Source organism: Asparagus officinalis, chromosome 7 (genome assembly GCF_001876935.1).
Source record: "Asparagus officinalis chromosome 7, Aspof.V1, whole genome shotgun sequence".
Classification (NCBI taxonomy): Eukaryota; Viridiplantae; Streptophyta; class Magnoliopsida; order Asparagales; family Asparagaceae; genus Asparagus; species Asparagus officinalis.
The window spans coordinates 46915021-46987109 of record NC_033800.1 but is presented as its reverse complement, the minus strand read 5'-3'; the positions used below and the strand labels follow the sequence as shown (position 1 = coordinate 46987109).

The 72089-nt window shown below is 36.9% G+C and overlaps 1 protein-coding gene and 1 pseudogene across 3 annotated transcripts; both read left to right on the top strand.

The window, feature by feature from the left end:
• On the top strand, nt 21300–38077 carry LOC109848032 (dual specificity protein phosphatase PHS1). 3 transcript variants are annotated; one of them, XM_020417297.1, is made up of 10 exons: nt 21300–21330; nt 21463–21632; nt 24567–24786; nt 25050–25226; nt 25297–25457; nt 25956–26991; nt 29793–29939; nt 30459–30686; nt 31160–31317; nt 37330–38077. In XM_020417297.1, the coding sequence occupies exons 1-10, from the start codon at nt 21307–21309 to the stop codon at nt 37700–37702; spliced, it is 2694 nt and encodes an 897-aa protein (XP_020272886.1). In that variant the 5' UTR covers nt 21300–21306; the 3' UTR covers nt 37703–38077. The 3 variants fall into 3 exon arrangements, with proteins under 3 accessions (XP_020272886.1, XP_020272885.1, XP_020272887.1); XM_020417296.1 differs by lacking the exon at nt 21300–21330 and adding an exon at nt 21364–21392; XM_020417298.1 differs by lacking the exons at nt 21300–21330; nt 21463–21632 and adding an exon at nt 23130–23294.
• LOC109850480 lies at nt 38901–41776 on the top strand (annotated as a pseudogene).

Genomic DNA, 72089 nt, shown 5'->3' with positions numbered 1-72089 from the left:
CAAAGTGTCCCAGACTCTTCTATAAAAGAATAAGTCTGAGATACTTTGGAGGGGTTATCTATAAGAGTCAAAAAATGCTTATAGATATCCAAATATCGCTCAAGACAAAGAGAGGATGATGCATGTCATTTTCTAAGTCAGAGGGGATTATCCAAAGTCAAAAGAAGCAAAGGAACAGATGAAATAACATGAACCGACACACGTTAACGCAACAGCCAATGACTGACGTGTATTGGCGTGGCAGTGTATGGTGACGCGCTAAAGCGCGGCAGTGGTCGTGACGCGCTTAGGCTCGGCAGCGTGTCGTGACGCATTTGGACGCGGCAGGATATGGTGACGCGCTAACAGCAACCTCCTATGAGATTTACTGACGGTTTCAACATTTTTTAGAGTCCACGTGGCGGCATATCAGAAGGAGAACATGTGTTAACGTGGAGGGTGGTTATAGGCCGAGAAAAGTGACATTTCGTGGTTTTAAAGTCGTGGGAAGACAGTTGCAAAAGGGGCTGAATGTGGTCAAAACTACCTCTTTGGCCGCGCCAGCTTACACTGATGCGCTAATGGTCGCGGTAGTGTAGACTGACGCGCCCAAAGAGATTGCAAGTGGTCATTCAGTTTGCTTCCATTTTCACTGTTATACACCCCTATCCCTATAAATACCTCCCTATACACAAATCCAAGAAGGGGGAGCAGATTGGAGCAGAGAAGCTTAAGCTTTTGGTGAATTTGAGCAAGAGAGAGAGTTTTCATTCCTCACAAACGCTTTTAAATCTTTTAGTGATTCCTAAAGATCTAAGCTCTGACTTGATCTTTGGAAGAGTGAACATCTTACATCGATAAGATATTCGCTTCAAATTCTTACTTCGATAAACGAAGAAAGAATCCCTAAAGCCTTCATAATCTGTGATTTGGTGGTCCACGAGCCAAAGCACTCACGGCACAGGCAAAGTCCTACAAAGCAGAAGTCGATAAACGATTTTTGTGTTATTTTTCAAAAAAGTTATAATTTTCTTATTTTTCATTGTAATTCACTGTAAAAAATTGAAGTTTTAATGGAATCGATAATGAAAACGACTTTTGGCGAAAACACTCACTTCATTCAATTCACAAACTACTCCATCGTGTATCCGAATCCTAACGATACCTACCCCCAAATGCCACAAGATTGATCATTTCCATGACTATCACGCCCCCATCGAGTTTCTCGAACGATGCAAACCAATCTCACCAGGGAGTCACATGATAAGTAGCATCAGAATCAAACATCTAATCAGATGCATCCACATGGTTCACATCTGGAGTAATCAATAGAGAAAACACGAATCATCAGAATCATTGACTTTCGCAACATTCACTTCATTTGCCTTCGAGTCATTCTTCTTGCTATTCTCCTTCTTCTTGAGTTTTGGGGACAGTCTCTCTTCTAATGTCATTGTTCCTTGTAGAACGCACATTGGTTTTTCGCTAATTGGTGGTGGCCCATTGACTTTGACCTGTTCCTATTATCACCTCTCGAATATGGGCTTCTACCTCTCGTTGACAAGGCTTCTCCTGAAGTACTAGCGTGGGAAGTATTTTTGTGCTTCCTCCTCAAATTGTAGTTTGTTAATACATTAGTCACTTCACCGTAGGTGATAGAAGATCTCACATTCAACAAAGTAAGCACGAAGGTATCATACTCCTCATCGGGTAAGGAGCCTAACATGATAATCGCCTTGTACTCGTTCATTATCTTCTCATCCACGTTCGCCAAGTCCGACAACAACTTTGTATAGTTGTTCACATGAGCCGCTAGTGAGGTGCCCCTGGACATCTAGAATCTGAATAATCTTCGTATCAAGTACAACCGATTCTCAACACTATTCATAAGGTACTTGTTGTTAAAAATCTTCCACATCTTCATCGCAGACGTCACCCCAATCACATCGTATTTCAGCTCTTGTTCCAAACAAGACCTGATCACCCCATAAGCATTCTTATTCATCTTGTCTCATATCGCCTCATCGTATTTCGGTGGCCTCTCATAAACCATGATGGTCTCTTCCAAATTTTAAGCATTGAGAGTGTCATGTACGTCGCTCATCCACAAACCAAAATTGATTTTGCCATCATACTTCACCACACTAATCTTAGTATTTTGAAATCCAACCTAAATTATACTCGCCCTCGTCTTGCTGTGTTCACTAACATATTCTATCATTGCAAACCACTCCAATTTTTAAAGAAAGATTCAAAATTTGATAGAAATTGAGAAATTACCCAACTGAACCTTAGATAGAATTTCAGCATGATCTCCTAACCACACGAGGAAAGCAAGATCTCCAACGACAACTCCATAATGCTATCTCACCGAAGCCTAGAACTCCAATAACCAAGCTTCCATAATGAATCTTCCTCCATCCAATACCAAAACCCTAGATCTCAAATTTGGAGCTTTGATACCAATTGTTGCACGTCGTGTGGAAGCGTGCTAATAAACCAAACGAGTCGGCGAGCAATGAGAGAAAAAACTAAATCAAACACGAGTGCAATCACCAAAAATATGACACAAATCAAACCAACACAGAGAATTTACATGGTTCGGAAAATTGCCTACGTCTATGGGGAAAGGATGGGAAGATTTCACTATAGGGGTGTTTGGCAATCTGAAAGTGAATTTAAAATATGTAAGTTACTTTTTTTTACAAATGACTTTTACATTCATGTCAGCACGCAAGTGAAATACTTTGTCACTTTTATGTGACTTCACCACTTTTTTAGGGGAAGTCAAAATTACATTAAATCTTATGTGGCAACTTTCTTGCATCTCACTTTCATAACCACTTACATGAAAACAAACACCTTAATTGTTAAATGAAAGTAATTTTCTCACTTTCATCTTTCACTTGCATGCAAACAAACACCCCCTATATGAAGGAGAAATACAACGGGTTACAACTCACACAATCACTCAAATATAATTCTAACCAAAGATCTCAACTCCCTCACAATATCTCTCTCTCAATATGCTCAAAAGACTTCTCTCTCTCTCTCTCCCTCTCCCTCTCTCTCTCTCTCTCTCTCTCTCTCTCTCTCTCTCTCTCTCTCTCTTTAATTTTCTCTAATATAATCTCTTCTAAACCATTCCATATATATAGAAATCCTAAAACCAAAAATATACTAGGAATTATAAAACCAAAATCAAAATAGATTAGGAATCCTAATAACATGTTACCAAAACAGATTAGGAATCCCAATAACCTATTACCAAAATAAATTAGAAATCCTAATAACCTGTTACCAAAACAGATTAGGAACCTGCTATCCAACAGTTTATCCTAAACTAGAATTAAATCAAGAAGAGGGTGGTTCCAAAAAAGAATTTGTTTAAGAACCACTTTGTAACAAAAGCGAAAATTGAGTAAATACTAGCCAAGTTTTGCCAAACGTAGAGCCAGTCAAAACCGGACAAGGATCAATCTCGGTCCAAACTTCTGTATTTGACAAAGACAATCTATTTTAGAATTCTTTCTACTATACAAAAATGACATAGTTGTGAAGAGAATTGAAGGTTAGAATTATATAATGGATTCGGATCCTCTCCACTACAAAAAAAATAGTGGAGGGACCACTACATAATCACAGCCATTGATTATCTAGTTGATGGTTATAATTTTTTCTTTTAGTGTAAATTAGGAATGAGTGCAATACACGGGGGTATGGTAAGTGTTAGATTTAGATTGTATCATAACCGCCTACTAAATAATCAACGCTTGATATTAAAAGTAGTGGTCTCTCCACTACTTTTTTGTAGTGGAGAGGATCCAAATCCTTATATAATGTTCTAGCAGTTAGAATATAGTAGACCAATCTTATTGTGCATTTTCTCAATAGACTACTGGAATATAGCCCTCCTCTTTCAATGTTATTGTGCTTTCAATACTAAATGAATTGAATATAATGGAGCAAACTGAATAAATACTTATTAGTAATGAAGCAAAATCAAACAACATCATGCCCTGAGCCCGCTTGCGCGATATAAATCTTGGGATTCAGGAAGTACAACTTGTTGTTTGGCTAAATATATTCACTAGAAGAAATGGATAGTTATCCCCTCTCTTAATTCCGGATATGGGACTATTAAATCAGGTATATCACAAAGCAAAATGAGACTCTTATGAAGTTTAATGAAAGGTGATGAAACAAAATGCTTCGACGTAATGTTACAGATTGGTGTCACTTGACAAATTAGTAAAGTTTAACTAATAACGTACGTGAAATAGGTTATTTAAAATGTGCTTGTATCAGTCCCAGTTATTAGAAAAAGAAAAAGAACAAAAAGGAGGAAAAAACGAAGAAGTGTAAAATATTCTACGGACGAAAGTGATGACCAGAGGAGGAATTGGTCGGCGAAAACTAGAAAGGAAGTCTGAATATATAATTTGACTTTAGTCTAATCATGAACTAAAAGAATATTAAATCATCAATCTAATCCTCATGGTCCCTACATCATTCCCAAAGAACAAAAAGAAAGATAATTATTATTATATGAAACAAATAAAACTACCTATCGCGGGTGATTTGGATGATTAGGAGGTTCTAATATAACTCTCACGATGGGGGAAAAGTTCCTTAATCCTACCTTGTTCAGAAAAAAATAAAAAATAAAAAAACATATATATTAAGAAAGCTTTATTTAGAAAAAAAAAATAAAAAATGAAAAAACATATATATTAAGAAAGCTTTATTTCAACATTAACTTCAATTAATCAATCAATTCATTAATTCTTCAACAACCCTTTCTATATTTAAAATTAAAATCTTTCCAACCTATATTCGTAAGCTTGAAAATGGATTTCATAGCTTTTAGAAAATATAAGGTTATTTTCATTGGATAACATAATATAACAAAGGCGGAACATTTATCATGATCTCGATATTAATTAGATAAAAAGAAGTTTAGAATTATTTTAATCACTATTTCAAAACTTCCGCTGAAATCTCTAGATCTTTTCTTAAAAGCTTTTTCAAGAAATAAATTCTTCTTAGATTTTAGTTTGTAGTTACTTTGTGGTTGTCAAGCCCGCCCTTAGCTTCTTGGAGTCATATTCAATCAATTTACTTACAAAGCTTAGATTTTTTATCTTCAACCTTCCTAGCAGAATTTTATAATTAAGCAAATATAATTCCATATTGGAAATACTAAGGAAAAATGATAAAATAAATGGAAAGTATGATCAATATCTATAGTTTAATATTCTTTTCAAACTTTGTTTTAAGACTCACTGATTTCCATATCGGCCTTAATTAAGGAGGGGGGAAATGATGTTAGAGCCAACATTATGTTCAAGAAAGAGCGAGTCCAATGTGAAAGACCATGTACCAAGACTAATTGAGTATAGATACGCCACCATAATGTTTTGTTAGCTCATATGTGATGAAGCCCGTACATAATAGTGTTAGACCCTAGAGAGGGGGTGATTAGGGTGTTATGCTAATCTAATCCGATTTTATGCCAATTAAAGCTTATTAATAAATTATTCTTGCAAGATAGATATACAATATATTATAAGAAAGAATAAGCAAAGTGAACAAAGGAAAATATCCTAGCAATAAGATATACTATGAGATATAAGAGCAAGGATAAATGATATACACAAGGGTAAACAAAATAAACAAGATAGTGGATGATATAAATAATGAGCAATGGACAAAGGCAATAAGAAATATAAACACAAGAGAAGTGTGCCAATGCAAACTCAAACACACGATATAATCACGGAGTTCGGACCTTCCATCCTACGTCTCCGCTCCCCACTACCGGGGAGAAATCTACTATCACAACCGGGTTTTCTACGCTCACCCGAATAACGCTTACACCACACAATACCGGTTTTCAACGCTCACCGATCAACGTTCACAATCTCACAATGTAACTACACTCCACACCTTCTAAGTGTTGGTCTGTCCTTCCTCAAGTACTCGGAATTGTCACCTCTCTCTAGGCTTTACTACCGACCCCACTCCTCTTGGAAGCGACTCCGTCTCTCACCACACACTCCTCTCGATGTACTAGTGTAATACAAAGTGAATCTCACAATAATCACAATACAATAAATGATTGTTCTCTAATATGGATAAAAACACAATGTAGGCTCACACAGAATTGTTACAATTATCACCAACCCAATTATACTATATATGAAAATACAATAAGCTCAAGTGGGTGTGTGTAAACAATGAGTGAAATAAAATCAACTAAACTCAATATGAACACTAGCTTAATAAAATGATAATTAAACAAAATATAAAGCTAAATTGAGTTTAGAAAACTTCTCCAATAAATGACAAGACTGAGAGAGATGATTTGAAGCTCAAACACCAAGTTGTAGGCGTCTAAAAATGCCTATGGGTATCCACACACAGCTCGAGACAGAGAGAAGGTAATGAACGCCATTATCTAAGTCTAAGAGGATTATCCGATGCCGATGAACACATGAAGCGAAACGGCGAACCGAATAGCCTATGCACTCACCGGCCACCTCCAAGTAGCCCGTGTACTCACCAGCCACCAAATCGACAAGCCAAGTGGCCCCACACGCTCATCGGCCACCAAAACAGCGTACAGATCAACGAAACGACGAAATACGCGTAACGACGGAACAAGTCAAAACCCGAAAAACAGATAAAGCCCCTGGCGACCGAGTCGCGCCAAAGCGACCCGGCCAGACCAGTGCCACCATTTGGTGGCTCGGCCAGGGCCGAGCCACGGGTAACTGTTCGGCCAAAATTCGGTTTTTCGGTTCTTTTATGGATTCTTTCGGAATTGGGCATTCCAACTAATCTGATACAGTAGTTATGTTGTTGTTAACTGAAGATAGAGGGGATCCCTCGTTTTGATATGAAGAAACCATCAACCAAGCCTATAAATAAGAGTTCAAGTGTTCATTTTAGGGGGGGGACATCAAGAGGGCGAGGTGCTGTTGGTTTCTCGAGTGCATAGCCACGAATTTTAGCAAGGGTTAGCAGATCTCGGTGATCTCCTGTGCATAAAGAGTGGAGTTCGAGAGATTTGAGACCCGTCCCCTATTCCTCCAGATTTAAGCTTGGTCTTAAACCCCGAGAAGAGCCGTGGTTTTGCTTAGTCAAAATCACCGCTACTGCAATTACTTCCTTTGTGAAGTGAGAGCATTGATCATCCAACTTCGGCTAACCGGATCTGATCCGCGGTGGTCCACGGATATTAACGTCCCCGGCACAGGTAAAGTTCTCACGCAAGCAGCAGGTGATAAACATCTGTTGCGCTGTTTGACAAGAGTTGTAATCTTTATTTTCATTGTATAAAGGAGATCTTATAAAAAGATCAACTTTTCTTTTCATTTGAGTTTATTGTAATGACCAAAGTTATAATAAATTCGATGACAATGAAAACATCAACTTTTGACCCAAACACAAGTGATGATTTCTTCTAGCTCTTATGAAATTGATTTCACAAAATTAAACTCTCAATTGCTTAAAAGCTTTTTAAACTAACTTTAAACAAAACTAAAACCCTTGTTAAAACTTTCTTAAACTTGTTTAAAACACTCTCATTGTTAGTAGGAGAATTGAATGCAATGGGGGTATTTATACCCACTCAAAACTTTAGCAAAAACCCCACTGAAATGATACAAAAGCCCTCAGAAAAACTAAGCTGGAACTAGCCGTTAGAATCTAACAGATAGTTCGGCGGTCGACCGTGAGATTTGTGCGGTCGACCGTGAGCACCTCCAGAAACTCATTCTGGGCTCTAGACATCATCCGGTCGACCGAGACGGTCGACCGCGAGACTCTCTGGACTACATCCGGTCGACCTCCACAGTCGAGCGTGAGCCACTGAAAAACATACTGAGTCTCTGGACTCAAGACGGTCGACCGTGGCAGTCGACCGCAAACTGATACTAGAAATTGACAGGTTTGAATCAGTTTTCTGATTTTAAAGCCCTGTATAAAAATATCAAATAAATTCAGAAAATTGTAAAACTTTTGAAATGATTGTAGACATGATAATAGACATGCTACAAAAAACTAGTTTTCAACAAGCATCTCCCAAATGAGAAATCTCCTCATTTTATTAAATAGTCCAAAACATGTAAATGAAAAAACACTTGTTTTTGACATTAGACATAAACCATGTTTTGAAACTCTACAAACCGATTTTATAGACTTAAAGAAAGATATAAACTATTATTATGAAGTTTATAAACAATGAATATATTATTTTCACAAATACAATAGAATATGAAACATATGAGTATGTATATGAATATATATTTGTTTTATATCTATGAAATTAAACCAAAACAACTTATCCACATAGAAAACGAACATATATAAATAATTTTTGGAATTTGTTTGTAAAAACTTTATTTGGGGATAAAACAAAAAACCAATATGTGTGTGTGTGTGTGTGTCTCTCTCTCTCTCTCTCTCTCTCTCTCTCTCTCTCTCTATATATATATATATATATATATATATATATATATATATATATATATATATATATATTTGAAAGATAAGTAAAATTTCATTAAAACCGAAACACTAGTACATTAATTACAAGAATGGCTAGGCTACTCTGAAAATAAAAACCAAGGAAACTATAGAGAGGGGAGAGGACCATGGCCGTCACCCTATACTATAGAGAACCTGGTAAAAATTCCAGATTGACCCAAAGCCAAAAAATGCAACTACAGTACTATCAAAAAAAATAAAAGAACTAAACTCTACAAAGAACAAATTTTCACATTTTGTCAAAACCCCAGTTCGATAGAATCTTAGGATTTCCAGCCTTCCAGGTGCACGTTCTTAGCAAAATATTTATGTCTTCATATATTCTCCTGAAAACCAAGATCTTGTGCAATTTTTGATTCTGAAAAATCCTTCTGTTCCTTTCCTGCCACACATGCCAGACAGTAGAATTCAGCGCTAATCTTGCCAAAATGTAAGATTTATCTTTCAACTTGAATTTACTTTGGATGTTTTGAGCTTCAGTGTTCAGGTCTTTGACATCTATGTCGCTCAACTGCAGTTTAAGCTTGCAAAGTTTCCAGATAAAACCCGAGAATTGGCAATGGAAATAAAGGTGATCTCTAGATTCCTTCTCTATATTGCAGAGTACACAGATTTCCGAAGTTGGGATTCCAAAATTAAATAGTCTGTCTCTGGTTGGCAATCTGTTATATATAGCTTTGAGCAAACAATAAGACATTCTTGGATTTGAAGAAGGAAACCATACCACATTGTAGAGTTCAAATATATCCCCAGAGTTTCGTATGTGATTCCAAGCTGAATAAAAAGTAAATATTCCGTTACCATTAGGCAACCATTTCCAGCAATCCTTTTGACCTGTAATAGATATGTTAGCAATAGAAGGTAGCAGGGGAATTAAGCAAGGAATTCTAATGTTCCATTGGGAGTTATGAATAAGGCGAGATACTGTCCAATTGCTAGTTCCAGTTTGTTGAGGTGCTAGAGAATGTATTTGATCAACAACTCTTCCTTCATGAATCCAAGGATCAAACCATATAGAAGTTGATTCACCATTGCCTATGGATTTTCTAATGCATTCCAGAGCTATACTTTTTGTATGTGATAAATGCTTCCAAGTACCAGAGTCCAGAATATTAGCAGTAGCATTCCAAAAATTTTCTCCTTTAATATATCTGCTATGCATCCAGTTTGCCCAGAGTGAATCAGTAGAAGTAAGTAATCTCCATATCAACTTTAATGCCGCAACTTGACATAAATCATCAATTTTTCTCAGTCCAAATCCACCTTCTTTTTTTGGTCGACAGATATCTTTCCAGTTAATAGCATGAAGCTTTCCATTCCACAAGAAATTTGCAAATATAGATTCCAGATTTTTAACAACTGATTGAGGGAAGTTAAATACAAAAAACCAGTAGGCAGAGGTACTATATAGGATTGATTTTATTAGCTCAACTTTCCCAGCAAATGATAAGGTTGTTGTCATCCATCCTTCAATTCTACTTCTGATTTTGTCAACTAAGGGGAGAAAATCTTTCGATTTTGGATAGTTAACAGATAAAGGTAATCCCAAGTATTTCATAGGCAATTTTCCTCTTGAAATTCCCACAATAGAGCTTAATTTACCTTTGTTAATGCATCCTTTACTGAAGAAAATTTTACTTTTGCTCCTATTTATTTTCAATCCAGTAATCAATTCCATAGATGATAGCAAATTGTTAATACCTTCAAAAGACTTTTTATTTGCTCTACAAAAAACCAACATGTCATCCGCAAATAAAATATGAGAGATTTGAAGATCCTGATGCTTATGGAAACTTTGAATATTTCTTGAAATAGTAGCAAGTTCCATGCCAATTGACCAGAATTCCATAACTAAAACAAAGATATATGGAGATAGAGGATCTCCCTGTCTTATACCTCTATTACTTTGGAAAAAACCAGTGGAGGAGCCATTCAGAAGGACAGAGAAAGAAGGAGTAGAGATGCATTCTTTGATCCATTCAATCCATTTAACTGGAAAACCCATCCGATGCATGATATAATAAACAAATTCTCTGTTGATACTATCAAATGCTTTGTGCAGATCAATCTTCAGACAAGCTCTTTTTCCATGTTTCTTATTGAAATCCCTAAGCAGTTCATGAGCTAGTAAAGAACAATCACCAATATGTCTCCCTTTGAGAAAAGCTTGTTGATTCTTAGAAATCAAATCACCCATCAATTTAAGCCTATTACTCAGGATCTTAGTAATAATTTTGTAGATAACATTACAGCAAGAGATAGGTCTATACTCATGAATGGATGTGGCTTCTTTTGATTTTGGTACAAGTGTGATGAAAGTATGATTAATTTGTTTGAGCATCTTACCTGAAGAGAAGAAGGTGTGTATATATGATTGAGCTTAAAGTACTAACACACATAATATAAAATCTAAACTAAATTACTCAAGCTAAGATCTTGATCTTCAATAAGCTCTTCTTGGTAAACTTGCGGATGAAGCTTGAAATTAAATCTTTAACTTGAATTGCGTAGCTTCACTCCACTATTTCCGCCAACCTCTATTTTATATGATTGTTATGACGCAATTTCATCCAATCTCCAACATGTTGTTTGTCTATAATAAATCGATAAACACAAACACTAGATAAATAACATTAGTGGTAAATTGTTTGTTAAATATCATTAAAACAAAGAGGCCAACAATCTTCTCCTTTTTGATGATGATAAATAATTTACAAAAAGGATATATGCATGAAAGGAAATGAATATACAAAATATAGTATATCATGCATATAAACAAGAAAGGCTATACTAATAATATTTCTCCCCCTTTGACAACATTAAAAAAGGAGAAAACCATAAAGTATGAAGAGAGCGAAAGCCCCCCCTACAAATAAGCATGGGTGAGTATAAAACAAAAATAGGGATTGCCCCCCCCTATCAAAATGCCTTATGGAATATGTACAATAAAGATCAAGGCAAATATATGTGAGCAAGCATAGATAAAATATATGCTAAACATCACTTACATACAAAAAATACAATGATGACACATAATGATATGTTATTATAAAATAGTGTGTCTCAACACGAGCCTAAAAATCATATATAAAAATAGATTTATGAAATCAAAAGAAAGAAGAACATGAGTATCATGAAAAAAGTTTTTAAATAAAAGCAAATCACTCAAATGAGATCATAAATCAAATGAAATCCATAAAAATAAACCATATAAGGTAAGAGAGAAAAATATATCAAGCTCTTAAGCTTGTTTGTTTCAATCCATACAAACATTTTAGCACCCGGTAAACACGATTTGGGAAATAAACACCTAATAAATTCGGAGGGTTATATAAACACAAACCTCTCATCAAAATCAAAAGTAATAATCATAAAAACAAAAGAATTGATCAAAAAAAGTTATTTTCATATAAAAAATTTCAAAAACATTTTTCAAAACCAAGACAAAAAAATAAAAACATTAAAATTCTTGGTTAAAAAAAATCAAACATGTTTTGGTACCCAAGTATTCTTGGTACCAAAGGGTTTAGGGACATGACCTTATCATTTAAGCTCAAAGCCATAGGGTTATGAACCCTCTTGGGTGCATGTGGTGCACGGATACGGTCATAACAAAATTACTCAAATGACCCTTCCGATTGCAATAAGTACAATGGAATAGAAATATTTGCTTATGTTGACCAAACGGTTGTGCACGAGACTCATTTGCAAAAATAGATTGTTCTTTAAAATTATTTTACAAATAGGAAACTCTCTTCAAATCAAAATAAAACTTGGTCAAATGACCAAATCTACCACAATGATTACACTTAAACTTTAATGGTCTTTTAAAATCATTTGGTAAATGTGAAGTCTTTTTTAAATCATAGCAAAATTTTACCAAATGGCCAAAACGTCCACAAAGATCACATTTAAACACATGAGCATGCTTATGATGAACTTTATGAGTGTGTGCATGTGTGTATGTGATGAAAAAACTTGATGAGATGCACAATGAGCTTTAGCATTCTTATATTTGTGTGCATCATAGCAAAATTTAGATAAATGGCCTTTACGATCACAAATGGAGCACTTATAAACTTTGTTATATATGTGTGCATAATGAGTGGATGATTTTGTATTAGACTTCGCACACATATCCACAAGTTTCTTATGATTAATAATGCATGAATTAAGAGTTGAATCTAAAGAGGTAATATAATTTTTAACATCATTCAACTCATTATTAGGCACATATGCATTAACATTAGAAGTAGAACATATATGATCATTTCTAAAAGAATTAAACTCATTTCTAATATTCTCTACTTCTAGTATGACATTATTCTTAGCATGAGATAAGCTAGAAATGGATGAGGTTAATTTTTTATTTTCTAAATTTAACAAGTTATTGTTTTCTTTAAGCATAGTATTTTCTTTTACAATGACATCAAATTTGGACACTAGCTCCTCATGATCGGATTCTAAATTAACATGCTTGCTTTTTAAATCTATAAAATCTTTATGTAATTTGTTATAGGTATGCAATAATTTTTTACTAACACAAGCAAGTTCATCACTAGATAAATTATTATCGGGTTCGGAATTACATACCATACTAGGGCTAACGCCTAGTGGTCGTGTGCATGATGAAGCTCCAATATTGCTTGAGGAAGAATCCGCCAGAATCCTTTGGATCTCCTCCAAGTTACCATGATGTGCTACTATGAATATCCACAATTTGTAAGCACTATCAAAATGAGCAAGCTTGTTAGAAATAGAAGAATCAAGTGCATTAAGCATATATTCTAACACAATCATATTCATGGTAAACAATTTTTTGTCATTTTTACTCCACTTGGATTTTTCCATAGTGGGTACAATATAAGCATTATTAATAATTCCCCATAAATTAATATTTTTAGATTACACAAATAGTTTAAATCTAGAAGCCCATTGTGCATAGGAAAAATTAATGAATTTAGGAGTAACATTTGATTCATAGCCAAACAAAGGTGCACAATTCATGTCCATGATAAATATATATATGTGCAAGTAAGACAAATAAAATCTAAACAAGATTAGCACAAAAAGATAACTTGGGTCTTTAACTCAAGGTGATTAGACCTTAAATCAAAGAACACCAAGCTCTGATACCAACTGTTAGACCCTAGAGGGGGGGGGAGGGGGGATTAGGGTCTTATGCTAATCTAATCAGATTTTATACCAATTAAAAATTATTAATAAATTATTCTTATAAGATAGATATACAATATGTTATAAGAAAGAATAAGCAATATGAACAAAGGGAAATATCCTAGCAATGAGATATACTATGAGATATATGAGCTAGGATAAACGATATACATAAGGATAAACAAAATAAACAAGATAGTGGATGATATAAATAATGAGCAATGGGCAAAGGCGATAAGAAGTATAAACACAAGAGAAGTGTGGCAATGCAAACTCAAACACACGATATGATCACGGAGTTCGGACCTTCCATCCTACGTCTCCGCTCCCCACTCCCGGGGAGAAATCAACTATCACAACCGGGTTTTCTATGCTCACCCGAATAACGTTTACACTACATAATACCGGTTTTTAATGCTCACCGATCAACGTTCACAATCTCACAATGTAACTATACTCCACACCCTCTAAGTGTTGGTCTCTAGCCCGTGTTCTTCCTCAAGTGCTCGGAATTGCCACCTCTCTCTAGGCTTTACTACCGACCCCACTTCTCTTGGAAGTGACTCCGTCTCTCACCACACACTCCTCTCGGTGTACTAGTATAATACAAAGTGAATCTCACAATAATCACAATACAATAAATGATTGTTCTCTAATATGGATGAGAACACAATGTAGGCTCACACAGAATTGTTACAATTCTCACCAACCCAATTATACTATATATGAAAATACAATAAGCTCAAGTGGGTGTGTGCAAACAATAAATAAAACAATATGAACACTAGCTTAATAAAATGATAATCAAACAATATAAAATATAAAGCTAAATTGAGTTTAGAAAACTTTTCCAATAAATGACAAGAGTGAGTGAGAGAGAGAGATGATTTGAAACTCAAACACCAAGTGATGATCTCTTCTAGCTCTTGTGAAATTGATTTCACAAAATTAAACTCTCAATTGCTTAAAAGCTTTTTAAACTAACTTTAAACAAAACTAAAACCCTTGTTAAAACTTTCTTAAACTTGTTTAAAACACTCTCATTGTTAGTGGGAGAATTGAATGCAATGGGGTATTTATACCCACTCAAAACTTCAGCAAAAACCGCACTGAAATTATACAAAAGCCCTTAGAAAAACTAAGCTGGAACTAGCCGTTAGAATCTAACAGATAGTTCGGCGGTCGACCATGAGATTTACGCGGTCGACCGCGAGTACCTCCAGAAACTCATTCTGGGCTCTAGACATCATCCGGTCGACCGCGAGACTCTCTGGACTGCATCCGGTTGACCGTCACAGTCGATCGTGAGCCACTGAAAAACATACCGAGTCTCTGGACTCAAGGCGATCGACCGTGACGATCGACCGCAAACTGATACTAGAAATTGACAGATTTGAAATAGTTTTCTGATTTTAAAACCATGTTTAAAAATATCAAATAAATTCAAAAAATTATAAAACTTTGGAAATGATTGTAGACATGATAATACACATGCTACAAAAAACTGGTTTTCAAAAAGCATCTCCCAAATGAGAAATCTCCTCATTTTATAAAATAGTCCAAAACATGTAAATAAAAAATACTTGTTTTTGACATTGGACATAAACCATGTTTTGAAACTCTACAAACCGATTTTATAGACTTAAAGAAAGATATAAACTATTGTTATGAAGTTTATAAACAATGAATACAATATTTTCACAAATACAATAGAATATGAAACATATGAGTATGTATATGAATATATATTTGTTTCATATTTATGAAATTAAACCAAAACAACATATCCACATAGAAAACGAACATGTATAAATAATTTTTGGAATTTGTTTGTAAAAACTTTGTTTGTGGATAAAACCAAAAACCAAGATGTGTGTGTGTGTGTGTGTGTGTGTGTGTGTGTGTGTGTGTGTGTGTGTGTATATATATATATAAACCAATAAAATCTGTGTATATATGATTGAGCTTAAAGTACTAACACACATAATATAAAATCTAAACTAAATTACTCAAGCTAAGATCTTGATCTTCAATAAGCTCTTCTTGGTAAACTTGCGGATGAAGCTTGAACTTAAATCTTTGACTTGAATTGCGTAGCTTCACTCCACTATTTCCGCCAACCTCTATTTTATATGATCGTTATGACGCAATTCCATCCAATCTCCAACATGTTGTTTGTCTATAATAAATAGATAAATACAAACACTAAAACATTAGTGGTAAATTGTTTGTTAAACATCATCAAAACAAAGAGACCAACAAATTGATGTGAAGGTTTATAGATTTTAGTAGCTATGTCTTTGTTATGCTCTAAAAATTACTATGTCCTTATACTAACCACGTGGCAGACTTAATAAGACGAAACATGTGGCTAATATGTTCAACCCGAGTCTAAGCTGTGAGCTGGCCAACTTATTTGCGTGACCCAAGTCCGAGATGAAAGACGTCTTCAAGTTGAGATCTACCAATTGAGCCTTGGTCAAGTCAAAAGGCATCCTCAGGTCGGATTCAGTAGGGGAAAGGCTGAAGCAAGGAATAACCAGTGATCTTGTTAATCGTGTTCACATTTAATGTAAAAGTGCTCGACGCCCATACTCCGCCACGTAATCGTCATTGCAATTTAATGCATGACTAGGCATCATAATAACTCCTCGAACAATGCCCACATTCCCGTCATTCTGTCACTATCTTTTACTAGTGTGCACCCCGTGCAAAGCACGACCACCATTTTTTTAATTCCGCTACAGTAATTCTGTATATAAATATAGTTTTTGTAAGTACTACAGTAACATTTTTTAAATGGTACAATATCTCGCCTGAGCTACAGTCATAATGCTACAGTAATGTTTTTAACCGCTATAGTTCCCGCCTGTGCTACAGTAATACTACTACAGTAATTTATTGCATCATGAATACTGAAGCTTGCATCCTCCTATCTGTGCTACATTAAATATTGTAGTAATTTACTATAGCATTTTACTATATCATGAATAGTGAATCTTAGATCATCCCATTATTATAGAGGAATAGATATCACAGAAATTATCAAATGTTAATTCCACTCTAGAAAGTGACGTGTGTGTCAGTACGCCGACACAAAGGCCGATTTGAAAGGCATCCTCACTCGGACTCTCTGACAACGATCAACTCAGGAGACATCCTCACACATAATGGTTGAGTCGAAAGGTGCCCTTACTCAGCCTCTCTCAAAGAGCTGAGGTGAAAGTTGCTCCGTCTCAAAACTAGCAACGATAGCCAATCACTATCATATTAAATACACGGTCAGAGCCATCATTGTACCTCCACCGGAGTCATAATGACTTATAGGACCATGCCAGCGCCATAACTCTCTATCACTATCATATTACATATAAAGATGACTTAGATCACCCGTTGTCGACGCCTATAAAATACCAGCTGACTAAGTCGGTTGCATGGACTCAGCCAAAGTTACGCAAATGCCCACGTCAGTTCGGTATTAATAGACACATTCCCCACTGCCCAAACATATCCAATTTTTGGCACCCTAGGAGAGTTAAAACTCATTCTATTTTCATCCACTTCAGTCCGCTACTAACTTGACCGTCAGAGGGATCACTAGAGAGCCTAACTCCAAATCCTCTAACATATTGCATATGTGCAGAATTATCTTTTTGCCCGACAATCAGCCATCAAAGGAAAATAAGAGACCCTAAGCTCTCCATAATTTGTTCTAAATCCCAGTACTTAACTTTTGACATCAACACCATCATATTAAATTCAACGGGTATAGCTCCTCACCTGTGACAAAACAACGATGGGCACGTGCAAAGTGTCGATGCAGTGTCAGATCAATTAGTCAGTTAGATTGCCAAAATCCCCTCACAAAATTGCTATAAATAGCTCATCTTCTCTATTCTAAGGTACGCACAATAAAGCCCTAAATACTATATTCTGCTTTTCTATTTAGATTATCAGACTAATTACTAATTTAAGTATCAGAGGGCACGTCAGAAGAAATAAATTCTAGATCCTCTAACCTCTATAATTTTATGCAGGGAATTACATTTGAACATACTCTTCAAAGCAATTAGCCATCAGAGGAGATTAAGGACCCAGAATAATCCTTACCTCTCCTAAACCACACACTAATTTCTTCCCATCAATAGTCTCACTCCATGGTTTGTCACACATATGTGGAAGATTGTAGCATATCGATAGTCATGTTGTTATGCCAATTATTAGTTATATGAATTACTCATGAACGATAGACGATGCCCGTGATTACCTGCATGAATGACTAATACGTGGTTAGTCCACAAATAATGGCACCTCCTACAAATGTTGGTAGCAGTATTTCTCCTTCATGGTTGTTTGTTTAGACCAAGTTGCATATTTGTTAGTTTGATTAAAGTGGATTATAACTTTAGGGTATATAAGCACTAACAAAACAACTGAGGGTATATAGGGGTAAGTTTTACAAAGTTTAGAGTATATAAATGCTGCCAAAAAATAAGTGAGAGTTTATAAGTGTAACATTGAGGAAACTATAGGGAATTTAAGTGCAATAAGTCATTTGAAAAGAAAAGAAAGGAATGATAAATAAGTTAGGAGGATTGGAAGAAAGGGAACGTAAAACATAATATCATATTTGAGGGTTTAGTAAAGAAAATGGAGGGAAATTATTTCTTGATCGTTGAATTTATATGATGATGGTCCAAAATTTTCCACTTCTATTACACCTAGGGGTGCACTTGGTCCGGATACGGTTTGGATATGATGCTTATCGTATCCATATCCGCTTACCCATCTCAGATACGGATACGGATATACCTCGGTAAGAAAAATTCATAACCATATCCGCTAAAATCGAATAAGGTTACATATATATATGGGGATATATGAGCGGATATGCATGCAGATACAAAACGGATATGAGAAAACTAGATAGTATAGAGAAAAACACAGTTCATGTGATACAAAAGAGTTCGTTAATATGTTTATTATAATTAAAAAGTTAGAATTAGACATCTTGATCATCAAAATTAATCACAAATCCATAATCTAAGAATCGAAACTATCGTAAGAGTATGACTAATATGTATTCAGATATTTCAGATATAGATACAGATAATTTACTACAAAACCATATCCGTAATCATATCCTATCGGTTATAGGTTTGAGCAACCATATCCGTATCCTAACGGATACAGTTAAAGATATTTCCCCGGATACTGATACAATTTAACACCCCTAATTACACCCCAATTTGAGAGAGAAGCAAATCCTATAAAAATAGAGGTCTAAATCAGGTAAATTTATCACACACCTTTCGTTCATTCCCTTTTAAAAAAGGGTTAATTGCGAATAGAATCCTTGTAGTATTGGCTAATAGTGAATAGTCCCCTTGTAATTTTATTTGTGTGGATATACCATCTATAGTATTGGCCCAAGTGCGAATACACCCTCTTAGTAAACTTTCTCAACTCTTTTTATGAGTCAAAAATAGTAATGAGGGGTGGGGGAGTTCATACTCGCCAATAGATATAGGGTCTATTTATGTCTCATCAAAATCTTTTTACTATTTTAAGAATAAAAAAAAGAACCACTTAAAGAGGTCTATACACAAATATAACTATAGAGGATCTACAATTGGGCGCCACTAAAGGGGTTCTTTTCGCAAAAGTCCTCGAGGAATCAACAATCAAAGTTTATCTTTCTATCTCCCTCTCCCCTCTTATGTTCACTCTTTTAGACAAGATGTCGCTAAATTACCAGATTAGTTTTAAAAGTAATACTCAATGATCAACTTCATATTAAAATTATTTGCGGCAACAACAAGGTGTTTAAACTTTCGCGATGAGACAAATAAGTCTATAAATAAATTTATCGGCTAACTTTTTTTGAAAAATACTCATGTGATATGTCACGTGATGCCTATATAGCATATTTATAATGATGTGAAAGCTGTAGCTAGCCTCATTTAAAGCATTCGAGGTGGAAAATTTCAAATTAGGGTAAAAAAAGGATTTTTTTTTTAAATTTGGGGGCTTATTCTCCTTCTTCTATTAAATTTAAGGTCCTCCTTTGATAGATAACATGGATTCTTCAAGTTCAAGCAATAAAGAACCTCAAATTTAAAGAAAGAAGGAAATAAGTCCCAAAATTTTAAAAAAAATCCACATTTCCTTTTACTCTAATTTAAAAATCCCTCCGATTAATGGATTAAATGAAGCTAACTATACTTGCCACGTCATCATAAATATGCCACCTAAACGTATTTGACAAATTACATGAGTTATAGTTGAAAAACGGTGGAAAAATTTATTTTTGGATCTATTTATTTCATCGTACAGGTTTAAATACTTTATTACCGTCAAAGAAATTTTTAATACCAGCATGGTGATTTGGTACTCCTTCCATTACCAATAACACGGTGATTTGGTACTCCTTCCATTACCAATATGGTAATTTAGCCCAAGTTCTTAACTTCCCTCTAATTTTTTACTTTTTTTGCTCTAATTTGACTTCATTGGACTGTGCAAACTATAGATAGAGAGAGAGAGAGGGGGAGGAAGAGAGAGAGAGAGAGCGTGTGTGTAAAGTGACCATCATCATCCTCATCTTCATCTTCATCTTCATCTTCTTCTGAGAGAGAGAGAGAGGGGGAGCGCGGGACGCGGACCCCTTTGCCCGGAAAAAAGGTGCCAAGCGTCCCCTCACTGTCCCAAACCCAACTCTCTCTCTCTATCTGTCTGATGGAACAAGAGGATCAAGCCCAGGAGAAGAGGAAGAGGCCTTCTATAATCATAACCCAGAAGGTATTTTCTATCTCCTTCAATTGTTTATTTGGGATTTATAGTTTTCTGATGTAAAACCCACTTGTCTGGATGAAATAAGAAGAGATTTTGGTGAGAACCCATTTGTGAAAAATGAAAGATTGAGATTGTGATGAATACCCAGAATCCAAGATTTCATTTCAGATCCGTATTTTGGTTTTGTAGGGAGTTGAGAGAGAGAAAGAGATCATTGTCTCTTCTCGAGTAAGTCATTCTTCAAATTTCTTCTGTTGGGCCATTTTCTATTACTTGAACTTCACTGTAGTTATCTTCTTTTGATTAACCAAAGTTATGGTTTTTGCAGGAAACTGAGGGTGCCAAAAAGCACACCGCCTCTTCTCGAGTATGTAATTCTACTATATATCATTCTTTTTTGCTACTTCAAACGTAGAAGACACATTGAATCTCTGTAATAAAACTAACGGTAAAAAACAATGATGAAACCTTGATCACAATCATAATAGAGGGCGCGACAGGAGATTGATACACAAAAATCATAATTTTTTCTAGAAAACCATGTTCTCTTCATCTTAATGTTTTTCTTTTCACTTTCGCATTACTGTAAGCAAGAACACAAGGCCCTAATTAGATCAGTTTACAAACTTCATTGACAGATTTATACAAGTATAAATAATACTAAATCACAGGCTTCTGAATTATCATTTTATTCTTGCAGGAGAGTGAAGGGGACAAAGAAACCTCCCTGTCCGCTCGGGTAATTTTTTTTTCTCTTGGGGTTGTTTTGCTTTTTTCTCATATCACTTGATATTTAGACAACTTATGTTTGTCTGTGGACTTGTGAAGGTGGTCTCTTTGCTGTTGGGAGAATATTTAGACAACTTATGTTTGTCTGTGGACTTGTGAAGGTGGTCTCTTTGCTGTTGGGAGATGTAACAGCGCAGCGATTTGAGGACTGGGTAGCTTTGACTTGTGAAGGTGGTCTCTTTGCTGTTGGGAGATGTAACAGCGCAGCGATTTGAGGACTGGGTAGCTTTGGTGAGGAAACGAAGTGGGAAGTATCGGCCTTCAGGTTTTCCACACCGGCTGCCAAAACTCGGGAAAATGCCATGTGGGTTCTTGACTGCAACAGCTTGCCATGATCGAAGGTAATGCTCAACTCTTGATGAAGGGAAATGTTATTCCTTTAGCTGTTAGGTATTTTTGTCGAAGTATAACATTGGTATATAGTACTGCCGTGAACGATTGTGGATTCTTGTGAACTTGGTTTTATAGAATTGTGGATTTCCATGCACAAACTAATTGTTTTCTTGTGGTTGAAAAGCATCAAAGCTGTACATTGGAAATTAATGCATCTATTGGCATGAACTTGTAGCGTTCAATATTCGGCAGGCAAAATTGTCTGTTGAAAAGTTGCATCTAGTAATATAAGCATTATCTTGTGAATACAGTGGGAAGACATAAAAAAGTATATGGAAGTATAATATGTATGCATTTATATAGGCAGCCGCGACAAAGCCTTTTATCAAACTCCTTGTGGTTGCTACGTGAATTTGTTTTCTCCATTCTGCTTGCTTAAATAAGGGTCTTTCCTCTGTTAACTTTCTAACTACCTCGATCCTTGACTTTTTTTTATATTTACCCTTGATCCGCGGCAATTATGTGTCTACAATCCAATAGCCTACACAGATTAATGTCTGCGCTGGACTTACAAAACTATTTCAACCAGCTCTTTCCTATTTTGTTCTCGAATTGAATGAATGAAAAGTATATGTCTCGCCTTCTAGCTTTTTAGTGCATCTTGTTTATGATATTGAAATAAATCCTTTACGTGTCAAGCCCCAAATATTACAATTTAACATAAAAACTAGTGTGTACCCCGTGCAAAGCACAACCCCCTATTTTTTTAAGCACTGCATTTTGAACTTGCCTCCTTCTAAGTTTTAATATATTAGATTTAATTATTGTATGATTAAAATTAGAAATCATATCTACTCCTCTATACTTCAAGCACGAAGAGCTGATTGTTTTACTGTAGCGTGAACATTAGTTCTTTGGATTTTCCTTTAAGTATAGAGGAGTAGATTTGTATCCCACTATGCACCATGCATATCAAAGAAATATATAAATGTGCTATAACTTGTGTGCAAGTGTGCAAAGAATGCTTTGCATAAATTGTGTTATAATTTTAAGGACACAGTGAAGAAGTTTTCAACAAGTGTCCTAAAAGGTATCCATAAAAAGGTTGTATGTCAGACAAACACTGGACAACAGAGTGATGGATTGAAGATGGTGCTACGTAAACGTTTACTTCTTTGGTTCCTTATGAAAAAAACCTTGTCAGTTTGTGCTAAACCATGTGAGAAAATTAAAGAACTCACCCTGTTCCTACATGTGATAATTTTATTCCTACACTAATGTAGGTTGCAAACCGGAGTCCTTTACTCTTCATTTATTATCCTTTGAGTTTGTCAATGTTATTTTGTGTTGTTTATATGTAGGCATGATTTCATAAACAGAGTAGTAGTCCTCCAGAAATGGCTTTGTGATTAATGTTTTGTCGATCGAGGGAGGAAGGGAGGGAAACTAAACTAATCTGTTCTACAGGTAATAAACTAATCTGTTCTTCATTTAGAAAGGAATGTGTACATACCTACTGATGCAAAGTGATGCCACACTGACTTATCTGGTTTGATCTGTCAAGCACACAAAACAAGATGGGCAACCAATGGCTTTCACATAGATACATGCACACAACAAGATGGGCAACCAATCGGTTTCACATAGATACATTCACACAAAACAAGAAGGTAATCACCGGGGTTATTGCCTGACATGCCAAAATTAGTCTCTTGGAGAAAAAAAAAGCAAAAGACCTCGTTTGGCTGTGTGCACCTTCCTCACCTCACAGAGGGGACTTTTACATCTTCTTGGTGATCATTTTTGCATTATCCGAGTATTGCTTATCGTGAATGAATCATAGTCCATAGATTTCTCTTCTTTCTTGCCTGTGCTACAACATCCAACTTTGGATGCATGGATTACCTTTTTTACGTGTGAAAGTTAACAGTGTTGGTGCAATTTTCTGATATGGACAATTGCCCCCTCAATCTTTACTGTTCTTTGGTGTAGCGTTCACTTGTTGACTTGCTAGCTCAAAAACTTTTAGCCTTTTTTTTCCGTATTATGACCTCAGGGGTCACACTTCGACCTCATCCCACTCTACGTGTATGGTCAAAGAGTTGTCTCTTAATCTCTCTACCATACTTCTTTGCTTTGGAGGATCAATAGGGGTTTAGCCCCTAGGGTCGTTTTCCGACCTGCTCCACTAAGTTTAGTTTGTTTTTCCTAGCGCAAACTAGGAACCTTTCACTATTTGATGCTAACATGACTGTTGTAGTTGGCAAATATTTCAGCAGAAAAAAATGTTCATTCGGGCACAGAAGGCGTCCTGAAATGCTTGTTATCTTGCAAATTAAAGCTACTGTTCCTATTTATACTGTTATCTATCTTAAATTTTATTAATAAAGAAAATTGCCCAGTAGTCAAGATTTTAATGGTTGTATGACTTGAGTTTTGCATAAAATAATTAAGCACTGGTGTTTATCTTGTAGAACGTTTTTCCACTTTAGCCATAGATTCCTGCTGCTGTCATGATATTTTTCTTTTGAAGAATTTTCATTGTAGACCCATTCCCATATTTAATCCCTAAAACCGACCCATTCCCATATTTAATCCCTAAAACCGACCCACTTTAAAGTTATTTATGAGAATCGACCCACTTTGAGTTAATTGCGATACTAATTAGTAGGGGTTGCCAACCCTAACTAATTAGTAGCCTAATTAGCAGCCTTCCCTTCTCCCTGACCCTGCTTGTAATTAGGCTACTAATTAGTCGGGGTTGGCAACCCCGACTAATTTGTACCGTAATTAACTCAAAGTGGGTCGATTCTCATAAATAAATTTAAAGTGGGTCGGTTTTAGGTATTAAATCTGGGATTGGGTCTACAGTGAAAATTTCTTTATATGCTTTTAACGTAACTTATGTCAGTTGCATTATTTTGATTTTTTCCCTTCTACAGTTCCAAAGCTAAAGATTCGGGAGGCTTAGACTGTGAATCAGATGATTTATTGCTTCCTGACCAAGCTTCAGAACCGAATTTATGGGAAAGGCTCGGGAGTGCTGCAATGTTAGATATTGAATCAGGTGATTTCTCCTGGGATGGCCTCTCATCACTGCATCACACTGAACATACTAGCAGTGCAGAGCATTCTGAAGATGAAATGAATAAACCACTGGAGGTACGTTGGCATTGTTCTTTAAATTGATTGCTGTTGTATCTTCCAATATAATTTGATGGGGAAGGAGCAAAGAAAGTTTGAATAAATTAGAACTGTTCATTATGTCTTTGTAGACTGTTTATTATCTCTGTGGCTGTCGATTGATCATTTATACAAAATCTAGCATGACATTTGCATGAAGAAGCTACTGAATTATGTTCGGTTATCCTATCTATTGATCATCTGTACATGTTCTGCCTTATCCTCTTCTTGGTTTGATGCAGATGACTGTCAATTCAGGGGGAGTAGTTTTCTTTGCTTTGTTCAACACTCTTGAGGACACTGATCTCTTTCCAAAAGAAGCATCTGCAGTGATTAAGATAGCTTCTTCGCGAATGGCGACTCAGTCAGAGCGTCTAGGCTATGAGTTTGCAAAATGGCTCGGAGTTCACACACCTCAAGTGTGTATATTTCTTCAAAAGCTTCCATTTCATTTTTTATATTTGCCTTACCTATATTCTTATGCTATAGGCTAGAGTGGTTCATAATAGCTGTCTCGAATGGCAAACCATTAAGGATGCTACTCAGAAAGCACGTGAAGCTGCATTGTCACTTGGGGATGAGTTCAGTGAAGTTACATGTTCAGAGTTGTTGGAAGCGCTTGAAATGAGTCGATGCCTACTATTAATGAAGTGAGTGTGCCACATTATCTTCATGACAATATTGTACCAGGGGTAAAATTCAGAAGGCAACCATGATCTTTGGGTCATTTTGCATAAAACTAGCACAAAAGTTTTTATATTAGAGAAAATTATCATGATCTTTTTTCACTGTTACCATGCCTCGTGACAATTAGGGCAGGTGGTCACATGCTCGCACGTGACATGTTTTGGACCATTTCTCTCCTGTGTACTCTCTATATATAATCTTTTATATTACTCTTATGCACTTAGTGAGTTGATAGATATAAATAAGGGTAGCTTAGATGTTTTATCCAATATGACAATGCCGGTGGCAACAACTTCTTATAGTTTGTAGTACCCTTATGTAGTTTTGAAAGTTAGCGTTAGGTTTCTCTAATAGAAAATTTATGGTAGTTTTGTGCAAAATCCCCAAAGTTCATGTTAGTTCTGTGAATTTACCCTCGCGTTAAACATCTTTTTCTATAATCAGGAGTTTCCTTTTTGCAGTTACGTTCACGGATCCCCTGTTCTAGAAAGTTCAGATGCATTTGGTTCCCAAGAAGCTGCTGAAAATACTGCTGCAGCCCTAGGCAGGGTTTTGATGCTGGATCTTATCTTAAGGAATGAAGACAGACTCCCTTGTCGTCAGCTTGGCTGGCGTGGAAATCCTGCAAATTTATTACTTGCAGATAAAATTGCCTCTGCTAAGTTGGATGCTTTGGAAGAAGCCTATAATTCTGCCACCAGACAACGAGTAATTAAAACTCTCCAGAAAAAGAGAAGAGCATATTCAGTGAATGGAAGATTAGTCTGCCGAAATCCCGAACATTTGTCTCAAGGCTCTGATGCGTACAATGAGATTGAGTATGATGATTTTCACGTTGTGGCTATTGACATTGGGGTCCCACGCCGGCCTCCCGCAGGAAAGCGTGCTAAAGATCAAGAACGATATCCAAAGTTTGTAGAGCTCATACTTAACAACTCAGAATACTCTTCAAATGTATTAAATGAAATATCTGGTGGTAAATTGGGGTCTCCTACACCAGAAGCCATTGAACAAATGGATTGTAGCTCGTCTCTGTCTGAGATTGACATGACATCGATTGTTCATGAGTTTCGAGGTGGTTTTCGTGCAGCTCTCAGGGACCTGCAGAGTTTTCATCTATTTCTTCTCACACTTTATCAGAAGCTGGACGGCCTTCTACGAGTTTTCTTATCGATAATTAGTAAAAACACTGAAGTGTCGGACAAGGATGACTTCATGGCTTCAGACTCGCTGTTGCATTCTGTGGGGTTGGGCTTTAATTCTACAGCATCTGCAACTAAAGAGAGATTTTTGAATGAAGCCCACACAGATTCAAGCGACTCAGAGAATCATAAATCTACACCAAAGTCTTCTTCTCCAGTTCACAGAGGAAGTCCTGACTTGTCTTCTCCAGCTTCTCGAGAAAATTGGAACGGGAGATATTTCAAAGGCAGTGGTGATGCTTCTCGTAGTTTGCGCATGACGATGAAACTCCGTGACTTTCAAAAGCTAACAAAGGTTAGAGCTCTTTCATCATGTATTAACTACAATAAATTAATCTTATACACTGTCAAAGAAAACACTCAACATAATATATGATAGTCAGGGGCGGATCCACCTATGTCTAAGTGGTGTCACGTGACACCACTTTGACATATAGGACCCCTCCCCATTATATAGTCTTAGTATATAATTCGTAACCCCAACTAAATTTCTTATTTTCTACCATATGCGTCTGGCAAACCCTTAAAACTGGGCCAGGACTGAAGTTAGTCACTGTTAAAACTTGATGTGAATGCTTTCGCAGGCAATTTTTCCCTTTTCAGTGAGCAAAATATGTGATAAGCAATTAATTTATATTTTACCTAAGCTGGATTGACAATGAGAATATATATTATTTTTAGTATCATGCATACTCAGGAAGCAATTTATTGAGGAGAAATGCTGACAATTGAATTGAATCTCATTCCGACCCATACAATCTCAATGAACTCAATTTCATTGGAATCTATATATTCATGGGTACATAAGTAACAGCAGGAGTATGGATTCCGGTGATATTGAGTTCCTCTAGACGGTATGTCTTTCAATGAAATTTGATTCAGTTGTCAGCATTTCTCCTCAACAAGGATTCCAATGAGATTGAGCTTGTCAAGACTGTATAGATTTCAATTGTCAGAACTTCTCAGCAACTGACTGCGGGAGTATCTAATTTTGAGAATAATTCCATGACATGCTTTTCTTAGTGGACCATATAGCCCGAACATGATCGTCTTCCTGACAGTTCTATTGTTTCTTGGATTTAAGTACTAAATATTTTCTGAAATTTTTTTGTTCTGTAAAAGTTATTGGTGATAATTCTCATTTTGTACATAATTGCATGGGATGTGGTTCGTTCTAATTCATGGGATGGGAATGGGAGTGTGGTAACCCACTTATTTGGAATCAGGGACGAGGGAGGTGGGTTTATACAATCTATATATTTACTAAAACAAGGCCCTATAGTTGCCAGCAACTTCTTAGAATTTTAGATATTAAAATTTATTTTTTACAATTCAAATAAACAATATGATAATATTGAGAATATGAAAAATCATCTCCATTTTGTGTATAAAAGACCCAGTAAAGAAACTTTTCATTTTGTATAACTTCGAAATAAATTAATCCATGAATTAAATTATACTTTTGTAACCCACCATTAACATGTTAATTCTCATGCAAACCCATTCAAATTCTCTACTCATAACCTCTATTTCTCTACTAATTTACTATAAAAATTCACCATCATCGTCTTCATCCTATAATATTTTAAGAACCATTAATCTTCAATTCAAGAATAGAAAAAACTCCATTGGAACTTCATGAGCATGGGAATAAAGGTATAATTAATTTCTATTTTTATTTTACTAGTAGTGTATATTTCCTTTTGCATTTTATTTCAAAGTCTACTTCCATTCAACACAAGCAGAGTGATATATCGAAGTATGTGATTATTTATACAATTGCATTTTAGAGGATGAAAATTAATATGAATATTTTTATTAAATTACATTTTAGCATTTATGTATGCAATATCTTGAATAAAGTTAAACCATATTCAACAATATGCTTTAGAAAGTTAAAGCTAACTCAAGTTCTAATACTACGAGAAAACATTTTTAATAAGAGGAATATATCGAAAAAATAGATGTAGTCTATTTTATAAATAGATATATATTAGCTCTTTTGTCTTCATTATTTTTATAGTAAGTTTAAGAAATTTAAAGCATAATTCAAACACTCATGGCTATGTAATAAAAGTTTTTTAGCATTATCTAATCATAGCAAAAAGATTGTTGTTAACTTTCTTAAATAGTTATCGTTTAGATTTTATTTTATTATTTTGGTAAATAATACATCATTAAAAAGTTCTCGCAGCGATGCGCGGGTATAACACTAGTTATACAATATGCTAGGGTAATGGGGAAGAGGACCGAAACATGCCACTGAAAGACTCTCTTGAGACAAAAGATAGGCTGTCAAGAACGTAGAGGAGGTAGGATGGGCAGTTGGTCAGATCTAGTATGGATCATACATGGACGATTGTTGGAGTCGGCGGCTCTCCTAGGGTTCCATCATCTGGGATCCCTGGGGAAGAGGATCAAGTTGGCCCTTGCGAATAGCTTGATGCACTATCTTCCTTCAACCCTTTGCTTTGAGCGAAATGTGGCAAAAGGAAGGAATAATTGGTACATTTTAGTTTAAATTTTAAATAATAGGAATCTTAGGTCCTTCAAGAGTTAAATTCAAGAAATTTGCTAGTTGATATCATAATGGTAAAAGAACCTTGAGAAGCATGTTGCAATTAACAATTAAGGTATTCATACTTTATGTGCATAATTTTTCATGATTTTTGTTGTTTATTTTTCTGGGAATAGTTCATTTTTTCAAAAATTTAACTACTTTGAATTCTAAAACGGGGTCGCCGTAGTTGGGGAACTAACTTGCGTTCAAGTGTGACCCAATTCGCTGACATTCCTTGTTCTGGGATGATTGAACCTAGTTGTGTTTTTCTATAGCATCCTTATCCCCGACAACATGGTGTACATCTATTCGTTTGCATTAATATGAAGTAATTAAACGAAAGTTATTTTTAGGAGAGACGCTTCTCAAATTCATCATTTCCCTGATAACAGCAGAAAGTTTTATTCCTGGCTGTGTGCAACATTTTTGACATTTGAAACAAAGATATATTAATTTCGAGTAACAGCTTTTGCTTTCATGCCTTTTGTTCAAAAATACATTTCTTCAATTCTGAAATAGTCCTGTTCTGATCGCAGATAGATGCTGAGTTGCAAAAGGAGTTGGAACAGTGGAATGAAATGCTAAGAACTGATGTGATTAAGTTGTGCCAGGAAAACAACTTCAATACGGGCTTCTTTGAGGGGAGTGATAGCACCAGTGTTGTTGATGCTTATGAGTTGAAGGTAATAAAAATTATTCATATGTCACTGAAGTAAGATAGGCCTAAGAAAACTTGGTTGGAACCAGTTAAAAAGAATATGGTAATGATCAAACTTAGTGTGAAAGTAGCCTCAACAGAACTGAGTAGAAGAATAGGATTCATGTTGCCGACCATAAAAAAATTGGATTGTCAAAGGTTCCTTCCATTGCATCAAAACTTCAGAGTTTTTCTTTGGGGTTGAGGACGTGATAATTTGTCCTGCAAGTTTTTAACATGCCTCCGCATGTTGAGGGCTTTTCCATGGGTCGAAACCTAGCATGCAGCTTGTTATAAACTTGTAGCCAGTTAGGGTTTGAACCTTGGTTTCTCCAATACTGTTTCAGAGTACCCTTCCATTGCAAGAAAACATCAAACTTTTGGTTAGGTTTGAGGCTTACAATTTTACACTCTAACAGGGACGAAGGCTTTGTTGTTGTTGTTGTTGTTGCTGCTGTTGTTGTTGCGTACTTCAGTGAAGTAAATGGGTTAATTAATCTTGCAGGTCCGACTTGAACATATCCTTGAGAGAATAGCCTTGATATCCGATGCAGCTAATACTGAGAGACCATCTTTAGTTGCAGGTAACCTATTTATTGGTGGAGCTCTTGCAGCAAGGTCTAAGCATACGCTTCAGCACTTGGGCATCACACGTATATTGTGTCTATGTTCAAATGAAATTGGTCAATCAGATACTCAATATCCTGATCTTTTTGACTATAAGAACTTCTCAGTAAGAGCTTGGTCCTTTTTTCCTTGTTGAAAATCCATGTGTTTTCTGCTCTAAAATTAGGTCCAAAAACCAAGTTTTTTTTATAGTTAAGGTTACGTCTCCAAGTGTTGAATTTCTCTTATAAATTTTCGTTTGAAAAGTACTGTTTTATGTGAAAGAATATTACTCTATTTATGAAACAAGGATTAAAATCTTATTTTTGGAAAAAGGTGTATAAATAGTAATTGGTACAAGTCCTATATTTTAAGCAACACGTAGTCAGTTCAGAATGGATATCTTAGTCACTGCAGATTAGATATCCATCCCAAAAATTCTGATATATTTAGAATGATGATTTTGTAAAGCAGATTTGCGAGCCTCAAGCTCGTGGTTGCATTCTTATCATCTACTATACATATTCCTTTTGTAGTCTTGCTTGCCTATAGTAAACGATGATAAGTTGTGAAGTTAACAACTCATGGTATGCCCTGCAGATAAGTGATCATGATGATTCCAACATCAGCGGTCTCTTTGTAGAAGCTTCTGATTTCATCGATAATGTTGCGCAATGTGGTGGTAAGGTTTTGGTCCATTGCTTTGAAGGGAAAAGTCGAAGTGCTACCATTGTGCTTGCCTATCTGATGCTGAGAAAGTACGTGCATTTCCTGTTTATCTAAATGTGTCACTTATTTTTCAGAAGCTGTTCAAGATTTTTAGTTGGAATATCTTAATGGAGCTTGACTAGGAAGTTGAAAAAATTCCCAAAAAAGTAACAAGCTTTTTTGGGCTGTCATTGAAACACCAGAATCATGGTGCCATAAAAATTTTGCATTGTTGCAATATATAGCTAGTTGCTTTTCTCAATTGTATTTAAGCTCATACGGTCAAGCAGATATTGTCCAAATTTGCCACATAAATTAAGAAAAGTTTCTAATTTTTAGCTCTTCTAATGTGTACATTACTGTCTCAAACGCATATATTAACCAGCCCCTTACAAACTATACCCATCCTGTATAGATTCTATACACGCATAGATGCACGAATGGATGTATGTTATTACACCTGGTTTCAAATGTATTATAGAGGTCTCTGACAAAAGCTAAACTAGAATATAGCTCACTTAAAACTGACAATTATGTGAACACTGCGTAGCATGAAACTTGGTCGATTATCCAGGATAATCTTCATATTAATGAACTCAAATTACACCTAGAATTAGGGCAGGTTCGTGACAAAAATTCACATATAAAGAACAACAGGAGCCATTGTGATGAAGTATAGAGGACTTCGACATGCTTCGCTCTTTCATGAAAAACGACATTATAAGCAATCTGAACTAGGGGTGAGCCTAGTTCTGTGAGAACCGATTAAACTGACCGAGCTGGCCGAATTTCGGCGGTTCGCTTCAGTTTTAGAAAAACTTTGGTTTGGTTTGGTTCGGTTCTAAACTATTTGAAACAAAATAACCGAACTGACTGCTTTCAATATAATTGCCTAAAACTTGTGCTTGTTGAAAGTGAATAAATAATTTATACTAATATTTATATATGTCTTAATTGATAAACGTTTGATTTTAGTTTGTAAGGTCCTTGATTTGATGAGTTTTCTCTTCGGTTTGGGAAATGAGACGAGTGAAAGATTTGAAGGAGTAATAGTCTTGTCTTTTAGCTAAAATTTCTCTAACTTTACATGTCTAAGGCCAAAGCGAACAAACAAAACCGAACCACACTGAACTGATTTGACATGGCTCGGTTTGGTTCTGAATCTAGATTGGTTCGGTTCGGTTTGAAAAAAGAAATGGTCAAAACTGACTGAAGGACCGTTTTCTCACCTTTTATCTAAACTTCACTCCAATAATATCATGACTAGGTGGTTCTTCTTACATATGTTTGTCATATGTTGAGGGAGAGCTTATCAGAGGATTACTCATCTTAAACTAAAATTCATTCCTCTTGGAGACACTTAAATATGATTTGTGTATCATGAGTCCATTCTCAAAGAAACTAGGGATGATTAAATTTTTAAGTTCGTGAAAACTACTTGCATAGCTAAGAACTTAAACAAAATATCCAAGTGGAGCTATTTACAATTTTTGGGCTAGTACATACTTAAATTACACTGCCATCACACTAAGCAATAAAGTTTTTCATGATTTGTTCCTTAAAACTGCATGATTTATTATATACGATAGAGCTTTTCTCTATCTGTTTCATATGAAACTGTTAACATTTCAGGGTTACACTATGAGCAACCACTGGAGTAGACAATCTCTAAGGTAGCTGACCAGAACATCTCCCTTTTTGTTTTTTTACTGAAATCAAAGAGTTACCCAGAAAATACAGAAAAAAGAAAGTTTTTTTTTTCTAGAGACATAAAAACACAATCCAAGGTATGCAAAGTTAGCATATCCGTATATGAAGCTGGGATGATGAGCTCCTAATAGTTTTCATGAGACTGACATCTTGGCCTTAAGAAGAAAATAGTAAGAGATTTTTAACATTCAAATACCGGGATGATATATGAAGTTGGGATGATAACCTCCTATATAATTTTCACACTGTACTGTAAATGCATGTTGGAAATAAAAAACGTCTAACCACTAAATAACCCCCCCAAGTAATCAACTAGCTCTAGAACTAGATACCACCATGTAAAAAACACAATGATGTTATTTTAGGGGTACAAAGCACGAAGTAGCAAGTATCAACAAAACAATTCAAATGTATACTTTGGTTAGATATCAAGTAGTTACTTGAGGTAGATCGACTCTTTGGCCTCAAGAAAATAGTGAGAGATCTTTAACTTGCAAATGCTAGGATGACATATGAAGCTGAAAGATAAGCTTCTATATAATTTTCACATTTGATGTAAAATCGACTTGATGTGCACATGTGAAGCATCTTTGAAATTGACTATTAATGCACTGCATGTTGGAAATCAGAAACACTTGACCATTAAATAACCCACCCAAGGAACCAACCAACTCCAGAACTAAGTAGACTAAAACAAACTAATGTTATTAAGGGCACACACTATGAAGTATCAAGTATCAACAAAACGGTTTAAATGCATACTTCGGTTATATGTATCAACTGAATACTTGAGCCTTGAGGTGAGACCGACACCTTGACCTTAAAAAAATAGTGAGGATTTCAACATGCAAATGTTTTTTTTACCATACTAATGCTGTTGCTGAGGTTAGTTTTGTCTGGCGCCCAGTCGGGAACTAACATTGTAATCAGATGACAAGTCTAATACTGCATCAGTTAGATAAGGGGAAGGAGATGGCTAATGTTGGGACGTTCATGTGTGAATATGGTTGCATCTGTGAAAGGATAAGATGATGTGTTTACATAGGGGTTGAAGGCCAGAGGTGTTTGGAGAATGACCAAGGAAGATCTAGGGATGATTGACAATGTCCTATTGCTCCTATGATGGTGGGTGTAGAGTAAGTTCTAGTTAGACCAGAGTTGGTGGAAGATCCTATAGATGTTTGTAGTTATGTTATCGTCACATGATTACTGGTTTAGACTAAATTAGATTAGACCATGGCTAGATGTCGTCCGAGATTGCCTACAGAAGTGACTAAGTTATGGTCTTCTAACCAGATAAGTGGTTAAAGGAGTTCAAGATCTACGACCGTCGACCGCAACAGAGGTTTCAAGTTATGTGAAATCTTTAAGTCTAGTAGGTATTCCATCACCTTATGTATACACTACTTCTTTATCAATATAGGTCATAATAATTATAGTCTGAGAAGTCTTATAAAATATACTTGGGACATGCATGCAACATGTCACAGATATGAGCACAAGAAAATTTGTTAAAAAGCAGGATACACAGATATGACAATCCAAACACATTTTACTTGTTAAACATTTAAGAAGGGGTATTCTGAAGCAGACCTCTAGATGTCCTTAGGGAAAGTCCGTTGAGGCACACGTGAGGCATACAAGATCTTAGGTGTAACATTTAAAGTACAAATGAAAAAGTGTACTTCATTCCTCATTTCAATTCTTTTAGATGAGATGTATGCTTATTAATAAACCAATATTTGATACAGATTTAGCTGATTGGAAGTGCTGTTGGATAAACATCTAAGGCATAATACATTTTTAGTTCTTTTTGAGTATATCTTGAATTTTTGATAGTGTTAAAGTTGTCTACAACAAAAGTTATCTAATTTAATATGATTTTATTCCATATTTTCATGATAATTATGAATTAAACGATGAAAAAATTATCTCCACCCCCTTGACCCAAGAAATCATGCTTCCCTTACGCCTTGTTTGGTATGCGGGAATAAGTGTGAATGGAGTGCAAGTCCAACTTCTCATTCATGCCTACCAAACATAATGAGTTTTAGGATGCTAGAAATGTCATTCTCATTTCTTATCAATTCCCGCATAATGTGGTAATTGCTATTTCCAATGAGTTATCAAGGAATTGATATTCCCACTTAAATGAGAATGAAAGTAATAGAATAAATTCCGGATACACCATTCTTAAAGACATTCCCACTTAATTCTTTAATCGCACCCAAACATGAGAATGAGAATGAGCATTCCATTCCCACATTAATTTTATTCTATTTCTATATTCATTCCATACTCACTTGACTTCATTCCTGAGTACCAAACGGGGCATTAGGGAAAATACCTTGCAGCACACATATGAGGAATAGAAGGTCATAGGTGTATGCATTTTAACATTTAAGGTACAAAGAAAAGTGTACCTCATTCCTCGTTTCACTCCTAGTTGAGATTTGTGCTTACTAATAAACCAAAATTTGATATAGGTTTAGCCGGTTGGAAGTATAGTTGGTTAAAAATCTAAGACATGATACCTTTTTAGTTATTTTTTAATATATATTGATTTTTTGCTAGTGTTAAAGTTGTCAAATACACACACATGGGATATGTATATATATACATACACACATACACATATATGTATGTATGTATGTATGTTTGTGTATATATGTGTGTGTGTATGGGAAAAGTGTCTATAAGGTGACACCTTAGATTTAATCTAAGGTAGAACCTTTAAAACTACATTAAATACTATCAAATTACTCGATCCACTCCGTTCATTTTGATTTATATATTTTGGATTATATACAAACAAAAAATTAGCTATATTGGGTTGTAGTTATTCATGCATTAAGTGATTGTAAAATTAACTATTTTACGACAATATGACTAAAGAGACAACGAAAAATATGTGTTTGAAGTATTTAATCATTATGATTTTTATTTTATAGATGTTTTGAGACATTTAGATCACAATGAATGAAGCGGATCATCAATTAGAATAGTCTAATTCATGAATTAGGAGGCACTACCTTATTGAATCTAAGATGCCACCTTATGGACACTTTTCCCTATATGTATGTATGCATATATGTATGTATGTGTGTATGTGTATATACATACATACGTACATACATATATGTATGTACGTATACACACATACATATATATGTATGTATGTATCTATAATATACATACATGTGTATGTATGTATGTATATGTGTGTGTGTGCATGCACACATATACATATATTTGTAATATATATATGTATTATACACACACACACTCACACTCACACAGACACATTCTTCTTTTTTCATTTATTCATTATATTTAGTAATTAAGAATGGAGAATTGCCCATTCTTAATCATGATCCGCTTTAACCCAAAGATTCACGCTTCGACACCTTTGACCAGATACTCTTGTCCTCACCATGAATTTTTTCAAGTTTATAAACTGCCCATGCCGTGTCCCTTTTCGTTCTCTCTCTCTCTCTCTCTCTCATTAACCCATGAATGCATAAATCTTTTCACCCTTAATAGCCTACCTTCGCCTCCGCGCCCTGCCCGAATATAGGTTTGGCATGAAAGGAGGTAGCAAGAGGCATCGACGAAGGAGAGGTCGGTGGTGAAGTGGGGGAGATGTTGGTTGAAGAAGGATGAGGTGAGAGGTTTGAGGTGATGACTTAGCCAAGACTATTTTATGGATCTTCAGAAAATATTGGTGGCAGGAGGTCTGGGGCTGGAGGGATCAATGCTTTTGCCAAAGGGTACCAGATGAACTGGGCTTGAGGCAATCCTCCTAAAAGAGAATAGTGAAAATTGTGTGGCTTATGCGTTGCCTTCCGGGAGGATTAACGTTAAACCTTTGTCTTTTTTGACAATTAACACTAATATGAGCATGTGCACGTGTACAAAGAGTAGACAAATGTATACTTCCAACCAAAAAAAAAAAAAAGAACATTGATCCAGTTGACAGGTGCATTCATGCAAATTCATGAACACACTACATTAAATAATGCGAATTCATGAACACACTTCATATATCTTCTATATTATCCTCATAAATATTAATAAGGGTGCTAGACCTTTTATCCAAGGCACTAACGCCATTACTTATAAATTTCAAATACTTCAAGTGCTTTTTTCTGTAGTTTTGAAAGCTAACTAAGTTTTCTTTAATACAAAAGTTTGTGATAGTTTTGTTCAAAATCCCCCAGTGTTCTTAGCAGTCGTAGTAAATTTACCCACCAGTTTATGTACAAGCATAGAAGGATAAATATTAAATATTTGTTATAGGAAGTGTCATCTCGTTGCACAAAGCAAAAAGTAATTCTTGTTTCCTCTTTCAGAAATTTCACTCTGTTACAAGCTTGGACCCTACTCAAGAAAGTCCACCGTCGAGCTCAACCTAATGATGGGTTTGGCAAAGCTTTACTAGACCTCGACACGAGGCTTCATGGAAGAGCCTCTATGGACTGGCAGCACAAGAAGCCTGTAATGAAAGTTTGCCCAATCTGTGGAAAGAACGCGGGGCTCAGCACAAGCTCGCTGAAGCTCCACCTTCAGAAATCTCACAAGAAGATATCTTCAGGGAGTGTCGATAGTGCCATGACTATGGAGATCCAGAAAGCAATGGTGGGGCTTAAGATTAGCCGAACTGGGAGCGATGTTACTCCAGCTGGAAAGCAGATTCATTTCCTCAACGGGAGGTTGTCTTATTGATGATACTTTTGTTCTATAATCTTTTGAGTTCAATTTAGGATTAATTGAGGACTTGGTAGAGAAAAAGTATAAAAGCACTCCCGGTAACTGTAAGGTCATCTAACTGTCACGTATCCTGTCTTCTGGGCTGAATCAGTGACGGAAGCAATATATTTCTTGCAAGTTAATTTGAATAAAGAGGGAATTCTTTTGTTAGCTTTCAAGGACAAACTCTACCAAATGAAATGGGTGGTAATCGGTAATGTTATTTTTGGGATGTATGTGCCTACGAGTATCAATAAGAATCATCCCATCTTTGTATGTATGTATATCCATAGAATGTTTTATTTATGGAATATAGCATTGCATTTGATTTGTTAAGTTATATTTGAAAATAATATGAAATTTAGCAATAATAGAGAGGTACTTTTACTGTGGATGTGAGTTGTTATCGTATTCTCACATGAGAGTTGTTACAGTGTTTTAACGAGACGAAGATTACGATTGAGAAAGTATTCTCTTCTAGGAACAGAAATGCCAATAATTTTTACCTTGCATGAAGCTTTTTATTTTATGTCAATAAATTCAGGATTACTGTAGTTCTTTTTTCATGTATAACATCCTCTTATACGTTATACTACCACGTACTACGTGCCATTCATCCATAAGACTGAGTCACAACCGGAACACCTCCGTATCTCACTCCCCATCCACCGACTCCTTCAACATCTCCTTCCGACAAACAAACTAAGCAGTATAAGCCTCTCACAACAAGCCCCTTCCGCACAACAAAACATCCCGGAAAAAGTAAACCAAAACAAAACAAAATGAAAGCTGATCTCCACCCCGTCGCTGCTCTCTTCTGTTCACTTTTCCTCTTGCGTATCGTCACCGCCTGCCTCCTGCTCGTGGGCCACCACCCCCGTTCGCTGCCCCCTACCACCTGCTTATAGGCCCCGCGTGCGGCCCAAACAACTTCCATCAAGCCACCGTTAAGTCCCCTTACGGCTACCCAGTCCTACAGGTAAAGCCCCGCTGCAGTCCCCAAACAACGAATTGGCCATATCCATACTGCTAAAGCCCCCGAGCGGCCATGATCAACAACTTCGGTCCAGCCCGCTGGGTAAAGGATCCCCGCTACAGCCCAATCTACCCCTTCAAACGGACAACAAAGCTGATTGGAGCCGCAGCAAGCCCAGCCCACGACAGCGAAAAGCCCGACTACAGCCCCAGCCCCAGCAAACCACTCCCCGAGTCCAATCCGGGCCAGATCAAATCGAATCGACATGCAAACTGACCAACCACCCCAACGTCTGCATCCAAGCCCTGACCCCCGAACCCCTCGCCCACAAGTCGGACGCCAAGCAGCTCGGCGCCATCACCATCCGCCTCGCCTACCAGAACGCCACCGAGACAATCGGGTACATAACCGGAGCCATGGACCAGGCGGAGAGCGAGCCCAACACGCAGCAGTGCCTCACTGACTGCAATGAGCAGTATATAATGGCGATTGAGCAGCTCGACGATGCGTCGGGAGACAATCGGGTACATAACCGGAGCCATGGACCAGGCGGAGAGCGAGCCCAACACGCAGCAGTGCCTCACTGACTGCAATGAGCAGTATATAATGGCGATTGAGCAGCTCGACGATGCGTTCAACAAGTTGTGCAGCATTTCTATCTCTATCATCAGCAGCCTCAAATGATGAGGGGCCGTATGTTTATTGGGTTTTATGAGTTTAATATTTGATTTGTTTGTTTGATGTATTGGCGTCTTTTTTTTAACGGCTGTGTTAGGTTTGAGAGAAATGGTGAGAAAAGAAAATGAAAGAGAAAGAGAAAAGAAAGGAAAAGAAAGAGAAAAGAACATAACATTCTATTTGGTGTTTGGTTAGAAAGAAACTTGTAAGAAGATTTTTGAAGAAATGATAAAGAATAATCTACGCTTATTTGCTCATTTGATTAAAATGTTGCATGAAGCAAAATTAATTTTTGAAGCAACTAGCCAATCGAGATGTATGTCTTATTATTAATTCTAAGTGAGTGCAAACAATATCTAAAATAAATATAAGCAAAAAGAGTGTCAATGTAATCAATATAATTAAAATAATAAATTAATATAAATGACCTAAAAATACAATCAACATATTTACCTATGCGGAGGCTTTTCATATTTTCTAACAAATTTACTTTTGTTTTCAACTTTTTTTTCCAAGGTAAACTCCATTTTTTATTTTGATATGTTTCAAAGTGTATTTGTGCAAAAAATACACCAAAATTAAACAAAACTTAACTTTATTACCCCAAACTTTAACCAAAATTCTCAAAACTTTAGAAAAAATTAACAAATAATTTATACTTGGAATATCAAAGTTATATTCTCTTGAAGCTTTGGGATATTTTTTTTTTGGGAAAAAACTTTGAGAACCAAAGTTTAAAAGGGATAAACTTTGGTGTATGGAAGTGCCCCATCGCTTTTATTTATATTTTCTTTCATTTGTTTGCTTATTGCTAAGCCTACATGTGTAGTTTCCGTCCTCCTAAGACCCATCATTCTCATGATGGGCAACTGCTCACATTTACGGGCCCCACTTACATGTTAGGACTCGTGTTTATGAGCCTACCATCTAAGCTGGTTTTGATGATTAACAAACAATTCCTAACATCTTTTGTTGAGTGTTAGCATTTGATTGTTAGGTATCCTACACAAAGATCCTCTGTCGGATGTTTGTTGGAATTGCGCTTTAATGATGATATCTTGGAGGTTGGTGAAAAGCGGAATGAAGCCATTGCAATTCAAGTCAACGATATTATCGCTTCATCCCTGCTACCAAGATCGAGTTTAATGAATATCATATTTCTTGTTATAGTAGTTTAGGTGTTTATACCTTATCTGTTATTTATGCTTAGAGCTCAAATCATATACACACACTTTTGTTTTACATTTGTTGCTTATACATCGTTTTATGAGTTTACATGGTTTTTAGATTATAGACTAAATAATACTATTTTATATCATTTCTAAAGTCTATCAATCCACTAAAAAGAATCTTAGAACTTTTTGAAAGGAATTCATCAAAATCAAGTTTTAACAAGTTCGTATTTCTAACCGTTTTGCAAAATGATGAGTTTTCACAAATGGGAAATGATATTTTAAAAATTTCTTTTCTAACATGTTCATTTTCATGTGTATAAATGTTTTCCAAAATTTTACTATTTTTGGAGTTGTTTTGTTATGTTAAATTAAATTTATAAAATCAAGTTTTCAAAAAAAAAAAAAAAAACTGTAACTGAAATATCAGTCCATCAGTCGATCGATGTAACACATCAGTCGACCGACCAGAACAAGTTTTCAGCGTCTGATTTTTCAGAACAATCAGTCAACTGACTACAAAGCATCAATTGACCAATACTCTTTCATCAGTCGATCGATACAAAAGATCAGTCAACTTACAGTGTATTGTTTTCCAGCAATTAGCCAACGGTCAAATTCGATCAGTCGACCGATCAAAGGTAATCTACCAGTATGCTAGTTTGGCTACTTTGTTTTTAAGGCTATAAATACCCCTCAAGCCTTAATTTTTAAAAGAGTTTGTTATAGGAGTTTAAAGAGGGTTTACACTAGTTTATTTCTAAGTTTTGGTTTGTTTACCGGCAGCGCTTGACGATAATGTCAACGACCCGAAGGCGAAGGGGCACGCGATCGAGTGGATTCAGACGGCGATGTCGTTCGTGAAGTCGTGCCAGGAGGGGTGCAAGGAGGGAGCGAAGCATAAGAATGTGATGACCAAGAGGAATGGACACTTCAACAAGTTGTGCAGCATTTCTATCTCTATCATCAGCAGCCTCAAATGATGAGGGGCCGTATGTTTATTGGGTTTTATGAGTTTAATATTTGATTTGTTTGTTTGATGTATTGGCGTCTTTTTTTTAACGGCTGTGTTAGGTTTGAGAGAAATGGTGAGAAAAGAAAATGAAAGAGAAAGAGAAAAGAAAGGAAAAGAAAGAGAAAAGAACATAACATTCTATTTGGTGTTTGGTTAGAAAGAAACTTGTAAGAAGATTTTTGAAGAAATGATAAAGAATAATCTACGCTTATTTGCTCATTTGATTAAAATGTTGCATGAAGCAAAATTAATTTTTGAAGCAACTAGCCAATCGAGATGTATGTCTTATTATTAATTCTAAGTGAGTGCAAACAATATCTAAAATAAATATAAGCAAAAAGAGTGTCAATGTAATCAATATAATTAAAATAATAAATTAATATAAATGACCTAAAAATACAATCAACATATTTACCTATGCGGAGGCTTTTCATATTTTCTAACAAATTTACTTTTGTTTTCAACTTTTTTTTCCAAGGTAAACTCCATTTTTTATTTTGATATGTTTCAAAGTGTATTTGTGCAAAAAATACACCAAAATTAAACAAAACTTAACTTTATTACCCCAAACTTTAACCAAAATTCTCAAAACTTTAGAAAAAATTAACAAATAATTTATACTTGGAATATCAAAGTTATATTCTCTTGAAGCTTTGGGATATTTTTTTTTTGGGAAAAAACTTTGAGAACCAAAGTTTAAAAGGGATAAACTTTGGTGTATGGAAGTGCCCCATCGCTTTTATTTATATTTTCTTTCATTTGTTTGCTTATTGCTAAGCCTACATGTGTAGTTTCCGTCCTCCTAAGACCCATCATTCTCATGATGGGCAACTGCTCACATTTACGGGCCCCACTTACATGTTAGGACTCGTGTTTATGAGCCTACCATCTAAGCTGGTTTTGATGATTAACAAACAATTCCTAACATCTTTTGTTGAGTGTTAGCATTTGATTGTTAGGTATCCTACACAAAGATCCTCTGTCGGATGTTTGTTGGAATTGCGCTTTAATGATGATATCTTGGAGGTTGGTGAAAAGCGGAATGAAGCCATTGCAATTCAAGTCAACGATATTATCGCTTCATCCCTGCTACCAAGATCGAGTTTAATGAATATCATATTTCTTGTTATAGTAGTTTAGGTGTTTATACCTTATCTGTTATTTATGCTTAGAGCTCAAATCATATACACACACTTTTGTTTTACATTTGTTGCTTATACATCGTTTTATGAGTTTACATGGTTTTTAGATTATAGACTAAATAATACTATTTTATATCATTTCTAAAGTCTATCAATCCACTAAAAAGAATCTTAGAACTTTTTGAAAGGAATTCATCAAAATCAAGTTTTAACAAGTTCGTATTTCTAACCGTTTTGCAAAATGATGAGTTTTCACAAATGGGAAATGATATTTTAAAAATTTCTTTTCTAACATGTTCATTTTCATGTGTATAAATGTTTTCCAAAATTTTACTATTTTTGGAGTTGTTTTGTTATGTTAAATTAAATTTATAAAATCAAGTTTTCAAAAAAAAAAAAAAAAACTGTAACTGAAATATCAGTCCATCAGTCGATCGATGTAACACATCAGTCGACCGACCAGAACAAGTTTTCAGCGTCTGATTTTTCAGAACAATCAGTCAACTGACTACAAAGCATCAATTGACCAATACTCTTTCATCAGTCGATCGATACAAAAGATCAGTCAACTTACAGTGTATTGTTTTCCAGCAATTAGCCAACGGTCAAATTCGATCAGTCGACCGATCAAAGGTAATCTACCAGTATGCTAGTTTGGCTACTTTGTTTTTAAGGCTATAAATACCCCTCAAGCCTTAATTTTTAAAAGAGTTTGTTATAGGAGTTTAAAGAGGGTTTACACTAGTTTATTTCTAAGTTTTGGTTTGTTTATTTGTGTGAAGAAAGTTTCACAAAAAAGGCTTTCAATTTTGGATTTGAGGAGTTCAACCTCAAATTTATTCTTCTACATCTATTTGTTTAGAGAAGGTCTTCTAAACTCATTTTCAAGCTAATTTTATATTTTGATTATCATATATACACTTGATTAAATTGAATTTAATTTCATTTACTCATTGTTTACACACACAACCACTTGAGCTTAAGTATTTCATATATTATTTAGGTTATGAGAGTGTATCTTGAGTGAGCTTAAATTTTGTTTTCATCTTTGTTAGAGAAGAAATCTTTATTTGCACTTATTGTGAGAACACGTTATAATACACAAGAACACTTAGAGGAGTCTTTGGGAGAGACTAAGGTCAATTCCAAGAGGAGTGGCTTCGTTGTAAAAGCCTAGGGAGAGGTAGTAATTCCAAACACTTGAGGAAGGTGACATGGGTAGACCAACACTTAGAGGAGTGTCTTGTGGGATTAATAATCGTGTATATTATAAAAGTTTTCGATGAGCTTTGAAAACCGATTGTGTAGTGAATTTGTGATTAGTGGAGAATCTCCTCGAGGTGAGGAGCAGAGATGTAGGTCGAGGGTTGACTGAACTTCGTGATCATATTACTTGTTTGTGTTTAGCATTGGCGCACTTGTTCTTGTGTATATTTTCATATCGCCTTTTGTCTTATAGTTTATATCGTCTATTGTTTATTATATATCCTTGCATATATCACTTGTGTATATCATATTGCTAGGATATTGTTAATAAGTATTAATTTAGCATCGTAATCAGATTAGATTAGCAATAACCTTATTCACTCTAGGGTACTTTCATTTGATATTAGAGCTTGGTGTTCTTTGATTTGTGGCTTAACCGCCTAAAGTCAAAGATTATCACTTTGTAATTTTCTAATCTAATTTTTTGATTATCTTGTTTGCATTTATATCATGAATATGCATGATATACCTAGTTTAGGTTATGCTATTAATATTTCTCCAAAATTTAATAAATTTCTTTATGCTCAATGGTGTGTTAGATTTAAACTATTTGTTAGATCTAAACATATCGGTTTATAGAAAATAATTGATTATTCTTAGATTGTATTCACTTTGGAGAAATCTAAGTGGAGTAATAATGATAAAAATATGTTTACCATGAACAAGTTGTTAGAATTTTTGCTTAAAGCTTTTGAACCATCTATCTCTAACAAACTTACTCATTTTGATACTGCCTACACATTATAGAAACATATAGAGACACATCATGGCATCTTAGAGGAAATCCACAAATTCCGGTGGCTTCTGCTTCAAGTGAGATTGGACCATCTTCATCGAGCACACAACCACTAGGCGATAGCCCTGGTGAGGTATGCGAGTCCGATTCCAAAAATTAATATTTATCTATTGATGAACTCGCTTATGCTTATGAAAGATAAATGCATGCCTACAATAAATTGCATCATGTGACGCCCTTGGGTTCACACAAGGCTACAGTCCAACGTAAAACCAAGAATGTCAAACCTGACATGCACTACACCGTGCAATAACATGTTTCACCATCTCAATTTCTATCTCTCTAGTAGAGTCAATAAAAGGTGTAGGTACAAAAGCAAGTAAAAGATAATACAGAACTCTCTAGTAGAGTCAATAAAAGGTGTAGGTACAAAAGCAAGTAAAAGATAATACAGAAATCAACAGATAAAATAATATAGGTACAAAAGCAAGTAAAAGATAATACAGAAATCAACAGATAAAATAATAGAGATCAAATTAATATTCCATCATCTAGCATACTGAAGTATAAGTAAATGTCTGAAATAAGTAAACTGAAATACGCAACAAGTCCCAAATACAAAATATCTGACAAGAGGAAATAAGACACACAACCTTTACAACTTCTAGAATAAAACTCTCAAATGTCTAAACAAAAGTCTACAATGGAGCTCAAAAGAAAATATAACTAAATAGACAGCTGAAGCTAAAATGCATCGCCATCAACCTGCGACTCTCCGGGCCCCTTGTTGGACACCTGAAAGGGGGAGGGGGGGGTGATTAGGGTCTTACGCTAATCTAATACCAATTAATAGCAATTAAAATTATGTTGATTAATATGTTCTTGCAAGAGATAGATATGAACAATAAGAACAATAAGAATATGCACAAATAAAATATGAGACAAGCAAAACACAAACACACGATATGTTCACGAGGTTCGGTCCCCACGACCTATGTCCCCGCTCCTCACCTCGAGGAGATATCCACTATCACAATCCGGTTTGAAAGCCGGAACTTCTACACACTCGGTTTACAAGTTCACCGAAAACTCTCACACTACACAATCACTCAACAAACACACTTTACACACTAAGTGTAGGAACCTAGCCAGTGTTCGATTATAACCTCTCCCTAGGTTCATCAATCGACGCCACTCCTATTGGATTTGACCCTGTCTCTCTCTCCTCACACTTCTCTCGGTGTACAAGTGTATTACAAGTGATTCTCACAAATAAAAGTTCAATACAATAAATTATTCTCAAATAACAAGTGAGAACACAATGAAGCTCACACTCACTAAATCACACCCCACAACCCACAATATATAATATGGAAATATCAAGCTCAATAAGTGTGTGTGATAAAAGTGAATAAAACTCAATAAATAACTTAATGAATATAGCTAATCAATTGAAAGTGAGATAATAAGCTATATGGAAAGAGTTTAGAAAAAACTTCTCAATAAACAAGAGGAGTGAAGAATATGATCCCAATGGAATATGAGAGCCTCTTCTTGTTGTAGAAAACTTTCTCTTGAAAACAGATTAACGAAACACTTCTTAAACAGCTCTTAAACGTGATTAATATCTTGCTAAACAGTAAACTTGGATTTCTTGATTGATAGAGAAGAAGAGCAGCAATGGGGTATATATAGCACCCCATTACAACAGCTAAAAATAAGAAAAAGACCAAAAGAATTTTCGGTCGACCGGATTTTCTCTCGGTCGACCGGTGCGGTCGACCGCGAGTATGAACTCAACAAACCACTGTCGGTCGACCGGATCGGTCGACCGAAAACTGATATAGGCAATACTGACAGGTTTTGGGCAGTTTTGAAAATTCGTTAAAAATATAAAATCTCATCCAAAAATAGTGAAACTTTGGGGAAAGTTTCTAAATGATGAAATAAACATGTTTGAAAAGGAATTTTTGAAAAAACAATTTTCGTTTGTGAAAACTACCTGTTTTTGAAAAATGCTTAGAAAACCTGTATTTTTATGAAAGTGAAAGTTGATATAGGACTTGTAAATATTAATATATATATATTGTGCATGTAATATATGTATATAATGAAGTACGAAAGAGGTGTAAACATGCGATAAAGTATTTTAACAACGTTTGATGAAAAATCATCTATATGATAGAAAACGTCAAAAATCGTGTTAAGTGTATATATATTGAGCTTAGATATAATCATACAATATATGTAAGTAAACCAAACATATACCTAGGTAAATCCACGCAATTGAACTTGAATCTTTAACACTAGATTGACGTGTGTTGAAATACCTGAGAACAGAACATAAACACAAAACACTAAAAAACTTATTAGTAATAAATTGTTTGCTAAATCATCATCAAAACTATAGGGTCAACACCCCTGGCTCGTTACCTGAGAGGGACAACGAGCTTCAAAACGCTAGCGAGCAACATCACAACCAACCCCAAGGGAAAGGGCTCGTTGTATACAGAAAATACAGTTAATACATATATATTTGAGCTATTTAGGTCATTATAACGTGAGCATAAGTACGTCGAGTGAAATAATCCAAACAAGTAAACCCTCATGTATATACCTTATAGCTCAAATTGTAATTACCTACGTATAAGAGGATTTTAGTATTTAGAAAATTACAACACGAGCATAGATACATCGAGTAAAATAATCCAAACAAGGAAACCCTCATGTATATACCTTGTAGCTCTAATTGTAAATCTCTAAATACCAAACCCAAAATCTAACGCAAGCACAATAATAAAAGAAGACAAACTCATCTCAGAACTTAATTACGGTGTCATGTCACAACTCATATAAGTGTCATGTCCAGTCTATACAAGTATAAGTGTCAACTCAAGATCTAAACTGATGTCCAACACATGAACAAAAAGATAAATTTCCAACACGAGGACTGAAATGGATTATAGTCCAACACGAGGACTTCAATGGATTATAGTCCAACATGAGGACTTCAATGAATTATAGTCCAACACAAGGACAGAACAAACTGTGTAACTATCGATGAGATATGTGGAAAGATATACCTATACGAATTTCACACGCGCCTTGGTGTGTAAACTTAAACTCGTGTCCGCATGTCATCTCACATGTAAAGATGCAAGTTAAACAATAAATTTGAATATCAGCTATCCGAGGCGACTCCTCGTTCATATAGAAGCATGCAAAGACAGTAAACATGCCCAAACGGTTTAGGTTAAAACGAAACAACTCAAACAGATCCAAAACGAGGAAAAACTAGAAATTTCCTCGTCAGTCGACTCATGAGTCGACTGGGATTGGTCGACTCTGTAAGACCCCGTAGATTTTGATAATTTATATATGTGATTATTAGTAAAAATAATATTTATTTATGATAAATACCTTTATAACATGGTTGTGCATGAAAACTAGCGTTTTGGGCTTATGAGAATGTATTTATGCATCAGTTATGAGGTTGAGTTTGCAAATTTGCAAATCATGTGCAGCAGAGTCGAAGAACCCAGTTTTCAGCTCATGAGTCGACCCATAACTCATCATGAGTTGACTCATCAGGATGAGTCGACCCATGACTATCATGAGTTGACTCATCAGGATGAGTCGACCCATGACTATCATGAGTCGACTCATGATATGTACTCCCATTGTCAAAAGTCTCTGCTGAGTTGACTCATTATCTTATGAGTCGACCCATGAGTCATAAGTCGACTCATGACAGTCATGAGTCGACTCATTGAGGGTTTTATGGTTTTTGTAGATCGGGTTTGTTTGGGTTTCGGGTTGGGTTTTAACTGTTCATATATATTCTTCTCCACCCGAAAACACCTCTTTTCATCAGTTCTCCCCAGAGAAACCCTAGCCTCCTCTCCCCCTCAAAACCCTAGTTCATTTTTAGGCGTTTTTGGGAGATTTTCGGGGAATTTCAGAAGCTCCTTATGGTTTACAGCAAGGGGAATCGTTCTTCAACACATCTGAGGTGAGTAACATCTCGTCCAATCCTTCTCCTATGTTTTTAACAGTTTATAAACGTTTTTCATGAGTTTTATTGAGTCTAAGACTTATTTTCAAGTATAAATCAATGTTTTTATTAGTGTAAATGCTAGAAAGCATGTGTTTTAGATTTTTAAATCCCCACCAACGAGTTTTTGATAAAAACCCAGATCTGGGAATTTATTTAAAGAAATGAAAATATGAGTTTTATTTGTTTAAATGCCCACTTTCATGTTTAGGGGTTAAATGTTAGATCTAACATGCAAGTGTTCGTTTCTCATACTAGATATGAATTCTTTTTCACTGTCTCATAGTTTAGAATTGATAGTTATGGAGGTGTAAATCGGTGTAGTGGAAGTATGGAACGAGATGACGAGTTGCAGTTGTGAAATATCCAGTTTTCAGCTTGTGAGTCGACTCATGACTCATCATGAGTCGACTCATCAGGCTGAGTCGACCCATGGCTGTCATGAGTCGACTCACGAAGTCAATTCTTGTTATTCATAAGTGTCTGCTGTGTCGACTCGTCAGTTTATGAGTCAACCCATGAGTCATGAGTCGACTCATAGCTGATTATGAGTCGACTCATCGAAGTTTTTCCTATTTTGTTTGTGTTTCTGCTTGATCACCTACTGTGCTTATACTTTCATACAGTGTTCATATATAATCGAGGGTTCTGTTTATCATTTTTGAACATGAGAAGTTGCCTTGTTTATCGGGTATTAAATTGCAGTATTTATGATTTCATCTACACATGTAAGATGACTTTTCTGGCACAAGCTTAGATTTGTACAGCGAGGCATGTACAAGAGTAGAATATGTATACCTTTACTATTAGTATTTCATGGTTCATATACAAAGTCCTCGTGTTGGACTATAATTCATTAAAGTCCTCATGTTAGACTATAATCCATAAAAGTCCTCGTATTGGACTATAATCCATTAAAGTCCTCGTGTTGGACTATAATCCATTAAAGTTCTCGTGTTGGACAATAATCCATTATAGTCTTATGTTGGATAATTGCTAAACCTTGAATATGTTTCTTAACCGAGTTTGGAACACGATATATTATATGAGGCTGGGACATGATAGCTACCTAGGCTGGACATGACATTTATTGTAGCTTTGACATGTTTAAATTGTATCGGTAGAGATGGATTTGTATTCTTTTCTTTATTGTTTCTTGTGTTAAACCCCGGGTTTAGTATTTAGGGATTTATAATTTGAGATACAAGGTATATACATGAGGGTTTCCTTGTTTGTATTATTTCGCTCGACCTACCTATGCTCGTGTTGTAATTTCCTAAGTACTAAAACTAACTATTGTTAGTATAAATGATTTTATATTTTTATGTATTAACTGTATTTTTATATACAACGAGCCCTATCCATTGGGGTTGGTTGTGATGTTGCTCGCTAGCGCTTTGACGCTCGTTATCCCTCCCCCTTTCAGGTAACGAGCATGGAGCCCGGAGAGTCGCAGGTTGAGGGCGATTTTTATTAGCGCCCGTTTATCCTCTTATTAGATGTATTTTATTTTTGTACTCCACTCGAGACATTTTTAGACTTGAGAGATTTATATTCTAGAGTTGTAAAGGCTGTGTGCCTTATTTCATGTATCAAATGTTTTGTATTTTGAGACATGTTGAGATCTCCAGACTGTTATTATTCATTTCAGACATTGACTATGTATTCCAGCTTATTTGGTTGATGAGATGTATTAATCCGAGATCTATCATTTCATCATGTATTTATTGTAGAATCTTTTACTTGCTTTGTACCTACACCTGTTGTTGATTCCACTAGAGAGATAGTAATTATGATGGTGAAACATATTATTACACGGTGTGGTGCATGGAAGGTTTGACATTCCTGGTTTTACCTCGGACTGCAGCCTTGTGTGATCCCAGGAGCATCACAGTTGGTATCAGAGCCAGGTTCCAATATCCTTAGGATCATCCTGTGTCGAGTCGTGGAGCTAGGTTAGAGTTTCTTAGGATTCATGTATAGAGTTCGCTAAGGATTTCCTAGTATGAGTGAGGACGATATATGCGTATATCTCAAAATTTTGAGAAATTTTCTTTATGGTAACTATTTTTGCTTAAAGTATATGCGTGAATACTATATAGTGTGAAAATCGTATTGTGATGTATTATGTATGTATATACGTCTACTTTGACTTATGAACTTTTATTTTCTTATGAGCATAGAGAAATGGCAGGATGTGACAGACCTCGCACTCGCAGAGCCGCTCAGGCAGAGCCACATCAGGCTCCACCCGAGCAGGAGCAGGCACCACCTGAGCCGTAGCAGGCTCCCCAATACCTTATTAATCTCATGGCTCCTATCGTAGCTAGGATGGCAGCGATTGAGGATCTTGTGGAGAGTCATATCACACCACTGACACCACCACCACCACCTCTAATAGTTTCACCACAGGGGATACCAGCCATCCCAATCAGAGAGAGAGACCCAGAGGTAGCACCTGCAGCTATTCCACCAGCGGTACCGGATATAGCCACGGAGTAGGAGGCTTGGCTCCGCTTGGTAGAGATGTACCAGAAGATGAGAGCACCGGAGTTCCAGGGCTCTTCAAACCCACTTGTAGCCCACAAGTGGAAGGAGGATGTGAGTAATGTCCTAAACATACTCAATGTAGACACAGTTCAGAAGCAAAGACTGGCATCATATAGTCTGAAGGGGGATGCCGGGAGATGGTACCGTTTCCAGTTTCCATTAGAGTAGCGGATGATCCTCACTTGGGAGGATTTTGTTTACTTCTTTGATGTGCAGTATGTTTCTTCTGCAGCACAGACTAGGAAGGAATTTGAGTTGTCCCGTTTGACTCAGGGGGACATGTCAGTTGCAGAGTTTGAGAGCAAGTTCATGGAGTTGCTGCATTTCACGGGGATGTGGCAGATAGGAGAGCGTCAGGCTCAGATGTTCCTAGCAGGGCTTCACCCTAATCTTCGCCGATACCTCGTCTCGAGGAAGTTCTATTCATTCCGGGAGGTAGCTGAGGCCACCACCTCATAGGAGAATGAGACGGCTATGTTTTAGAAGGACAAGGAGGGGAAGACTAAGACATGACAGATTGGAAACAAGGGTAAGAACAAGAAGCCCTTGTCAGGACATCAGCAGCAGCAGCAGGGCCTTCACAAGAGGGGAACCCAGCAGGATCAGAGGGCACATCATCAGCACAAGTTTTAGGGGGTATGCTTTAACTATCGCAAGGTGGGACACAAGGCATCAGAGTGTCGTAGTGCACTAGCAGGAGCTCAGCAGGGCAGGGGTCCGAACCAGCAGCAGCCGCGACAGCAGGGTCAATGTGTCAGGCTTGAGGCACCGCCAGCAGCGCAGAGGCCATAGGGGTAGGTTCGAGCAGTCCAGGAGGCCCCCAGGGGTAGATTGTCTCGTATTTTCCAGCACCAGCGGTAGAACAGTCTTTAGCACCAGGCAGAGTATATGCAGTGGTTCCTCGTGATCATGGTGCCAGCGGTGCAGTTGTGGAGGGTACGTTCCTCGTGAATTCCTTTCCCGCCCGTATTCTTTTCGATTCAGGAGCATAGCATTCTTTCATTTCATATGCTTTCATGATTAGACTCCAGCTCGTAGCTCATTCGTTAGACACCCCTTTATTAGTTTCCACCCCTCTAGGAGAGGTATCGCTTCTGAAGAGCGTTTATAGGAGGTGTATCATCAGTTTAGACGAGTCCGAGTTCATAGTCGATCTGATAGTTTTGCATATGTCCGAGTTTGATGTCATCCTTGGTATGGATTGGTTATCGTCCTACCATATTAGTATCGACTGTTTTGCGAAGACAGTCAGATTGCGAACATCCGATGGGTCCAAGATGATTGTGGCCACTTCTCAGGGCAATCGCTTTGCGGAGTCGTTTATGGCGTTCATCGATGAGGTGATGTGACGGGATCAGAGTTCTGATTTGTTAGAGACTAGAGTTGTCTAGGATTATCAGGATATCTTTCAGGACATACCTGGGTTACCTCTCGTGAGAGTGGTTGAGTTTGGTATTGAGTTGTAGCCGGGCACAGCCCCGATATCCCGTGCACCTTATCGCTTGGCACTAGCTGAGATGAGGGAGCTTCAGACCCAGTTGGACGAGTTGTTAGCTCAGGGTTTTATTCGTCGGAGTCATTCTCCGTGGGGCGCGTCGGTCCTCTTCGTGAAGAAGAAGGACGGTAGTATGAGATTGTGTATAGATTATCGGGAGTTGAACAAGGCGTGAAGAAGAAGGACGGTAGTATGAGATTGTGTATAGATTATCGGGAGTTGAACAAGGTCACTATCCAGAATATGTATCCACTACCTAGGATTGATGACTTGTTCGACCAGTTGCAGGGAGCGTAGTTCTTCTCGAAGATTGATCTTCGTTCTGGTTATCATCAGTTGCGGGTTCGAGAGATGGATATCCCCAAGACCGCTTTCCTCACGCAATATGGATCTTTTGAGTTCTTGGTTATGCCATTCGGACTGACCAATGCACCCGCTGTATTCATGGACTTGATGAACCGGGTTTTCTATCCCTTCTTAGATCAGTTCGTGATTGTTTTCATCGATGACATTCTCATTTATTCGAGATCGGAGGCAGATCATGAGCAACATCTCTGATTAGCTTTGCAGACTCTACGGGAGCACCAGTTATACGCCAAGTTCAGCAAGTGCGAGTTTTGGCTTTCAGAGGTCAGATTTCTCAGCCACATCATTAGCAGAGAGAGCATATCAGTAGACCCAGCTAAGGTTATAGCAGTACTTGATTGGGAACCGCCGAAGACGGTGACAGAGATTCGTAGATTTTTGGGTTTAGCAGGTTACTACAGGAAGTTCATCTAGGACTTCTCAAAGATTTCGACGCCACTTACACGCCTTACGAAGAAGGGTGTACAGTTTATTTGGAGCACAGAGTGCCAGGAGGCCTTTGATACATTGAAGGATAAGTTGACTACAACATCGGTTTTGACTATTCCGAGTAGCGACAGGACATTCGTCGTTTACACAGATGCATCTTTGGCAGGATTAGGAGGCGTCCTTATGCAGACTCAGAGAGTAGTAGCTTACATCTCACAGTAGTTGAGAGTGCATGAGCAGAACTATCCTACTCATGACTTAGAGTTAGCAGCAGTGGTATTTGCACTGAAGTCATGGAGGTACTATTTGTATGGAGTGCAGTTTGAGTTGTTCACAGATAATCAGAGTCTGAAATATCTTTTCTCTCAGAAGGAACTCAACCAGAGACAGTGAAGATGGATTGAGTTTATTAAGGACTAAGAGTTTTCGATTCAGTATCATCCGGGTGATACGGGTGTATCTTCTTCCCTGTCTCGGGAGCTTAGTGATCCTCATGGGAGCTTGAGGATAGATGATTCTCATGGTATCTTGAGAATAGAGTCGTGGTTGGAGCCAAAGAAGACGGCGAAAAAAGTCGAAAGAAGCGAAATACAGAAGAACAGGCAGTTCTTTGTCCGGTCGATCGCAGCACACATGCCGGTCGACCGGACAACCCTGCAGGGCACAGAGAATAGAAAGTTCCCTGGCCGGTCGACCGAACCATGCTTGGCGGTCGACCGGATCGTGAATTCTGGGTTTCTTGTTTCGTTTTGGATTCTGTTCTGACAGGGACTCCTCTTTCTTTTGGGCTTGTTTATTTACAAGATTGCCACCCACGTTGTACCTGATATAAATAGGTTATTGTAGGGTTTCAAAAGGGAGACCTTAGGGAGAGATAAATTCTAATAATTGTATTAGGGTTTAGAGAGAGATTTGAGAGGTTGTTCTCGATTCTAGTGAGATTGTGAGAGAGGGATTGTAATCTTTTCATACTCATAATCTGTGAGAGAGGGATTGTAATCTTTTCATACTCATAATCTAGAGAAGGTAATTTCCTTCGCCATACTGAATTATTCTTGTGTTTTGGTCATCCTCTTCTTTTCCTTCGCCATACTGAATTATTCTTGTGTTTTGGTCATCCTCTTCTCAACCCACCTTTTGGTAATTCCACGACCAAAAGGTGCTCGTATGGCAACTCGTATCACCGGGAAAGGCGAACGTCGTAGCGGATACTTTGAGTAGGAAGCGTCGACATCAGGTTGTGGTTTTGAGATGCTTGTTGCATCGAAACCTTCTCACCCTTAGCCAGTTTGATTTTAGACCAGAGGTTGATGGTACCAGTGCATTTTTGGCAGCTGTGTCGGTGCAGCTATCTTGGAGTGATAGAGTTGTCAGAGCTCAGTTGGAAGACTCTTGGATCCAAATCCGCAAGGAGGAGATTTCCAAAGAGCCTAAGGCCAATTGGACCATTAGAGCGGATGGAGGTCTCCGGATGAAGGGTAGATTGGTTATGCCAGCCAGTGCAGAGCTAAAGAGGGAGTTATTTGATGAGGCACACCGTACTCGGTACACAGTACATCCAGGGACTATCAACATGTACAAGGATCTGAAGAGACATTTCTGGCGGAGTGGCATGCGAAGAGAGATTTCAGAGTATGTAGCTAAGTGTTTTACTTGTCAGCAGGTGAAGGCAGAGTATCAGAGACCGGCAGGGACACTTCAGCCATTGCCTATTCCAGAATGGAAGTGGGCGGACATTTCTATGGACTTTATTGTAGGATTGCCGAAGTCGAAGAAGGGGAATGATTCGATTTGGGTGATAGTGGACCGGTTGACAAAGTCAGCACATTTTATTCCAGTGAGGACTACTTATACAGCCGAGGCATATGCAAGGATCTTCATTCGAGAGATAGTTTGACTTCACGGGGTTCCGGACACGATCGTGTCTGATCGAGGATCAATATTCACTTCATATTTTTGGAGGAGTTTCCAGGACTCGTTTGGCAGCAGACTATCTTATAGCAGTGTATTCCACCCACAGACGGATGGTCAGAAAGAGAGGGTGAACCAGGTGTTAGAGGACATGTTGCGGGCTTGTGTCATTGACTTTTCGGGTAGTTGGGAGGAGCATATTCCACTGATAGAGTTTTCTTATAACAATAGTTATCAAGCGACGATCGGTATGACCCCATATGAGGCATTGTACGGGAGACCTTATAGATCATCGATATGTTAGGCAGAGCCGGAGGATAGTTTGATACTTGGACTGGAGCTTGTGAGGCATACTACTGAGAAGGTAGCATTGATCAGGGAGTGGATTCTAGACGCTCATAGTCGGCAGAAGAGTTATGCAGATAAGAGGCGAAGACCCCTAGAGTTTCAGATTGGGAATTTGGTTATGCTGAAGGTATCACCTATAAAAGGCGTACAACGATTCGGGAGGTGAGGGAAGCTTGCATCGAGATATATTGGACCTTTCCGGATTTTGGAGCGCATTGGAGCTGTGTCATACAGACTGGATCTTCCAGCAGCTATGTCTAGTATACACAATGTATTCCATATTTCTATGCTCAGGAAGCACTTGCATTATGAGGAGCAGCAGCGAGTGTTGGATGCACCGAAGATTGAGCTTCGGGATGATTTGACTACTATTGAGATCCCAGTGTCTATACTTGCTAGAGAAGACAAGAGACTCAGGAACAAGGTGAATTCATTGGTGAAAGTTCAATGGAACCGAAGTGGAGTTGAGGAAGCTTCCTGGGAGCGCGAGGAGGACGTACAACGCGACTACCCACACTTGTTTGAGCAGGTAAATTAATTAAAGTACTTATGATGTGAATTCTTACTTGTATATTTATATATGTATCTTGATACTTATATTTAACACTAGAATGGGGGTATTTTTACTTAATTCTTAATCTTTCGGAACACACGGTATATATATGGGGGGTTCCTTGTTTGGATTTTTCGCCTGACGTACTAGTTCTGTTAGATTAGGGGTTGGGTAAGAATATTATCCTTTTAGATCGTTAAGTATGAATATCACTATATGCTTATCTAGAGCTTAATATTACGAAATGTGTATGTGTGCGGGTTGGATTAGACCCTTGTCGTGCTTTTCAAGTACCATTATGAGTTAGATATGATTTTTGAATTTCGAGGATGAAATTCTTTTAGGGGGGGGGGGAGAATGTAAGACCTCGTAGATTTTGATAATTTATATATGTAATTATTAGTGAAAAATAATATTTATTTATGATAAATACCTTTATAACATGGTTGTGCATGAAAACTAGCGTTTTGAGCTTATGAGAATGTATTTATGCATCAGTTATGAGGTTGAGTTTGCAAATTTGCAAATCATGTACAGCAGAGTCGAAGAACCCAGTTTTCAGCTCATGAGTCGACCCATAACTCATCATGAGTCGACTCATCAGGTTGAGTCGACCCATGACTGTAATGAGTCGACTCATGATATGTACTCCCATTATCAAAAGTCTCTGCTGAGTCGACTCATTATCTTATGAGTCGACCCATGAGTCATGAGTCGACTCATGACAGTCATGAGTCGACTCATCGAGGGTTTTCTGGTTTTTGTGGATCGGGTTTGTTTGGGTTTCGGGTCGGGTTTTAACTGTTCATATATATTCTTCTCCACCCGAAAACACCTCTTTTCATTGGTTTTCCCCAGAGAAACCCTAGCCTCCTCTCCCCCTCAAAACCCTAGTTCATTTTTGGGCGTTTTTGGGAGATTTTCGGGGAATTTCAGCAGCTCCTTGTGGTTTACAGCGAGGGGAATCGTTCTTCAACACATCTGAGGCGAGTAACATCTCGTCCAATGCTTCTCCAATGTTTTTAACAGTTTATAAACGTTTTTCATGAGTTTTATTGAGTCTAAGACTTATTTTCAAGTATAAATCAATGTTCTTATTAGTGTAAATGCTAGAAAGCATGTGTTTCAGATTTTTAAATCCCCACCAACGAGTTTTTGATAAAAACCCAGATCTGGGAATTTATTTAAAGAAATGAAAATATGAGTTTTATTTGTTTAAATGCACACTTTCATGTTTAGGGGTTAAATGTTAGATCTAATATGCAAGTGTTCGTTTCTCATGCTAGATATGAATTCTTTTTCACTGTCTCATAGTTTAGAATTGATAGTTATATGAATTCTTTTTCACTGTCTCATAGTTTAGAATTGATAGTTATGGAGGTGTAAATCAGTGTAGTGGAAGTATGGAACGAGATGACGAGTTGCAGTTGTGAAATATCTAGTTTTTAGCTCGTGAGTCGACTCATGACTCATCATGAGTTGACTCATCAGGCTGAGTCGACCCATGACTGTCATGAGTCGACTCACAAAGTCAATTCCTATTATTCATAAGTGTCTGCTGAGTCGACTCGTCAGTTTATGAGTCGACCAATGAGTCATGAGTCGACTCATAGCTGATTATGAGTCGACTCATCGAAGTTTTTCCTATTTCATTTGTGTTTCTGCTTGATCACCTACTATGCTTATACTTTCATACAGTGTTCATATATAATCGAGGGTTCTGTTTATCATTTTTGAACATGAGAAGTTGCCTTATTTATCGGGTATTAAATTACAGTATTTATGATTTTATCTACACATGTAAGATGACTTTTCTGGCACAAGCTTAGATTTGTACAGTGAGGCATGTACAAGAGTAGAATATGTATACCTTTACTATTAGTATTTCATGGTTCATATACAAAGTCCCCGTGTTGGACTATAATCCATTAAAGTCCTCGTGTTGGACTATAATCCATTAAAGTCCTCGTGTTGGACTATAATCCATTAAAGTCCTCGTGTTGGACTATAATCCATTAAAGTCCTCGTATTGGACTATAATCCATTAAAGTTCTCGTGTTGGACAATAATCCATTACAGTCTTATGTTGGATAATTGCTAAACCTTGAGTATGTTTCTTAACCGAGTTTGGAACATGACATATTATATGAGGCTGGGACATAATAGCTACCTAGGCTGGACATGACATTTATTGTAGCTTTGACATGTTTAAATTGTATCGGTAGAGATGGGTTTGTATTCTTTTCTTTATTGTTTCTTGTGTTAAACCTCGGGTTTAGTATTTAGGGATTTATAATTTGAGATACAAGGCATATACATGAGGGTTTCCTTATTTGGATTATTTCGCTCGACGTACCTATGCTCGTGTTGTAATTTCCTAAGTACTAAAACCCACTATTGTTAGTATAAATGATTTTATATTTTTATGTATTAACTGTATTTTTATATACAACGAGCCCTATCCATTGGGGTTGGTTGTGATGTTGCTCGCTAGCGCTTTGATGCTCGTTGTCCCTCCCCCTTTCAGGTAACGAGCCCGGAGCCCGGAGAGTCGCAGGTTGAGGGCGATTTTTATTAGTGCCCGTTTATCCTCTTATTAGATGTATATTATTTTTATACTCCACTCGAGATATTTTTAGACTTGAGAGATTTATATTCTAGAGTTGTAAAGGCTGTGTGCCTTATTTCATGTATCAGATATTTTGTATTTTGAGACATGTTGAGATCTCCAGACTATTATTATTCATTTCAGACATTGACTATGTATTCCAGCTTATTTGGTTGATGAGATGTATTAATCCGAGATCTATCATTTCATCATGTATTTATTGTAAAATCTTTTACTTGCTTTGTACCTACACCTGTTATTGATTCCACTAGAGAGATAGTAATTGTGATGGTGAAACATGTTATTGTACGGTGTGGTGCATGGCAGGTTTGACATTCCTGGTTTCACCTTAGACTGCAGCCTTGTGTGAACCCAGGGGCGTCACAGACTCATTGGTCGACCAGAACAAAACACAAAACTATTAATTTTGTATGGAACATGAATTTTGATACTAGTTAAAATAAATTTCTAATATTTTAAAATATTTAATTATAATTTTTAAAAGAGTATTTATATTTTCTCAGCCTTCTAGAATTTTTTATGATTTAAAAGTTTAAAATTTATATTTATTTAAATGGTATTAATATTTATAAATTAATTTTGTGCCGTGAAATTTTTTGAAATTTATCCGTTGTGCTACTGATATTATTACATATCATTTTGAATACTACATGGTATTAGTATTATTATTATGTATATTTTCGTATAATATGTTGTATTATTATTTTATATTAATTTGTATAATTTGTTGTATTATTTCTACTATTACATATTATTTGTCGTATTAGCATAACTGGTATGTTTTATCGTGTGGATAATTATTCTATAATTATTTGATTTTAAATATAAGAAATTATATTTTTATTTAATTATTCTTGTTTAATTGTATAATTTCTTGTATTATTTTTACTGTTGCGTATTGGTATATTATATATGTATATATAATATATTATGATGTATACGTATATGATATAACCTTATATAGATGATAGTTAGTATATTTAGTATATTTTAAGTGATTATATTTATAGTATTATATATAGTATTATACTAAGTTTCAGTTTTTGTTTTTGGTGTGATTGCTACCTTTATTTCCGGTTTTGTTCAGATGTAGTGGGATTTTTTATAGGTTTGGGCGTCTCAGTGTATTTGTTTGATTCGAGTATGATTACGGGGTTTGTGTGATTGTAATAAGTTTAGCTTGTGATTATTATGGGGTTTGTTTTGGTGACAAGGAAGTTCACAGACAGATTAAGAGATATGTTTTGGTATTCGTGTGAAGTGGTATTTTGTTGTTTTCGTAGGTTGTTGTTATTGAGTCTTTTGTTTCGTAAAATGCGTTAGATAGGGCCGATAATCTTAGCTTAGGTCACGAGTCGTTGTATCCTTACATTGTGTCGTTTTTGTTTTACATTCTCCTCTGTTTATGGATATCGTTCCATATCCTGTCCTTGGGATTCTTTCTGCATTACTTTAATTTTAGATGGGTCGGAGGACGGAAGGTTTGTTTTTTGTATGTGGGGTGTGAGGATGGTATGTATGGAGCGCTATGCAGTTTTTGAATACATAGTTATATGGAGGTAATTTTCTGTGATTTTGTATAAATAATTGTATATGTTTGATTTTGATAAAATGTTAGTTTTGTTGTGTTGGGATTTTTCCTCGGGTCCTGTCCTTGTAATATTTTTATGAATTTTAAAGTTCAAATTTTGTTAAGTATTGATGGGGTTGGCGGTTAAATGTGAGGTTGGGATTTAGTATTGGATTTATAAATGGTTTGGAGATTGTTTTGGTGCCGGTGATAATATTTTAACTGGAAACGTTTATACGTTGGTGTGGGTTACTGAGTTGATTTTGGGGAGGGGGTGGTACAGGGTAGGTTCGAGGTTTTGTGAATGTCTGAGCGGTTGGTATTTATGATTAATTTATTGTATTTGGGGAGTTATGATGTATTTGTTTGCGATGAGTAATTAACGGGTTGTTAGTTGTTTATTGGTTCATTTATATAAGGGTTGGCTGGTATAGGTTTTGTATGTGTTTTGTTTTTAGTGATGTATTATCTACTATTACAATTAGTACGTTGTCGTGATTTAGCTTTATTTAATTGGTTTTGTGTATGTTGGTTGGGGTGTGAGACTCGTGGTGGGTAATTAAATTATTGCCGAAGGGTGTTTTTTTCAATTTTATATATATGAAGATTATTAATTTTTAGTGTTTGTAATTTATTCTTGTTTTTAATGTGTTGGATAATAGGGATTTCGTGTATATTTATTTTTTGTGCGGTGATTGTTTTCTTGTTTAATGTTTTGTTGTGTTATTAGTACAACTTAGTACGTTTTTGAGATATGTATAGATAATTAATGCCAGTAATTATTTAATTTATGTGGGTGCGGCGGTGAATATGATTATATTATATTTTTTATTATTGGTTTTTCGGAATTCTAAATATGGTGTGCGCGTGAGTGAGTAGGGAGGTATAGTTAGTTTGTTTTGAGTGTTATTTTGGTTGGTTTTAGGGATGATTAGTTGTAGTATTGGTTTATGTATATATTAGGGAGTTATTTGATTACTTGGTGTTTATTGTTATAGTTGAGGGTAGGTGTCGTGTTTTTATTTTTTTATTGATCTATGATATATATATATATATAGTAATAAATAATAGTTTGATATGGTTGCATTATTATATATATACTTATATAATATAATATATGATACGATAATATATATATATATATATATAAAATTTGTGTTTCTCTCTCTCTCTCTCATCCTTCTCTTCTTCACGAACCTGGCAGCCACAACTCCTCTCTCTCTCTCCTTCTCTGTTTATTCGACAGACAGCCCACGTTTCCCTCTGCCCTCTTCGTTACCGGTTCCAACCGCGAACCCACTTTCCAACGTACCTCCTCCTTCTCAGTCCTCTCGTCGCTCCTCTTCATCCTCAGAACCCCTACGCCAAAGCCCACTCCCACTCGATCTACCGTCCTCGCACACACGAACACAACTGCCCCTTTGTTTCTCTCTCCCCGATCGAACCCACAACGCCTCCAGCCTCCTCTTCCCTCCACTCACATTTCCCTTCACGCCCGCCCACAGCCGGCAGCCACGCCTCCCTTCGCTCCGCCCAGCTCTATCCTCACCTGAGACCGCCGCTAAGCCTCCGGGCCAGAATCTAGCAGTCATCATCCTACAACTCCACACTACCCTTCCGCCGCCTCCACGAGCTCCAGCAACCGCTGTTCGACAGCCCTTACCTCGCTGCTGGTCCGACCACCACAACCTACTCTTAACAGCAATGCTCCTCTCAATCCTTTCCTCGGTCCCTGACTGATCAACCTGCGAGGGCACAGTCCCCCTAGCCGTAGCTATCTCTATCCTTTCACCTAAGCCTCCCACGCACTCCTTCGTCTATCCTGTCCTCGACAGAGCCACCGACAAGCCCAAACCCTCTTCTGTCACCCTCCTTCCTTCTTCTTTCGCGAACCATCAGCCGCACGCCTCCATTCTCATCCGACAGCCAAGCCCTCAACCACCCCGTCGGACCCTTGCTTCTCGTCAAACCTCTCCTCGCTGTTGAGCCGCTGCCAGTCGCCCCCTGTCGAGCCACCTAACTCCAGCAACCACCCACGCCGCGGTAGTGCTCCTCCTCAGCCCCTTTCCTGAGTTCAATGCCACCGCTGCACCCTCCCATCAGATCTCTTCCATATCCGACGCCGACGACCCACTCGCCACCCACGTCGTTCAGTCCCTCCCCAGATCCGACGCCACACTTCCCTCGCCCGTTGCCTCCCCATGACATCAACCTCGTCATCCGCCGTTCAGATCCGATCAGATTCGCCACCTTTGTGTCGTCGCACGCCACCCATTTGTAAAACCCCAAAAATTTGAATATAGTGTGATAAATAATTATAAATATGTTATATGGTAAAAATAATGTATTTTGATGTTTGAGTATGATAGGAATTGATTTGAGATCAATTCAATGTACATTTGTGAATATATGAGTGTAAATACACAAAACATGCACAAAGGCAAATAGTGATAATCTGAGAATTTTGACCAGTTGAGAATTTCTATATTTGGCATACTGATTCAGTTAGAATCTAGAAAAGTGTATAAGACCAAAGTTGTAGGTCTCTACAATAGCTTTCCAACGAATCTTAAATCACCTCATTCCGAGATCGTATGAGAAAGTTACAACCCTTTTACCGAACCCCAGTCTGAGCATGGCCCAGAACTCTGAGCAGTCGACCGCCTTGGTCGCTGCGGTCGACCGCTCAGCGTACAGACGCCAGTTTCAGTTCTGTTTTGGGTTGGTTTTGTTTATACCAAACCCGGTTGTTACCCTACTTATATATACTCGTTTTGAAGCCCTCAGAACCCTCTTTTGAACCCTAATAGCCTCAGCCCCCTCCTCTCCCTTCCTCAAACCCTAGTTTGCATTTTTGGTGATTTAGGAGGAGCTTCGAAGGATTTTCTTGGTGTTTCATCAAAGGGGATCGTTCTCCTGCAGATCTAGGAGCTCAGAGGTGAGTAACATCTCGCCCAACTTCACCCCTTTTCGTTTTTTATGCTTAAATTGGGATTTAATCCGGTTTTATTGAGCCTAAATCGTATTTTATGTAGATAAAGTAGATCTTCATGGCGTAAGATGTGAGAATCATATATTTCAGTTTTAAAAGTTCACTAATGATTTTTAATTGAATGAGATTTTAATCTGAAACGTTTTTATGAAGGTTTAAATCTATTCTTACTGTTTAAGAACTTTTAAAATCATGTTGATTAAAGTTTGGGATTTTTGGTAATGAGGTTGTAACTATTTAAACTTATTGTTTACTGCCATATATCACTATTGAAATGTTTAAATTAGGTGGGTATAGAAATTCCCAAAATTTTTAATGAGTTTCGGAGCTGACAGAAACCCAGGTCGACCGCAGCGGACTCAGCGGTCGACCGTCGTGAGATTTTGGCTAGCAGAATCGCTTCTGCTCTTTGAACGGTCGACCGGCATGACCTCTGCGGTCGTCCGCCGCTCAAATTTTGAACCCAGTGAGTTTCGGCTCAGTGAGCGATCGACCGGAGGGGTCGCTGCGGTCGATCGCCGCACGGTTTGTTTTGCCCTGTTTATTTTTGTTAAACCTTACACTTGTTCGAGTGCTTGCCTTGATCATATAACTTTGGTTCTCAGTTTTATTAAGTATCTATGTATGATAGATGGCTTGAAATGCCAGTTTAGAATCACACACCGAGTTGAGTGTGAAATTTGTATAAGTATATCTCCTCATACATCTCATCGACGATTTCTATTTGGCCCATGTGGTGGGAAAACTAGGTTAAACTCGGTCCTCGTGTTGGACAAGCACTACCTCTCAGTCCTCGTGTTGGACAAGCACTACCTCTTAGTCATCGTGTTGGACATACCTCTTAGTCCTCGTGTTGGACATACCTCTTAGTCCTCGTGTTGGATACGCATTGCTATTTAATCCTCGTGCTGGATATGCATTACCACCCGGTCCAGGCGTTGGACAACGGTCACATCCGGTCCAGGCGTTGGACAACGGTCACATCCGGTCCATGCGCTGGACAACAGTTATATTTAGTCCATGAGTTGGACGTTTACTTCATGCAGTCTATGTTGGACATTTAATTTATATAGTCTATGTTTTGGACACTTAATCGTTTTCTGACACGTCACTCATGTGAGTATGATATGACACTTATGTAGAATACGACATGGTGTTTATGTAGGTCATTACTTAATACTGTATTTATGTCTGAGATGAGTTGTATTTCCTTTTACTTATTTTTTGTTCCCGTATTAGACTCCGGGTTTGGTACTTAGGGATTTTCAATTTGAGATACAAGGTATATACATGAGGGTTTCCTTGTTTGGATTATTTCGCTCGACGTACCTATGCTCGTGTTGAAATTTCCTAAGTACTAAGACCCCCCTTTGCTTCAGGACAATTGTTTATACATACATATTTTGTGATAACTGTATTTTCTTATACAACGAGCCCTCTCCCTTGGGGTTGGTTGTGATGTTGCTCGCTAGCGCTTTGACGCTCGTTGTCCCTCCCCCTTTCAGGTCACGAGCCAGGAGCCCGGAGAGTCGCAGGTTGATGGCGACGCACTTAAGTGTTCGACTATCTATTCTAGCTATGCTTTATTTTGGAGCTCCACTGTAAACTGTGTTTAGACATTTGAGGACTTTATTCTAGATGTGTAAAGGCTGTGTGCCTTATTTCCTTTACTCAGACTTGTTGTATTTGAGATTTGTTAAGAACTCCAGTTTATTCATTTCAAACATTGACTTTGTATTCTTGTATGTTGGATGATGAAATATTATTTTGATCTCTATCATTTCATCAGTTATCTCTTGTAGTATCTTTTACTTGCTTTTGTACCTACACCTATTATTGACTCTACTAGAGTGATAGAATTGTGATGGTGAAACATGTTATTGCACGGTATGGTGCATGACAGGTTTGACATTCTTGGTTTTACCTTGGATTGCAGCCTTGTGTGAACCCAGTGGCGTCACACCATTTTATCATATGCTAACACACATCCTATTGGAGAACCGCCCCCTTCTAGCCACCATCGAGCCCGTCGGAGCCCCGAGACATTCTAACGACATTCGTAGGCAAGATCCCTCTTACTCAGATCTGAATTTTTACATGTTATAAATTATTTGCATAGTTTAGTTATGACGTATTTATCTACATGGGCTATTTGATGAATCATATTGATTTTAAATCATAGTTGTGTGATAAATAGTATTTTTGGAATAATGATAATGAAGTGAAAGAATTTATTTTGATACGGAATTATTTTAGAGAATTTATAATATTTAAAAAAAGATTTTATTTGAGGAAAAGAATTATTTCAGATTAATAATGAGAAATAATTTTAAAAAAAAATTATTTTTGAGAAAAGGAGTTATTTTAGAATAATAATTAATGAGAAATAACTTTAAGGAATTTATGTTGGAAATAGAATATTTTTGAATTAATTATGAACGTATAATCGATGGTTGTAGATCGCGACATTACATGTGTATAATCGATACCGATGGTAGTTTATTTTGCACTGATTCTAGTAGTTATTCATGCTTTACAACTTGTTTAATCATGTTCGACATGCCATGTTATTATCGTATAGAATTAGTGTTATTACTATCTCCTTGTTCTTGTTTAATCATGTTCGACATGCCATGTTATTATCGTATAGAATTAGTGTTATTACTATCTCCTTGTTGTGATTGAGAACCTTAATAGTTGATGACTTAGTGGCTCCGTGCGTCATGAACAGACTTAGTGACATGTGTGGGTGTGTTGACTGAGTTTAGGTGGTGAACCCGAGTTTTAATGAGGATTATGGTTGATTTAGAAAATAGAAGAGAGTTGGGATGGGGAAGTCCATGTTCATGTGATTGGATAAGGCTATTGATGTATCTTCCAGACTCGCACCAGTGAACCGTTTCGCACTGGGGTTAGTTTGTTGGGCCAAGTAAACCATTTCGCACTTGGTTAGTGAAATCGTTTCGTCTCCCAAGTTTTGCTTGAGTTCGAACCAGGCCGAAATCGGATTGCGTGTAGTCCTCTCACCGAACCGTTTCGCGGGTTTGGATGCACGTAGGGGATTTATGAACAGCCAGTTATCCGGTGATATGAGTGTTGACTCTGTGTGAGATGTGGACCAGTGACCTGTTATAGAATGGCTAGTTACATGACGTGTTACTTGGATGAGTATAGATTCTTGTGAGATGTAGGCTAGTTGTATTTCTTTTCATACATAGATCGAGATTAATATTTAATTATTTACAATTTGAGACATATGGTATATACATGAGGGTTTTCTTGTTTGGATTATTTCGCTCGACATACTACGTCTCGAGTTATAGATTTTTAAGTATTAATTCCATCTAGTTGTATGACCTTATGACTTGTATGATTGTTCTGATCGCTAGCTGCATTACCTCATTACCTGTTCGATTTTTGGATTCTTCTGATTATCATGTTTTATTAGTGTTATCACATGTCGATTTTGTTGGATTTCTAGTTGTTCGTCTCTTTATCATTTTCTATTTTCGTATCGTTTTCCGTTTTGGTTTTCGTTCGTTCTTTCTTTTGTGGGGTCTTGCTGTGTGCCATACACGCTGACGTATACCTGTTTTCTCTGGTGTACGTCAGACTTAGAGGAAGAACAGGTCCAGCTGGGAGATCGCCAGGGGCCAGAGGATTCTCAGCATGAGTACCTTGTAGACGTAGCAGAAGAAGAAGCCGAAGCTTAGTCATTCCTTTCAGTTTGTTTTGTAGCACCTTCATTTCCTTTTGATCAGTGTATTTTTATATTCTCCAGTATTTCATTCAGATAGTTTTTGTATAAGTGCATGTTGACCTGAATATTATGTCTCGGATGTTATCCTATTTGTGATATGTATTATTTTATTCTGCGTTGTTCATTATATTCTTGCTATATGTGATCGGGGACCTGTGACTTCGCATTGTATTTATTTCCAGACGCTTAGCGTATTGGATTGAGAAAAAAAAATAATAGTGTATATTTCTTCTCAATCTAATACGTCTCGGGCTTTTTCACGTTCTGATTCCTAGGTATTTTGGGAAGCGGGGCGTGATAGGTTTTAGTGGTGGCCCATGCAGATCACGGTCCCGAGTTCCTACCAGTAAGAATATAGTGGACAATTTAGATACATATCATATTGTTAGACCCTAGAGGGGGGGTGATTAGGGTCTTATGCTAATCTAATCCGATTAAATGCCAATTAAAATTAATTAATACGTTATCCTAGCAAGTATGAAATGCAACAATATATATGAGCTAGGATAAGCAATATGAACAACAAAGAGATATATCCTATATGATAAGAATATATATGCAAGGATATATAAACTAACACAAGATAATATATCCTACCAAGAAGATATACAATATGATATATGCAAGGATATGTAAACTAACACAAGGGATATGATATATGCAAGGATATGTAAACTAACACAAGGGGTAAACAATCTAAACAAGATAGTGGATGATATTGTTGGACCCTAGAGGGGGGGTGATTAGGGTCAAGAGGCTCTAATATGCAATTTAAAACTCAGTACAAACAAACCACAAAACAGAAGTGCAATCAAATAGAAAGAGATAGAGTTAGGAATCGTTATCCTTGACGCACGATGTGTTAACGAGGTTCAGCCCGCTGACCTACGTCCCCGCTCCCCACTCTCAAGGAGAAATCCACTAACACAGCCGGTTTGGAAGCCGGAACTTCGTCTACACAGCGATCCCACAAGATCTCTCTCTCACTACACAGTTTGATCTCACAGATCACACTCCCTCACAGTAGATCTCCACAGATCTCAACCACACAGCAGCAGAAGAAAAAACAAGCAAGAACCTCTCTTTACACAAGCCCCTATAGCAAAGAGAAGAGTACTGAAGCTGGGAAGTGAAACACACTTGAAACAAGGAGAAAAACAGAGTTTTGAAAATTTTCTCAGGAAACAGAAAAAGCTCTCTGGTTTTCAAACGTTAGGGCTTAGAGGAAGAAGAAGAGGTCTGGGGATTTTTATAGGAAAGTTTAAATCATTTTAAAACAAAAACAAATCTACCCAAATGAGATAATAATCTCTTCTTCAGACCCTCATCACAGACTGTGCCAATCACTAACAAGTGAAAGCACAGGGTTCGAGGCAAACGACCGTTTTAAAAAAGTCGCGGCTGAACAGAGGCAAAAATCGGTTGACCGAAGAAAATATCGATCGACCGAAAAATACCTTTGGTCGACCGACCGAAAAAATCGGTCGACCGCCAGCAGCTAAAGAGTTTTGACAAAACATCCAGAGACTCATCGGTCGACCGGCACGGTCGACCGATTAAGGGTTGAGAAATTCGGTCGACCGTATCGGTCGACCGACGACAATCTGGAAAGATACTAAGGAATGGCCATAGGATCGGTCGACCGGGCCGGTCGACCGATTTCTGATATTTTCCAGAAAACAGATTTTTGACCAACTTGAAATATTTGCAAAATATTGATCGGTCGACCGGACCGGTCGACCGATTTCTGACATATTTTGAAAACAGGTTATTTGACCAAGTTGAAATATTTCCAAAATATTCATTTGACCTCTGAAAATTCTGAAACTTTGTAAAATGTTTTTAATACTAAAAACAAACTGTTTGGAAAAAGAATTTTGCAGATAGGTACTCATACTTGTGAAAAATAGTATTTTGTGAAGAAACGCTTAAAAGCACAAGTTTAAAAACGTGTGTGTGATTCCCAATAGCTTCAAGTAAACTCAGTAACTCTTTGCCTACATTCTAGCACTAGAGAGAAAAAACAAAAGAAAGCTAATATCCTCATATAGAGAGCAATATACTTGAGCTTTGATATAGCTTGAATCGGATGAAGCTTTTATTCGAATTTGTCGTTCTTGAAATAACGTTGCTTCATCTCTTGGCCTCCTCCTCCTTTGGATATCTTCGTTGTAGCGTATATTCCATCCATCCTCCGTTAATGGCACTAACGAGCTTGACAAATGATTTTACTACATTTACACTCAATAAGCCATTAGTACCGATAATGGTGGTTGTAAGAACATCATCAAAACATAAGGGCTAACAATCTCCCCCTTTTTGATGATGACAACCAACCATTATATAAGAGCAAAAATAAAATAGCTTATAGATAGGTGCTCCCCCTATCTATGAGCTCCCCCTAAATATATGCAACAAATGAGGAGATTTCTCTCCCCCTTTGTCACCATCAAAAATGGGGTAAAGAGAAATGCCAAATGCAAAATGCAACTAATCAAGCAAGCAATGTAGAACTTTCACATAGTGCATAAGCCCAAACTATTTCTTATGCGACAAAAATCATCCTCTCCAAGAGGCTTAGTAAATATATCCGCTAGTTGAGATTTGGTGTCAACAAATACTAGGGATACATCTTGTCTCTCTACATGATCGCGTAAGAAATGATGGCGCACGTCAATATGCTTAGTTCTAGAATGCAAAACCGAATTTTTGGAAATATTTATGGCACTTGTGTTATCACAAAAGATTTTAATATTTTGAAAATTCAAATCATAGTCAACTAAACTTTGTTTCATCCATAAAACTTGAGCACAACATAAGCCGGCGGCAATGTATTCCGCTTCCGTAGTGGACAATGCAACACAATTTTGTTTCTTGGAAGCCCAAGAAACAAGGGAATTTCCTAAGAATTGGCATGTTCCACTAGTACTCTTGCGATCTACCTTACATCCGGCAAAGTCGGCATCACAAAAACCATATAAATCAAAAGAGGTGCTTCTTGGATAAAATAAGCCAAGGTTAAAAGTTCCATTAACATACTTAATGATTCTTTTAACCGCAATTAAATGAGACGCTTTGGGAGAAGCTTGAAAACGTGCACATGCACATACACTAAACATGATGTCGGGTCTACTAGCTGTGAGATAAAAAAGACTACCTATCATACCTCAGTATAGTTTTTGGTCCACATCTTCTCTACTCTCATCGGCATCAAGCTTAACACTAGTACTCATGGGAGTAGGCGCATGCTTAGAATTCTCCAACTTGAATTTCTTCACCAATTCCTTCGCATACTTGCTTTGTGAAATGAAGATCCCATCCTTAGTTTGCTTGACTTGGAGCCTGAGAAAGAATGTAAGCTCTCCCATCATACTCATCTCAAAGTGATCCTGCATAACTTTAGAAAATTCCTTGCACAAGGATTCATTAGTAGCACCAAAAATAATGTCATCCACATATATTTGAACTAAAATGAAATCATTTTTCCTTTTTCTCACAAAAAGTGTGTTATCAATAGATCCTTTTGAAAAACCATTTTCAACAAGAAAACTAGAGAGGCGAGCATACCAAGCCCTAGGAGCTTGTTTCAACCCATATAAGGCTTTTTGTACCCGGTAAACATGATTAGGAAAAGCATGATCTATAAAACCGGGGGGTTGCTCAACATACACTTCCTCTTCTATAAAACCATTTAAGAAGGCACTTTTAACATCCATTTGAAAAAGTTTGAAATTTTTAAAGCTAGCAAATGCCAAAAACATCCTAATAGATTCCAACCTTGCAACCGGTGCAAAGGTTTCATCATAGTCTATGCCCTCCTCTTGATTGTATCCTTGGGCAACCAAACGTGCTTTATTTCTAGTTACAATACCATGTTCATCAAGTTTGTTTCTAAAAACCCATTTTGTACCAATTACACTAGCATTGTTAGGTCTAGGAACTAACTTCCAAACTTCATTTCTTTGAAAATTGTTTAATTCTTCATGCATAGCCAAAACCCAAAATTCATCATTCAAAGCATCATTAACCTTTTTAGGTTCTAGTTGAGATAGAAATGCAACATTACCACATTCACTCAAGGCTTTTGAGCGAGTTATAACTCCTTTTGAAGGGCTCCCAATGATTTGTTCCTTTGGATGATTTGATGTGAATTTCCAAGCTTTAGGTGGTTCAACTTGATCTTGAGCGTTTGTGCTATCCACATCCTTTTGAACTTCTATAGAGGGAGTGTCATTGATTTGCAACAAGTCCAATCCTCCCTCAATATCATCATCATCATCTTTCCTAGGCAACACAACTTGAGAGCCAACATTAGTCTCATCAAAAGTAACGTTTATAGACTCTTCAACAACGAGGCTTCGTTTATTGAAGACCCTATAAGCCTTACTTCGAGGTGCATAACCCAAGAAAATACCAACATCAATTTTGGAATCAAATTTATCATGGTGATCTTTTGTATTTAAAATAAAGCATTTGCAACCAAAGACACGAAAATAACCAATGAAAGGAGTTTTTCCATAATAAAGTTCATAAGGAGTTTTCTTAAGCTTTGGTCTAATCAAAACACGATTTAAAACATGGCAAGCCGTATTGACAGCTTCCGCCCAAAAGTATTTTGGTAAATCAAAAGAATTTAACATAGTACGTGCCATCTCTTGTATGGTGCGATTTTTCCGTTCAACAACACCATTTTGTTGTGGTGTTCTAGGAGCGGAAAACAT

What these genes read in the sequence shown, in the direction of transcription:
- LOC109848032 (XM_020417297.1), top strand. Translation starts at nt 21,307, where the DNA reads ATGTTTGTCTGTGGACTTGTGAAG. An exon ending in TTGTCTGTGGACTTGTGAAG is followed by an intron (nt 21,331 to 21,462) that starts GTGGTCTCTTTG and finishes TGACTTGTGAAG; the next exon opens with GTGGTCTCTTTGCTGTTGGG. An exon ending in TTGATGCTTATGAGTTGAAG is followed by an intron (nt 29,940 to 30,458) that starts GTAATAAAAATT and finishes TTAATCTTGCAG; the next exon opens with GTCCGACTTGAACATATCCT.